At 41.6% G+C, this 72,089-nt stretch overlaps 1 protein-coding gene and 1 pseudogene across 4 annotated transcripts; both read left to right on the forward strand.

Annotated features, from left to right (window-relative positions):
* Positions 1–16,242: 16,242 nt before the first annotated feature.
* Positions 16,243–25,842, forward strand: LOC148776996 (E3 ubiquitin-protein ligase TRIM36-like; annotated as a pseudogene).
* A 1,044-nt stretch (positions 25,843–26,886) lies between these two features.
* Positions 26,887–58,453, forward strand: TRIM36 (tripartite motif containing 36). Of its 4 annotated transcripts, none has more exons than XM_055436321.2 (11): positions 26,887–27,396; positions 29,428–29,662; positions 36,442–36,462; positions 37,292–37,617; positions 40,369–40,515; positions 44,653–44,748; positions 48,433–48,686; positions 48,908–49,032; positions 52,419–52,709; positions 55,818–56,115; positions 57,673–58,453. In XM_055436321.2, the coding sequence occupies exons 1-11, from the start codon at positions 27,370–27,372 to the stop codon at positions 58,025–58,027; spliced, it is 2,175 nt and encodes a 724-aa protein (XP_055292296.1). In that variant the 5' UTR covers positions 26,887–27,369; the 3' UTR covers positions 58,028–58,453. The 4 variants fall into 4 exon arrangements, with proteins under 4 accessions (XP_055292296.1, XP_055292297.1, XP_088696262.1 ...); XM_088840136.1 differs by lacking the exon at positions 26,887–27,396 and adding an exon at positions 27,730–28,702; XM_055436322.2 differs by lacking the exon at positions 36,442–36,462 and having other exon boundaries at positions 26,890–27,396.
* Positions 58,454–72,089: the final 13,636 nt, after the last annotated feature.

Raw genomic sequence — 72,089 nt, forward strand, 5'->3', positions numbered from 1 at the left:
TGTCTACCATACAGGATTTTTTTGAAGGTCAAGTGAAACTGTGTACTTGCTGACGTTTTGAAGATAATTATGTGTGGTAGCAACACGCAACATCCTTGTTACTATTGTATTGTTCTTACTCCTGTTCCTACCATACTGCACATAATAACACTGGGTGAGATGCTATCCAGAAAACATGCTCATCATTTTCAATGAGTTTGTCATGCTTTGTACAAGATGATATTACATTTTATATATCTTATATTTTGTTGAGGAACCAGTTTCCACTTGAATTTTCATTTATTGATACCGATAAATAACTGTGGGGCTTCCCTGATAGTTCAGCAGGTGAAGAATCCTCCTGCAGTGCGGAAGACATAGGAGACATGGGTTCTATCCCTGGGGTCAGGAAGATCTCCTAGAGAAGGAGAGAGCAACCCACTCCAGTATTCTTGCCTGGGAAATTGCATGGACAGAGGAGCCTAGTGGGCTATAGTCCGTGGGGTCACAAAGAGTTGGACACAACTAAGCACAACAGTAACAAAAAATAAATAACTATAAAGCCTGATTAGATACAAAAGGGAAAATTGTATTTAAATTCAGAGCAAAGCGAATCCAAAGAAAAAAAGCATATGAAGTGTTCAGACCTGCTAGAAGAAATATATATTTTATTGTGAATTTATGTCAAACAGTGGTTCTGTATGAGACAAAGTCATTAGACATACTTATTGTGATTTCAACACTCACAGAGTCCACTCAGCTCCTTTTAATCAGAGGGAGAGAAGGTGCACCCCAGGCACAGCCCTTTGCGAGGCTCCATCTGTGAAAAGCGCTACACCGCCCAAACCCCATGTGTACTCCAAATCTTCATGACACAGTTTGTCAGAAGTAGATTGTCTCTGGCAATTCTGTGCCCGAAATTTCTGAGCGGCTTGACACGCCAGTTTATCGCTGGAGGACATTATTAGTCACTCTCTTATTTAAAAAAATGTAGAGGTAATATGTGTGTCTATGCGGTATGCGTGCTGAGTAATAATCAAGGGAATGGGACATTTTTACAGGCTAGTGATGGGCACGCTCTGCTTGTACATAGTTCCACATCCGCCCCACCTGTTGACTCCTTGCTGACCTGTCTACTCAGCATCACGTGTGTGGCCTAACGTGGGAAACTTTGCTTCCACATTTAGTACTTGTTTCCCCAGCTACAGATTGTAAAAGAGAGTGCCGAGCCTCCGGGGATGGCTTTTTATCCAGACAGGCACAAAACTGATGATCAAATAAGTCTGCAACACTGACCTCAAGCAGGACAGGTTAGCTGAGGAGCAGATAGGGGCAAGAGGTAAGAAGCCCAAGATAACTGAGACCACAAGGAAGCTTGGTGGAAGTCACTGTGTAGTCGTGTCAAGGAATGGAGACCTTCCCTTAAGAATCAGTTAGTGGTTTGTCCCTGTGAGGGCCTGCACGTGACTCAGAGCTCTGGGCCCACCTGTTCGCCTGGTCTCTGTGACCAGTGGAGTGTACGCAGCTCCACGGACCTTTCCTTTGTCATCGTTGGGCATTAACATGATCTGAGGAGGATCCGTTGTTTTTCTTGAAGAATAAAAAAAAAAGTATTTTGTAAGAAATATTTGGCTTTACAAAAGTGAAGGAGTATATGCTTACTCGTGACTTGCTTGAGACTCAAGTAATAAGACTATTTGCCATGTGAGAAGTGGGTATCTGCAAACAACCTCCCCACTTCTACTCCCCCTACCCAAACCTACCACCTCCTGGCCGGCCCAGAGTTGCACTGGCACTCTTGTGTAGGAGTGCTTTCATTACCGAATCCCAGACACCCTTTTCAATGATTATATTTATTAGAGAGGTGGCTGATATTGCTGCCGATTGTTGAATTTCGGTTTCCTGTAGTTGATTTTCATGCATGAGGAACACCCAGCTCCTGGGCAGGTATCAGGGCTCCATCAATCTCCCCAGGCTGCCTCAACCTCAGGATATGTAAGAGCAGCGGATAAATTGGAAGATCAATGACTTGTCCCTGCTGCCACATCAGCTGCTATTGAGAAATTAATATGAGGATCACTGTAAATAAAAGATGATATGGCTAACTGTGTAAAATATTAAGGCTGGACACAATGCCAAAAAATGCCGGCTTCGCAGGTGGCACAGTGGTAAGTTTGCCAAGCAGGAGACGCAGGTTCCATCCCTGGGTTGGGAAGATCCCCTGGAGAATGGCAACCCACTCCTGTATTCTTGCCTGGGAAAACCCATGGAATGAATAGCCTGGCAGGCTACAGTCCATGGGATTGCAGAAGAGTCAGACATGACTTAGCAACTAAACAGCAAAACAGCCATAAAATACAGCTTTTCAAATTAGAACTGTGGGGCTGATAGCAGGTGAAGATATGGCTATATTTCTGGTTTTATTTCCCACTTGCAGTAGTCATTTGGAAAATACAAACAAGAAGGTGTATGTAATTTTTAAAAAGTTAGAACTTTACGAAGATTTCCAGCTTTTTCTTATCCATAATTTCAAGTTATAATTGATGAGACTCTGTAAATTCATAGTATTTAAAGTATTTTTTCAGACTTTTATAATTAAGAGTAAAAGAAACACAGAGTGGTATTTTAGATCAAATAATTTTCTTCCTTATTTTTATTCTGACATTTTAATCTGAGGCTTTTTATCTTCAAAACACTACTCCCAGTTTTCCCTTTCGAAGAGGAAATGTCCATTATTAGATCTTTCTTTACCTTTTAAGGAAATATAGAAAAAGAATATTTGAATCATATTTTCAGAGAATTTCCTGAGTTATATACATCATTATAGCTAAAAACCTTTCTTTTGACCTCAGTTTCTCCAGTTATAAAGTAGATATAGTCATTCATTCACTGAAAATATACTTGTGGGCTTATTAGCTGTTGGATACTTTATATATGATAGCCATTTTTGTCTCAGTTTGGTTCTGTTCAGTCGCTGAGTCGTGTCCGACTCTTTGAGACCCCATGAATCACAGCACGCCAGGCCTCCCTGTCCATCACCAACTCCTGGAGTTCACTCAAACTCATGTCCATCGAGTCAGTGATGCCATCCAGCCATCTCATTCTCTGTCGTCCCCTTCTCCTCCCGCCCCCAATGCCTCCCAGCATCAGAGTCTTTTCCAGTGAGTCAACTCGTCACATGAGGTGGCCAAAGTATTGCAGTTTCAGCTTTAGCATCAGTCCTTCCAATGAACACCCACGACTGATCTCCTTTAGAATGGACTGGTTGGATCTCCTTGCAGTCCAAGGGACTCTCAAGAATGGGGTGATTATTAATTATGGAGTTTGTTACTCATTCAGTACTTTCACAGTTAAATTTCTTTTCATACAAGTAAACCAAATTTGATATATTGAAAAAAGAAACTTAAAACTCCTTCTGGAATCATGAGATGCAAATATTTCAACTAGGTACACATTACACGTAGCAAAACATGTATTGTGAATCATTATATATAAGGGTAATAGAAGATAAATATTAACAATTTTCCTATTTAAGAGTAAACAATATAATATAAAATGGCTTTGTGAAATACAACACTTCCCCCTAGCAAGCTGAGGGAACTCTAAAATAGATAACATTTGCAGCACATATTTTTTAAAATTTATATTAATGTAGCTATATTGCTGCATCTCTAAGGAAATACTTATAGTGTCACTGTGTTTCAGAAATAGGTGAGAAAGAAAATCACAGTGGAATCCTCTGTAACGGAAAATGTCATAACAATGTTTCCCCTGATAGAATTCAAAATTGTGCACGTCTCGGTAAATGCGGAGAGAGTTCCGACTCAGAGCCGGAGGCTGGGGTACTGCGGTTTCCTCTCAGTTTGTTACTGAGTGTAGTTACCTTCGGACGCTGGCCAAACCAGCCGAGCTCTGGACTCGGTGGCTTTCTGCTGCCAGGGCACACGGGGCGGCGCGGCCGCGGAGGGACCCGGGCGCTCCTGGGAGCTCCGCGACGCCGCTGCCGGCTGCGCGCGTTAGCAGAGCGGCCGCAAGAGTCACTTGAGTCCTTAAAAGAGAGCGAGCGTATCTATTTCACATCACAGAAGACACAGGTCCCTGCATTTCAATTCTGGATTCAGATAAGAAGCAGATGAAGTCGAGTCACTGAGGAGAGGTGAGTCGGCGAGGATAGCCAACCTCGGAAGGAGAGTGTTCCCTGAGAAGGGAGTAAACGCGGGAGCTCCCGAAGAGCAGCAAGCAGCTTAATAAATAGGAGTTTCATGCGTTTTCCCATGTGCCCTTAATCTTGTTCAGACAGAGGTGCTATTTTTAAAATTTTGAACATATTCCATAGCTCACCTCTGCCTTGGCTAGCTAATTGTAAGTGAAAATGTGCCTGCTTCTTGACCAAAAGCTTGTCCTTCCTACTGCTCAAAGTCAATGTTGTTTTTATAGTATGATGTTTAGAGTCTCTTTCTTACCATTTTGTTCTACTCTGTAAATTTTTCCCCAGATATTTCTCCCCTCTATAATAGAACACCAGTACTTGAAGCCCCATCAAATATCAATACTTAGATTAATCAGTAAATTGGTGGCCGATATTGATGTTGACATTTTTAACTTAAAATTAATAGAGATAGGAGCTGTGTTCTTTGTTGAGGAACAGTGGCACAAGAAGGAGATTTTTAAAATATGTTTTGTCGCAAAAGAAAACAATAGACGCATGTTATCACTTTTACCAAAGCCAATGAACTCTGCTATGTGATAGACTTAAACTAATTTCTTCCTTTGAATACAACCCAATCTCCTCACACACTGCTGCCAAAACCGATACTGGATCTGAATCCTGAAAATGACCCCTTCTCCTTCCTCCCGTATCTTCCCTCCCACAAGTCTCACAAAACAAACAGCCCTCTACAATAAACAAGGGGTTAGAGGAGAATGGTCTCGGCCCAGTCCATTTATTACAGCACTAAGCATCTTCCTTTATCCCTGGTTTGTAACATCTCAAAGCAGCAATGGACTCAAGATTCTTCAGGATGGTTAAAAAACACTGATGCTAACCTGTGAGGCAGAAGAAATAATACAAAGTGGACCTTTGTCCTCAGAGAATGACTGAGGTCCTGCGGGAAGATTCTTCAGCCTTGCAAAGACCAAACTTATGTGACAGTAACACAAGCAGGTGTGATGAGAGAAGCTGATCAAAGAAACTAAAAACGGAGCATGTGGTTAAATTATTTATGATGATGCTGCAGCTGTATTGATCAGAGGCAGTTTCCTCTCTTAACCCTACCTTCCCCGTATTTATAGAAGGTGTCATCCATCCCCCAAAGAATTATGCCCCAATGTGAACAGGTTGGGGACAGGGTGTGGGGTTGGTTTTCAGGACCTTAGTTACAAGAAGCCTGGTTATCTAATATAGTTCTACCATATCTAATGACAAACAAACCAGTGATCTCTTTGCATATCCCATTTCCTAGGAAAGAAATGGTGTATCATTTCACAGTGTACCTTGCAGGAAAAAAAATTTCTGCCCTCCCTGCCAGATCATATTACCTTCAGCATCAAAAAGTCTAATACAAAATTGAAGTTTTTAAAGCACAGCATGGTATTGAAAGGGCATTTATATTTTAAGAGTCTTGCTTATCTTGTTCACTGCTGAATCTGCACTGCCAGAACACTGCTGGGCACACAGTAGGTGGTCAGTCATATTTGATGAATGAATGAATGTTGTTGGTATACTTATCGGGACTCAGTGAATGGACATGGAATGCAGACACTCAAGTCTCTATGCTCAGCAGCTTGGCTGATGAGACCGCAGGCTCCTAAGACAGCTGGAACTGGGCATTCCAGGCTTCCTTCTGGGTCCAGTCTTACTTGCTTGAGAAACAACAGTGTCCTCCGAGACTGAGGATGAATTTAGGATATGTGCACACAGTTCCAACATTGTAGTCTGGGAAACTCTGAGACAAGAATTGATCCTCTGTCCTTCAACAAACCACCCTAAAGCAGTTTGCCACCCTCTTTGGGCCAAAGATTGTCTGTGATAAACTTCTGAAGAAAAGAACCTGGTAGAAAATACAATATCCTTTTCACTTCAAGGGAAAGGGGACTTAAAACGAAAGCTCTTAATGTTGCTGAGGTAACTAACATTTCATTTGGGGGGAAAAAAGTCCTTATTCTGATGCAGAAGGGAAAAAAAGATTGGTAGCTGATCAAGCTGGTTCATTCTAAGAAAGTCTAAGAATTTGTCCCAACTGAGTGGTGAAAAGTCATCTAGGGAAGGCAAATTGTGACTTATCTCTGTAACAGACAACTTTGGCTAATGTATTACTCCCTTTATTCCTAACAGCTAACATTTTATGGAATTTAACCAAAACCACATTAGAAAGAGAAGAAAATGTTACTAGGTAGATGTGTTTAGTTTCTGGTGATAGTTAAACTGATCAGAGAATACTGGAAATTATCAGGTTCCAGCAAGAGTCTGGAGAAGGAAATGGCAACCCACTCCAGTGTTCTTGCCTGGAGAATCCCAGGGACGGTGGAGCCTGGTGGGCTTCCGTCTGTGGGGTCACACAGAGTCGGACACGACTGGAGTGACTTAGCAGCAGCAGCAGCAGCAGCAGCAGCAGCAAGAGTCTAAAATGGCATCAACCTTGGATTTTGAAGAAGATGGAAAATAGAGCCATGTAAAGACCTCTGTTCCTTCCATTTCAGGTTCCTGGAAACGACAGATCTTTTTTGCTTTTTAAAAAAATTCATAGCAGTACTAGGAAACAGGAGTTGATACACTAGGCAGGCCAGAAATTATTATAAGGAATCCTGAAATATATGCAAAGCAGATGGAATAATGTTAACAGGGAAAAGCTACTAAGCTAAAAATGGAAATGATTTCAAATGTGCTACTGACTCAGGGCACATACAGGGAACAGGAAGAATCCTAGGCCCTCAGAAAGTGATCAAATGAGACAAATATGGACATTGAAACAAAAATGCTGAAGACCATGTTGGTACATCAGTAATGTGTTAATAGATTTATATGTCATAACCAAGCAGGACTTATCCCAGAAGAGATTCAACACTGGAAAAAAATGGACATAATTCACTCTATTACTAGATTAAAAATAGAAATCCTACAGTCATATAAACAGATGCCTCATGAAAGAATTCTACTAATTTCAACATGTATATCTAATAAAAAATTCTTTTTAGCATAGTAGGAATAGAAAAAACTTTCTTACCCCAATAAAGGATATTATTAACCCAAAATCCTTAACCTCCCAAATCCTCAACTACAAAGATGAACTATTTGGAAGGTTTCCATTAAAATCAGAAATAAGTCCAGAATGACTTATCATTTCTGCTAGCCAACATTATAATGAAAGGTGTAACAAAATGGGTAAAAAATTCTCTAAATATTGGCAAAGAATAGGAAAAGTGAGCTATGTGTATTCAGATAATATAGTGTGTGCTTTTTTTATTCCAGGAGACTCAACTACCAAACTATTAGAGGTAATAACAGAGCTCAACAGCGTGACCAGAAACAAGATAAACAGACAGCCTTCAGCCTTAGGCCAAATGTATGTGTTCCCTCCAAAACGCTTGTGTGGAAATCCAAACCCCCTATTGTGATGGTATTAAAAGGTAGGATCTTTGGGAGGTGATTCAGTTCAGTTAAGTTGTTCAGTCGTGTCCGACTCTTTGTGACCCCATGGACTGCAGCACGCCAGACCTCCCTGTCCATCACCAACTCCTGGAGTTCACTCAAATGCCTGTCCATTGAGTCGGTGATGCCATCCAGCCATCTCATCCTCTGTCGTCCCCTTCTCCTCCTGCCTTCAATCTTTCCCAGCATCAGGGTCTTTTCAAATGAGTTGGCTCTTCGCATCAGGTGGCCAAAGTATTGGAATTTCAGCTTCAACATCAGTCCCTCCAATGAGCACCCAGGACTGATCTCCTTGGGAGGTGACTAGGTCATGAGAATGGAGCCCTCTAGAATGAGATTAGTGGCTTCTACAAAAGAGATATTTTTCTTTCACGAGAAATGTACCTCCTTTAACATTGATATTACTAATTCTTTGAATTCTTTGCCTGGTAAATTGTTTATTTCATTTTTTTCCCAAGGGGTTTTCTTTTTCTCTTTCAATTGGGACAGATTCCTCTGTCTTCTCATTCCGTTTGACTTTGTCTCTCTGCAATTATGTGAGACAGTTACCCATTTTGGTTTTGAAGGAGGGTCCTTATGTGGGAGCATCCTCATTCGGTGAGTGCCCAGTGGCTTTGGCGAGAGAGCTGAATCTGCTGTGGTCCTGAGTCACATCTGTCCCCTCGGGTGTGCTGGCGGCTATCAGCTTGGTAGGAGGTGCGCTTGAGTTGGAGGGGCTCGGGCTGGAGCCAGGTGTGGGCTCGGTGTTCCTGTCTTTCCCGTGACCATCGTCACCCAGTCAGGGGCCGGCTTGGGTCCCAGGTTACTGGAGCGGAAGCCTTGAGGGTTGGGCCTGAGCTAGTTTCATTGTTAGTGTGTTCTTCCAGACCGTCCGGGCACCAGTACCCTCACCCTATGGAGAAGCAGTGCTGGAGAAGGAGGGCTGGTGTGGGCCCTCGGCATGAGATGGGGCATGGCCTGTAGCAGTCTGGCTGGGGTCAGAGACCCAGGCTGCTTCCGACGTGCAGCCTGTGGAAGAACCAGTGATGGCTGCCCCTGCCCTGCCCGGATGTCACATCAGGCCTGAGTCACATGTGGGCTCTCTGCTGAGCCCTCTCCGCTGAGCCTTGGTAGCCCCTAGCCCAGTGTAGGGCTGGTCGTGATGCAAGCCTCTGAAGCTCTCACCTGTCTCAGGCTGGGGCAGGCTCGGGGGCAGCGGTGTGCCGTCTCAATCCACTGTCTCTGCCTTGCTTCGGGAGCAGGCCGGTGGCCGTGTCCTCCTCACGAGTGGAGTCCCGGCTTTCTGCAGGCCTCCTGTTAGTCCCACCAGCCCTCCAGCCAGTCACGGGGGCTTGTCCTCCCGGTGTTGGACCCCAGGGCGAGAGTGCCGGTTTGTGCCTGACTGACTCATTCCCAGGGCGAATCTCCACCGTGTAATCCCTGTTTATCACTGACACTCTCCCAGGACCGCCGGTCCCAACCTGACTGTTTCCCTGCCCTTCCCACCTGAGTCTGCTGCACGTACCTTTCATACCGCCTTGGTTGTATGGCAGTCTTCTTGCCAGTCTCCGGTTAGTTTCAGTGTGAATTGTTCCACATGTAATTGTGTTTTTGATGTGTCCACAGGGGCAGGTGAGTTCTGCATCCTCCTATTCCATCACCTTGCTCTCCACCCTTTCATCACTGATTTGAAGTATCACCTTTATTACTTAGAAAATAAACATAAATCATGTAAAATCTAATCACAAGTTTTAATCTAGATTTTCTATTCTGTCTTATTGATCTACTTATCTGTTCTTATACCAGTTGTTCTAATTATTATGGCTTCATTTTTGCATTTGCTAGAGCATTGTTCTTTTATAAATTGTCTTGACTAAAATCTTGTGCATTTCTCTTTTGCATTAATTTTATAATTAACTTGGAAAATTCCTAGAAAATCCTGAGAGTACTTTTATTGTGATTATTTTGGATTTACAGATTAATTAAAAGATTGAAGATATTTGTTGCTAACACAGTCTTGCAAATATACTAAAGGAGGTTTTCAGAATGAAAGGAAGTGACTACAGATAGCAGAAAATGATGAGTACCAGAAATGATAAATTGTGAGTAAATAAATTGTGTACTTATATTTTTAAACTCAATTTCTTTTCCAATCTTAGACTTCAATGTTAGACTGTGTGAAGTGCTAATTATAAGAATGTATTCTTCCGTTTATAACATACATAGGTGTTATACATACATAATATATATGGTAATAGAAGGGGGAGAATTGGAACTACCTTCTTAAGCTGCTATATTTTACTGGTATTAAGTCACTATTAACCTAAAGTAGATTGTAACAGGTAATATTTATATCATAACTCTTAAAGTAACTATTAAGAAATCAGAATTGTTAAAAATCAACAGAAGAATGAAATAGGTTCATTAAAAAATATTAAACACAAAAGAGTACAGTGAAGGAGGAACAGAGGAAGAACAAAGATCTGAGACATGGACTTCTCCACCCAACAGCAGAATGCACATGCCTTTAAGCATACATGGAATATTACCCGAAACATAATATTTTCGGAAACAGTAAACTACAGCCCAAGGGCCAGGCACCTAATTTTTCAAAACTATTTTAAGTGTATAATTCATTGGCATTATTTGCATTCATAATGTTGTACAACCATCACCGTTAGTTTTACCCCAAATTATCATCATCCACAGCATAGTCTCTGGACCCATTAAATGATAATTCTCGATTCCCCACGCCCTCCAGCCCATGTAATCAACTTTCTGTTCCTATGAATTTATTTATTGTAGACATTTTATATAAGTGAAATTACGCAGTATTTGTCCTTCTGTGTCTAGCTTATCTCAGCCTAATGTCTTTAAGGTCTGTCCGTATTGTAAGCATATATCAGAAGTTCCTTCCATATTACAGACAAATAATGTTCCATTATATGTATCTATTAGATTACATTTTGTTTATCCAGTCATATGTTGACCAGCACTTGGGTTGTTTATATCATTTGGTTACTGTGAAAAATGCAGCAGTGAACACTTGTGTGCAAGCAAGTATCTCCCGAGTCCTGCTTTCAGTTCTGAGAGGTGGAATTATTGGTAATTTTATGTTTAACTTTTAGAGGGACCACTGAACTGTTTCTCACTGCATCATTTTCTACCACCGCCAGCTATGTACTAGGCTTCCAATTTCTCCACAGCCTTAATATATTTAAAAAACACTGACATCATTTTTAAAAATGATGTTTGTTCAAATTAGATGAGAAATCAACAGGAACAAATATGGGAAATCTAAATTATTTAGAAATTTGGAATAATTTGGAAATTAAGCAATATATTTCTAAGTAGCCTATGAAAAGGGGAAATTAAAAAACATTTCTTTAAAAAATTTATGTACTTTTACTTTTGCCTGTGCTGGGTACTCGTTGCTGTGCACAGGCTTTCTCTAGTCTTGGTGATGGGCTACCCTTTGCTGTGGTGCCCGGGTCTCTCTCTGAGGTGCTCCCTCTTCTTGGGGAGCAGGGCTCTAGGGTGAGGGGGCTTCGGTACTTGGGGCAAATGGGCTTAGTGCCCCACGGCATGTGGGATCTTCCCAGACCGGGGACCGAACCCTGTCCCCTACCTTGGCAAGCGAGTTCTTCACTGGCCACCAGGGAAATCCAAGATTGTTTCTAAATGAATAAAACAAACCCACAGTGTATCAGAATTTACGGAATGTACCTAAACCAATATTTACGGTTAAGATGGAGTGCTTCTCCCTTACTATTAGGAATAGGTAGGGATGTCAACTCTTGCTACTTTAATTCAGTATTATAATGGAGGTTCTAACTAGAGCAATAAGGCAAGAAAAATCAAGGTATAAAAACTGGGAAGGAAAAAAACTTTCTCTAATTATGAATTTTACAACATTGCAAAATACCGTCTGCTGGCAGCTGCTGCCAAGTTGCATCAGTCGTGTCCGACTCTGTGCAACCCCATAGACGGCAGCCCACCAGGCTCCCCCGTCCCTGGGATTCTCCAGGCAAGAACACTGGAGTGGGTTGCCACGTCCTTCTCCAATGCGTGAAAGTGAAAAGTGAAAGTGAAGTCGCTCAGTCGTGTCCGACTCTTAGTGACCCCACGGACTGCAGCCAACCAGGCTCCTCCGTCCATGGGATTCTCCAGGCAAGAACACTGGAGTGGGTTGCCACGTCCTTCTCCAATGCGTGAAAGTGAAAAGTGAAAGTGAAGTCGCTCAGTCGTGTCCGACTCTTAGTGACCCCATGGACTGTAGCCCACCAGGCTCCCCCGTCCATGGGATTCTCCAGGCAAGAGTATGGGAGTGGGTTGCCATTGATGCAATTATTAGTTGCATTTCTATGTACAAACAAGAAACAACCCCAAATGAAATTAAGAAATCAATTTCTTTCACAATAACAAGATACTCCGCAATGCATTTAACAAAAGCAGTGCAATATATCTGAACGCTAAAAGCTACAGAGCACAGCTAGAGAAATTAGAGAAAATCTCAATCAACGGAGAGATATTCCAAGGTTTTAGAAATAGATTATGAGATACCTGCATAACTCCATAATTTAATAAGAATTACTAAATTGTACCCTTACAATTGGTGGGTTTTATGGTATGTAAGTTATACCTCAATAAAGCTGTTAAAAATTGTTTTTTAAATGACCTTTCTGGGTATAGGTGCTTGGATGCATTTGTGTCAGAAAGCTATATTTTATTAATATGTTTGTACTCAAAATAAAGACTGCTGAAGTAAATATGCAAGTTTATTAAAACCAAGATATTTTTATATTCCTAATTCCAGTCTCTGAGTCAAACTGCTAAACAATCATCATCATAGATTTCAACTTCTAAACTTGTACAATTATTTGTTTGTGTCCACAGCCATAAAAAAATTGGAATGTGTATTTTTGTGTTATTTGTTAAAACTATTGTATTATGTGGTTTACTGCAGGGAAGAGAAAATAGGGTGTCTTGGATGAAAATGAAGCTAAAATCTGTGGCTCTCTCCATGTGCTCAGTTGCTTCAGGGTTCTGTAGGCAGGAATACTGGAGTGGGCTGCCACGCCCGCCTCCGGGGGTCTTTCCGACCCAGGGACCAAACCCACGTCTCTTCTGTCTCCTGCACTGGCAGGCAGGTTCTTTACCACTTGTGGCACCTGGGAAGCCTGTGGCTCTCTGTAGGTTACAATTATTTCAGTAATCCACATGGCAGTCAAGCTGTTATAGTGAAAAGTTATGTCCATTATATGGAAATTGGCAATTAGATTTCCCACAGCGAGGGACTCTTCAATATTGCTAGACTTCTTAGTGTGAAAAATTCACACATCATGTAACCCCTCTATTAAATATCTTCCTTTTAGGTGGGTAAGTTTCCTGTGAAGCAGCACCTGCCTTGTTACCTTTATTATTTTTGAGAAATGTGAATTCACTTTTTTCTTAATTTTGGTTTCTCTGGAGAATGAAGTTATATATTACTTTGTATACTAATCCTACTGTCTTCTTAGAAGTAAGAGAAATAATAAAGCAACTTTTGTTGGGTGCCTAACCCTGTGTCTTAGAAGTCCGTACAGAGAACGTCAGGGGAAGTGTTAATGCTGTTTTCATTTTGTATGCCCCTCATCTTTGAAAGGGCTTCCCTGGTGGCTCAGATGGTAACGAATCCGCCTGCAATGCAGGAGACCTGGGTTCGATCCCTGGGTTGGGAAGATCCCCTGAAGGAGGGCAGGGTAACCCACTCCAGTATTCTTGCCTGGAGAATCCCCCAGGACAGAGGAGCCTGGTGGGCAACAGTCCATGGGGTCGCAAAGAGTCGGACAGGACTGAGCGAGTAAGCGCACAAACGCATCTTGGAACGGTTCTGTTCACACACCGACTAAATAAAGAGCAGTAAATACCGCCAGGCATCTGAATGAATAAATGCTCAGTGTTCAGCTTGTGGACACCTATCTAGACTCTCATGGGCAGTTTCACTCCCTGCCTCTACAGCAGCTGATTATAAGAACCTTGCCCCCAGCCCCATCTTGGTCTTGGGGGCGTAATTCAGGCAACTGTTAAGCATGTTGTGCCTGAAGTATTTCCTAGTAGCAAATGATTGGGTGGACGATCTTTTTTAATAGCATTTTTGGGGGCGGGGGGAAGAGAAGCAGCTGCCAGGTGGCAAAGGGATCCTTGAATGGGAGATATTACTAGCACTGAGACCATGAAGAGGTTAGAGACCGTTTAGTTCAACATCAGTCATTTTACAAAAGAGAAAATTGAAACGCGGGAAACTGAGTGGACTTACCCCAGGGGTGGCTGAGACGGAGAGTTGCCTACTCAGCATGTGTTTTTCTTCCTCACTAATGAATCCTGGATTTTGTTTAGAGTGGCAGTGTTCCCAGAGTAAAAGCATCACCTTCTCAGCCTTCCTTGTAGCTAGGGATAAAGACACATGTCCCAGTCCTCACAAGGGAGATGTAAGCGGAGGTCATTGGATGGGGTTTGGAGAAAGCTTTCTAAAGAGAGGCATCAGACTTCTTTTTGTCTCTTCCTTCCTCCTTCCTGTGTGTCATGCAGTCACAAGACTGGTTGTTTGGCTCTAACATTGTGATTTTTATTATTTCTGGGTGTGAAAAAACTGTCACTTTTAAAGCAATACCTCTTTCTGGCAATCTATCAGATGTTGGTGGAGAAGGAAATGGCAACCCACTCCAGTATTCTTGTTTGAAAAATCCCATGGACAGAGGAGCCTGGCAGGCTACCATCTATAGGGTCGCAGAGTCCAACACGACTGAAGCGACTTAGCATCAAGTATTGGAGGAATCCATTCATGAATGCTACAGCTGCTGCTGCTGCTAAGTCGCTTCAGTCATGTCCGACTCTGTGTGACTCCATAGACGGCAGCCCACCAGGCTCCCCCGGCCCTGGGATTCTCCAGGCAAGAACACTGGAGTGGGTTGCCATTTCCTTCTCCAATGTGTGAAAGTGAAAAGTGAAAGTGGAGTTGCTCAGTTGTGTCCAACTCTTAGAGACCCCATGGACTGCAGCCTACCAGGCTCCTCCGTCCATGGGATTTCCCAGGCAAGAGTACTGGAGTGGGGTGCCATTGCCTTCTTCATGAATGCTATATATCTTATTTGAATTCTGTATCTAGCTTTTCCTATGGAAGTAAAGGACATACCAAGGTTCTACAAAACCTGAGAAGGACAAGCTTATCAGCAAGACATATGCTTGTTTCTCAGTTCCTACTGAGCCCTCACTGTGAACCCCCAGCACATTAACTTTTGCTGCTTGCTGTAAGAGGGGATCAGCACCAACTCAGAGAGGACAGTAATACCACCAACAAAAAGGCGGAGAGGGAAGTAACTCACTGAAGAAGGAGCAAAGTTCTGGTGGAAGAAAGGGGCAACGTTGTTAGAGCTTTATGGAGAAGTATGTAGGGAAAAGAGAAATCATTATATACTTTTGGATTTCTGGGCCAGAGAAGAAAGGTGTTTCTTTTTTTTTTTTTTTTTTAGAGAAAAGTTCATGCCCTTATCACTTTTCTCCTTTTCAAGAAAAATAAGAGACTGCCTATAGTGAAGGAATAGAGTAGAGCTGACTTTGTTCAGCCAAGTTTTCTTCTCAAAGAAGACTGTCAGGTTTGAGTGAAGCAGAGAGAAGCCTAAGAGGCCAGTTTCAGCTACAGCCTGCTAGGGGAGCTGCTATTTTAAAAAAGAAGTATAAAATGTGAGAAACACGGCACTTAATGTTTAACTCCATGAAATGAAAACAATTGGAAAGTGAGTTAGTAGTAGCTAAAGGGTGAAAATATTTATCCAGGAAGCACACCTTGATGGCCAGAATCGTCTTTTTTTTTTTTTAATTAAAGGAAAGTTGAGTATCAAGAGGATATAGAGATATAATCGACCTTACACACTTTGTGTGTTTAAAATACAATCCTGGTGTTTGTTCTCATCTCAGGAGCGCTGGCTTGGTCTTTGTTACCTATCGGATTTCAGGAAGGCTGACTTGAGATGCGGCGTTGCGATTTCCTGGGCCCGCACTTATTTTTTCCCCGGCTCTGTCAGCCAGATCCTTTGTTGTGCCTGCTCTGAATTCATTCTCTCTGCCCTCACACCTCCAGACAGTGGGATGGAGATTTTCCCCGGGCCTTGCAGGAAGGGCTCCGGATGGCCACCGTCTCAGGCATCAGATAAAGGACAGCTCTGACCAGCCAGTGGGTGTCGGGGCTGGGTCGGCGCCACGCCGGGAGCAGACACGTTTTTGTGTGGGTGTCTGTCTCCGCGGCCGTGCGACCCCCGGGCGGGAGGCGCGGGCCGCGACCCCCGGGGAGGCGGGGCCTTCGGGCCGGGCTCCGCCTGGTGTGGATTTCACGGCCGCCGCCGCCGCCCTCGTTTGTTCCGTTACATCGCCCTTTCCTGAGCTAAGAACGCCAGTCGTGGCTGCCCAGGAGCCCTCCATGGCCTTCCTCCCACCCTACTCCGCCTTTTGCTTTTCCCCGTCGCTTTCTCATTTTTCCTCGTTAACAGCATCCTGGCGGGGCGCTTGGCAAAACTCAGGCTAAAAACAGAGAAAAGAGAGAAAAAGGACAAATTCGGTGCACCGGCTTCTTCCTCCAGAGTTTGCGAAGGATCTTAACCATGTCTGAGTCGGGGGAGATTAGTGAATTTGGCTACATCATGGAATTGCTAGCCAGAGGCAAGGTAAGTGCCGGGGCGCGCGGAGCTGCGGCCTGGGTTCCGCCCCCCAACCCCACCGCGCCCCCGACTCCGGGCACTACTTGGCCTGTGGCTGCAGGTGTCCCGGGCGCTGGCAGCCCCCGGGGAGGGCGGGACTGGAGTCCCAGGTTCGTGTTCTTAGCTAGGACGCCCAGCCGCTGCTGAAAGCAAAGCAGACGTCTGACCTCCCACCCTCTCCACCCCCATTAATAGCGCGGCATCTCTGAAATGGGCCAAAAAGGACTTAGCCAGCTGGGTGACGGCGGGGGCTCTGGGGACCGAGAGGGGCAAGGGCTCAGCCTGCGAAGATGGGGAGGAGGGCCGGGCGTTGGCCAGGGGGCGCTCCTCGACGCGCCCAGGCTCCTAAGCGTGGCTGACATCGTGTGGTTGACCTGGTCTGTCCAGGCGCAGAGCGCGGAGGGAAGGCTGGACCAGACGGTGGATAGGCTATGAGGGTGGGATCGGGTTCACGCAGTTCGACCTTACGGCACATAAGTAGGGGCAGAACCCCGGTTCGCCCAGCTCTGCTGTTTTCAGGTCCTCCGCCGTTGTCCCAGGCCCGGAACATTTGAGGCATCCTTCCTTTGGAGGGGAGAGGGAGATGCGAAGGCGCCGGGTTTCAGCCAGGCACCTGTTTAGGAGTCCTTTGGAAACCCAGGCTGGCGCAGTCGGTGGCGCCTGGGGGCCCTGCCCTCTGCCGGGCGGAGTGGCGCCTCGCTGAAGCGGAAAGCCTAGCCGGAGTCTGCCTTCCGAGCTACATCTGAGAAAGTGCCTGGAGAGGCTCCTATGTGGTTTACAGGCAGGAAGAACTGGGAAATGTGAAGGTGGCGCGCTGCGCGGCCCGCCGGGATTCGCCTGTGCCTAGAAAGCGAGAAACGGCGTCTGCATTTGTCCTCTGCAGCTGGAGTTTCCAGAAAAGGTTATGGCACAGACGAGAAAAGGATGCTCTGCGCAAGGTCATCATGAAAAGAAGGATGATCTGCAGCTGTGCTGTGAACCTCTGGAACATGAGTCTTATATCTCACCAACCCCAACAACGTGGATGCTTCAGGCCAGACAGTCCTACAGATGGGGAGCAGGTCAACGTCCTCCCCGACCAAAGGGTCCCGGGCTAACTGTGGGCCTCCTGAATTCTCTCTCTTGTGCAAACACGGAATACAATCACCCAAAACAGAATGCTTATTCACTTTTCTTTAGCAGAGTCAGTGTTGCAGGCCATCCCTGCAATTTACACCCCGGAGCAGAAGCAGAAACGGAGGGCACCGGTTCGACTTTGTTTCGTGTCCCAAGGCTCCATCCTGCACTTCGAGGGGCCTCCAGCACACGCATAGGGACAGGCTGGCCAGCATCTCCAAGCACTTTGTTGCCCCAAACAGCTTCCCCTTGGCCACGAGCACCTCCCTTCCCCACCCCCGGTCTGGAGTGCGTACCACAACACTCCCCACCCTCTGGAGGATCGACCCTGGGGAGAGAAGTTCAGAAGGAAGTGCTGAGCGAGGAGGCTAGCTTCCAGGGGGCGAGCCTGGCCTGTCTAAAGCACACAGCAGGACCCTGGTTGCCCAGGAACCAGACAGGAGAGGAGGATGCCTTTTGTTGGTTACAAAATAAATGGACCACCCTAGATGGGATCAGGAGCAGAATGACTGAGAGGTCAGTTTAGGCCCCTGGTGCTGAGATATTCTTCAGAGTTAGCCGGAATTGTATTCGTTGGCTAATACTGTCTTTCAGTAAGCAGGCAACACTTGATACTAGGAGAGAATAGTTTTGAGGTAGGATCCAGGGATCTGCAAGTTGACATCCCAGGTGATTATGAAGCAGGCAGGTGAACTTCTCATAAACACTAAGTGGGCAAGGAGGGCGGAATCATTAATGCACCTTTACACCGTCTTATAATAAAGGCAGGTGGAGACAAGGAGCCTCTTGCAATTAGCACTGTGTTTCACAGCATGCTGACTGTAGTGGAAACACAGCTCAGAACCTTCTGACTTTATCCACTGAATTCCTCTGCCTCACTCTCCACTAGGTGGACCCTCTTCAGTAATGGGCCTGAAGCTGAAGTAGAGGCGTGAGCTCAGCTGACTTCCAGAGTCAGAGGGGCAGGTGTGCCTGTAGAATCTCTGGGGTGGGAAAGTGGGCTGTCACAGCAGGGTCTCTGCCTTTTATCTGGTGGAGTGAGGGGGTCAGGAGTAGCCTCTTAACGCTTACAACTCAAGCTTCTTCTCTGCCCTCTTTCCTCACAACTTTGCTCCTCCCAGTTCTGCTTACACCCTCCTCGTATATGTGATTATACAGGATTTGAACACTGAATACCTTCCTAAGCATTAGTCATGGACTAACAGACCTTTGATGTTTGATGTGCTTTCTTTTCCTCTGAGAAGCTAGGTTCCACCTTGTGGCTCAGGTTGGTAGTGTAAAGAGTAATAGGAAATGGATCTAATCACACCAGGTTCGTGAAGTTTAAAACGAAAGAGCTGAGGCTCTTGTCTTCTGCCTCCTCCCCTTTCCTCCCCTTCCTTCAAAGTTGGGACCAGTGGGTTGACCATCATCATAATTTCTTTCACATTTCTCTGATGGCTTTAAAATTTTAAAACATTTAATATATGGTCATTGCAAAATATTCAAACTTTACCGAAAACTTTACTTCACTTCCGTCTCGAATCCACTGCGTTTCCCAGGGGCAGCAGTTTGCTTTGTGTCTACTTCAAATTAAATTAGCCTGCTATTGTGTTCTCTGAATGTGGGAGGTAAGCCTTTCATCTCAGGGTAACATAAAACCCACATGATGAGCTTGATCAGCTTATTGACTCTACTGTGACGATTACTTTAATATTTAAAGTACACTGTGGTCTCTACCATTGTGGTCTTTCTGTTCATCCAACAACACTCCATGGGTGATACCTATGATAATTCTCAAGAGGTTTAAAAATCAGTGTAAATGGACTCCTTATATTTCACTATCACAGAAATTTGTACCATTTCTGGAAGCCACTTTCTGAAGTTTGCTGGTTTTTTTTTTCCAAAAAAACTTCATATTTTGTATTGGGGCCTAGCTGATAACCATGTCGTGATAGTTTCAGTCCCTGTTGCACAGGGACTCAGTCATACATACACATGTATCTGTTCTCCCCCAAACTCCCTTCCCTTCCAGGCTGCCCCATAACATTGAGCACAGTTCCATGTGCTATACAGCGGGACTTTGTTGGTTATCCATTTTTAAGTATAGCAGTGTGTAGATGCAGAGAAGGCAATGGCACCCCACTCCAGTACTCTTGCCTGGAAAATCCCATGGACAGAGGAGTCTGGTAGGCTGCAGTCCATGGGGTCACTAAGAGTCAGACACGACTGAGCGACTTCACTTTTACTTTTCACTTTCACACATTGGAGAAGGAAATGGCAACCCACTCCAGTGTTCTTGCCTGGAGAATCCCAGGGCCAGGGGAGCCTGGTGGGCTGCCGTCTGTGGGGTCGCACAGAGTCGGACACGACTGAAGCGACTTAGCAGCAGTGTGTAGATGTCCATCCCAAACTCCTTAACTATCCCTTCCCCCGATCCTTCCCCTGTACAGCCCGCTGGCCTGCCTTACCCAGAAACCACAAGCTCCTTCTCTGAGTCTGCAAGTCTCTTTCTGTTCTGTAAGCTCACTTGTATCGTGTCTTTTTAGATTCCACAGATAAGGTATGTCGTGTGGTATTTCTCCTTCTCTGTCTGACTGACTTCACTCAGTATGACGGTCTCTAGGTCCATCCATGTTGCTGCAAATGACATTATTTTATTCTTTTTAATGACGGGGTAATATTCCATTGATACATGTACCACACCTTTCTTGTCCATTCCTCGGTCAACCTGTGAACATTCAGGTTGCTTCCATGTCTTGGCTATTGTAAACAGTGCTGCAATGAACACGGGAGTGCATGTATCTTTTCAGATCATGTTTTTCTCTCGATATATGCCCAGGAGTGAGTCATATGGTAGGTCTATTTTTAGTTTTTTAAGAAACCTCCATAGTGTTTTCCATTGTGGCTGTACCGATTTACATTCCCACCAACAGTGTAAATGAGTTCCCTTCTCTCCACACCCTCTCCACCCTTATTGTTTGTGGATTTTTTGATAATAACCATTCTGGTTGGTATGAAGTGATATCTCATTGTAGTTTTGATTTGCATTTCTCTAATAATTAGCAATGTTGAACACCTTTTCCTGTGCTTCTTGGCCATATGTATGTCTTCTTTGGAGAAATGTCTGGTCTTCTGCCTATTTGTCAATTGGGTTGTTTGTTTTGACGCTGTTAAGTGTCATGAGCTATTTGTAAATTTTGGAGACTAATCCCTTGTTGGTATGATCATTTGCAAATATTTTCTCCCAATCTGTGGTTTTGTTTTTCTTCTGTAACTCATCTCTTTGGACTAAAAGAGAGCTTTCCAAATCTGTGATCAAAATCTAGCATTACACAATGCAGTGTTTTCAAACTGTTTTGGTCTCTAGAAAGATGTACCTTATTTAATTTGTTATTATCTTCACACATTTATTTTTTCCACACCATTGCATACTTTTCTAGAATAATATAATGAAAACTTGATGACAGGAAACCTAGAAGAATTTATATTTAGTGTATATCTTTATTTAGAGTTTAAACATATTTATATTTATGTATTCATAGCCAGAAAGCACTTATTTCCTACAGTTCAATAGTTACTGTTAGGGCACATCCAAAGAGTATGATAGTTTGAGCAAAGTAAAGAGGCTTTGGAAAGCTTACATTTTAATAGAGAAGCGGTGATTATTCCATTCCTTGGTGAATTATTACTTTTAATTTTGAATATCTTTGTCGCACAAAGAATTGAAGAACTTTTATAAACACAAAATTTGCTTTCATACAAGATGCTTATACACTGAAAGAAGTACGTTTAGAAAATCCTCAAATCTAGACTAATGTGAAGTCTTAAACATCTCCTGGGACCAAAACAAAAATACCACCAAATGATCTGTTTCTGAAGACTCAATAGATAGTTGCTTACACAACTGAATCTAAACTGGGTGATAATACTAAGGTTGTATCCACTGCAAAGTGTTCTTTAAAATATTTTTTTATATCTTGGGATTGGGTAAAGTGTGTGCGTTGTGGGGAGGAGGGAACACAAAGAGAAGATATAGGTGTTAGCAATATCACTTGAAAACAGCTGATTTTGTAAATATTAGAATTTTCCTCTGATGTTTTTTCTATATTGCTCAAAGATAATTTGGGAGGGAAAAACTTTCTGTGAAATGACTTTGTCAAAAAATGTTTAATCACATTTTCTATGAAATTGTAAATTGCATGTTAGAAGCTTACCTGTGGGCAGTGCTAAAGTAGGGAGGCTAGAGTGAGCCTCAGGTTTGAATCTTAGCTCTTGGTATGCAGGTGTGTGACCTTGACGGTATTACTTAATCTCTGGATAAAGCTGGAGAGAAGTTGGCATTGTTACATGTCCCCTCTGAAGGGAAGTATACCTATTTCACAGGGTTATTGCAAGGATTAAATGAATATTTTGTGCAAAGTTCCTAATGCTGTTATTAGCACGTAATAGGCCTTCAGTAAGTAAAGCTATTACATCTACTTACTTTGACAACAGGTTTTGGTCTTGAGACACCTTATATGCAAATTATGATCATTAACAATGGAAGGTAGAGGTGCCAGATAAAATATAGGATGTAGCGTTAAACTTGAATTTCAGGTAAACAACCAATTTTTTAATCTAAGTATATCCCATTCAATATTTGAGATATACTAAAAAAAGTTCATTGTGTATGTGAAATTCAGATTTATCAGGGTGTCCTATGTTTTTATTTGCTAAAACTGGAAACCCTAAGTATAGGAATAGTGAGATGCAGTTAAAGGGACCTGCTAACAGTCTCTAAGTATTTTGATGTTCACCCTACGTTGGCTAAAGGACCCCGTGTCTACCAGTTACACAGCCAGTACACTCCTGTCATTGATGGGAACATGTCTACCAGGGCAGTGCTAGTTCAGTTCAGTCGCTCAGTCGTGTCCGACTCTCTGTGACCCCATGAATCACAGCACGCCAGGCCTCCCTGGCCATCACCAACTCCCGGAGTTCACTCAAACTCATGTCCATCAAGTCGGTGATGCCATCCAGCCATCTCATTCTCTGTCGTCCCCGTCTCCTCCCACCCTCAATCCCTCCCAGCATCAGACTCTTTTCCAGTGAGTCAACTCGTCGCATGAGGTGGCCAAAGTATTGGAGTTTCAGCTTTAGCATCAGTTCTAGTACCTCCTACCAACCCTGAAATTGTTGGACTGATGCTACCAGTTAGCTGATGAATGCCTCCTGGATTTTCTTTTAAACAAACAAAAGCATGAAATGGACGGGGAGATAAAGTTTATAAAACATCAAACATGAGTGTACGGAATAAGAGCATGTAATCGTGTTAAACTGAGCAGTAAGGGGAGTGCTCCAGCAGCTCAGAGTAAGGGGAACTGATCAGTGAGAACTGGACTCATGAGGATGGAGACTAGATTTGCAGCTTGAAAGGTGAGCAGGAGTTGGCCCACCAGGGGAAATCTGAACTTCCTTGCTGGCTGGACTCCTCTCCTCTGAGGTCGTTACCATAGAAACTCTTTATGACAGGTGAGCTTGGCCTGTCAGAGACTTAGGTCAATAAGTGGTAAATGTCATTTATTGTCCCTTTACCTGTAACTTCCTGGTACCCAGCAGCACAGACAGTGCATGTGCCAATCTACTGGGATGCCCTGCAGTTGACTTCATTGCCACCTTCCTCACATCCTAAGTCCAGGGCTCTCTTTATTGAAAACCCAGGCCATTTCCAAACAGGAGCAAGGTTTAGGAGTATGCTGGCCATGTCACCTGGTTGCTCTTCTTGCTCAGGATATACTCACAGAATGGCACTCTGGCTGTTTGACCTCAGACTGAACAGATGAAGAGCCAGTGGGGCCTCATGGCACTGACCGAGATACACACCATGGCCATTAGGACCTGACTCAGCCTGGAATTTAATCTCTTGTTGGGTATTAGGAATCAGTGTGGAAAGAGAGCTGGTTAATTTAATGAATAGTGTATAGCCTAAAGGGTATCGGGTTTATATTTTAAGTGTGAGCTCATGAACATTTTTTGGGCCTCTATTTTACCAGACCTGAATAATATGTGTGTCAGTGTGTGTGTGTGTTTCGGGAGTGGTGGTTGTTAGCAGGTGAAGGAGGAGAAATTGTCCTTTTGGACTTCATGAAACAGATTCGAAACAGCTCACACCCCTGTGATAGAACAGCAATTACACAATGCCAGCAAGCCTAAGACATCATTAATGGGGAGTATAAAGGTCAACGGACCGAGTGGATGACAGACGTGGAACAGGCTTCCTTGTGTTGAATTTTGACACATGTTTTAAAAGAAACTTGGAAAAGAAGGTACTAGGATACTCCAAATTGAGGGGGAGGTGGCACCAGGGGATAGTGTATGCAGGACAAATTGGGAGAATAATGATTTATAAAACAAAACAAAACACATCTTTTCTATCATTCCTACTTAAACATCTTCAAAAGCTTCCCAGTACCTACTAAGAAGAAGCATGGTAGTTCTAGGCCCTCCATACAATACTGGACTCTTGTGTTTCTGAAAGAACATTTGAAGGCTGTCAGAGAGAAGTATGGGGAAAGGAGAGAGAAGGGTTTTTAAAAATCCCCAAACCCATAGGATTTTAAGTTGAGCAACTGAGAAAGATCTTGGTTAGCTTTGATAACTGGGAGGCTGAGATGGATGGATGTTGGGAGAAAGTGATATGACCCCAAGCATGGCAGCCATGAAAGAGAAATGACTAGGTAGGTGGAGAGTGCTAGTTTAGACTGGTGGTTTTCAAATTTGTTATCTTCTTACAATATTCACCCTCCCCTATTTTGCTTTTAAAAGTATATGGATGAGTTTACATAAGTATAAAAACAGTTATGGGTTAAATTACATTAAAAAGTTTCTAGAACTAAAATAGGTACATATTATAAAGTGCAAACAACACAATGTGGACGGAAAGTGTCTCCCACACCTCCTTCATCCCCTTACTTCTTCACAACACTGTTAGCATTTCTTGTGCTCTATTGCAAACATTTTTATTTACTTATTTGTGTACATAAACAATATGCCTGCTTGTCTTTTTTTTTTTTATTTTTGCCAAAGTGGCAACATACAGAATCCATATGGGGTTTTTTTTGTTTGTTTTTACACTATTTTAGAAGTCCTTTCTCATCAGTGCATTCATTTTAACTGCTAAATAGTATTCCATGGTGTGAATGTACATTATGAATGGTAGATATTTAATTTCTACAAATAAAGTCCCTCAGAGATCTTTATACACGTTTTTGTGCACACATGCAAGTCTTTCAGTGGGAAAATTATCAGAAGTGGAATTGCTTCAAAGTAGAAGCACTGAAATTTTTTGATAGGATTTGCAAAATTTCCCTTCAAATAAGCCAAACCAATCTGCACTGTTATAAAAATGTTTGAAAGTGCCTGTTTCCCCCATTCTCAAGCAAGTGTATTGAGGTAACTTTTGAACTTTGGGAATAAGATGGAAAATGGCAACTCATTGGCATTTGATTTGCATAATGGAAGAACTTTCAAGTTTATTTTCAGCCAAATGTTGTCTCTACAGTTTTTTTCTTTAGTTCATGTTAACGATACCTTCTGATCTCTTTTAGTCTGTACTTTAACTGATTCGTTTTGGACTAAGGCACTATTCAAGTGGGGTGGTGTAAGATGAGAGCGACAGGGGAATTATTGAACCCAAAGACCATAATTAAAAACAGAAACTGATTTATAATGCTTATTAATAGTTGAGCCTTTTAAAATCTATACGAGAACATGGTGTCGGACATCATGCTGCTGCGGCTAAGTCACTTCAGTCGTGTCCGACTCTGTCTGATCCCATAGACGGAAGCCCACCAGGCTCTCCCATCCCGGGGATTCTCCAGGCAAGAACACTGGAGTGGGTTGCCATTTCCTTCTCCAATGTGTGAAAGTGAAAAGTGAAAGTGAAGTCGCTCAGTCGTGTCCGACCCTTAGCGACCCCATGGACTGCAGCCTACCAGGCTCCTCCATCCACGGGATTTTCTAGGCAACAGTACTGGAGCGGCTTGCCATTGCCTTCTCCGGTCGGACATCATACAGGTTACTAAATCACGCAGGCATTTATTTTCCTCAGTTCCCCCGGATTAGGACGATTCAGACCCCGTGGGGAGGAAGCAGCCTCAACTCCAGCCTGTAAAGCCACGCAACCAGGCACTACTCCGTGAGGTGTTCATCCTCTCTGCACCGTATCTGTAAACTGAGGGCATTCCATTAAAGACCATTGCTATGGCCATTGCTGTTCTCAGTTGTACCCTGCCACACTGTCATTTAATTGTCGGCTGGAGAAGAGGCTACCTCTGCTGACAGTGCTGTGGGAAGACGGCGGAACTGGTCACAGCGAGAGACTCGTCCCAAATAGGAAATAAAAGTGAGAAGCGTGTCAAAACCTAATCGGGATTCCGCGCTACAGCTCTGCCTTCCCTCGCCCAGCTGTTTAGAGCGCCTGTTTCTCAGTCTATGCATAAGAGAATGGAATTATTTAGCCCGCTGGAAGGGCAGGGGCGTGATCTAACAAAGCGGCTTTCGAGAACCCCAGGTTCATTTGTTTTCGATTTGTTTTGAAAACTGGAGGAAACGCGCTTGGACTTCAGCAGGTGAATTTTGCGCAGCTGGTCTTAAAGCTGCAGAAGCGGGGCCTGGCCACTGGCTGGGCGCGCCCACCAGCGGGTGCGGGAGCAGTTCAGGACCACCTGTCCCCATTTCCCCGCACCCTCCATGCCGGGGCTGGGTGGCAGGGACCCGCAGAGCAGCGGCGGCGTGGACGGGACGCACACCCTAGGTCGGGTAGGAAGGCTGCCGCCTCTAATTCCTGGCCAGTGCCCAGGGAGAGGGACCCCTACCCTGCGGCGTGTCCAAGCGCCACTTGGCAAGAACGTGCCGTGCGCGACGGCGCCGCGCCCTGGTGTGTATGTCAAAGCAGAAGCAGAGCAGGAGTGCCTGGCGAGCAGTTAGGGAACGTGCAGCTCGCCCTGCGCTTCGGGCCGCGGAGGAGGGGCGGGGGCAGGGACCCGCTCGGGGAAACCCCGGCCCGGGCAGGGGCGCTGTGAGCCGGCTCTTTCCCTGGTCGCCTCCCCGCCGCGCGCGGCTCCGGCGCGACGACACGCGGAAGGAGGCCTGGGCTCGGCCTCGCCCCGCCGACCCGTCTAGAGTCAGGAAGCGGTGCTTGTCTGTGAGGCTGGAGGCGCGCTTTACCGAAGGCGCGGACGTCCGAAGGCAGAGCCGAGGGTTGGCGCGGAGAAGCGGCCCAGGATGCAGGCGGCTGCGGCGCCGCGGGACCGCTCCACCCCGGCCCCGCCCCGGCTCGGCCCTCCGCCTCCGCCGCCCCTTCCCCGCCTTCGCTTCCGCCTCTCCGAGGCTCCCGACCCCGTCCGGGGGCTGCGGCCGCGGCTCGGGCGGGCGCGCGGGGCGGCCGGGAAGGGGCTTCGGCCGCGGCTCGGGCGGGCGCGCCGGGCGGCGGGGAGCCGGCCCAGGCGGCGGCGGAGCGCGGGAACCCCGCGGCGGGCCACACCCGCCCGCAGCGCGGCCGCGGGCCTGCCCGCCCCTTTGTGCGGTGGGCGCTGTCGCCCGGGCGACGCCGCCGCCCCGCCCCGCCCCGCCCTCCGCGGCCCGCGCCCGGGTCTCCGCGCGGCCGCCCGCCCCGCCGCAGTCCGCAGGAGCCGCCGCCGCAGCCGGCCGCGGGCCTGGGTTCCCGGGGCCGTCGCAGGAGCAGAGCTCCGCTCTCCGCGCCCGTGCTGTCGTCCGCCCTGGCCGCCTCCTGCCCGCGTCGGTCCGCTGGCCGGGGCTGGCTGACCGGCTCGCCCTCCGGCTCCGAACCGAGGCTCGGCTGCCGCCGCAGGGACCCGCCCGCTAGAGCCTGCCCCGGGCCGCGCGTCTGCCTGCTGGGGCCCTGCCGTTGATGACACCTGGCGGGAGGCTGCCATGGAGGGGGACGGCTCAGACTCGCTGGTGGGTAGCGGCGCGGGCGGCTGCCCCATCCCGAGGGCGGCGCGGTCCCCGCTGCCCTGCGCCGGGAGGAGCCGCGCCTCCCGAGGAGCGGGGGCGGGCGTGCGGCGGCCCCGCTTCCCCTTCGCCTTCCGCGTCCCGGGCCGGTTCCGCAGCCCCGGGCGCGCCCTGTCTGCCCCTGGGAGGGGAGGGGCGGGTTCGCGGTCAGCCGGGCCCAGGAGGGGGCGCCCTCGGGCGCGGCGCTGGCCCACCTGAGAGCCTCGGGGAGTTGGGGCGCGGCCCTCCCGTGGCCCGCAGGCTGCCGAGTTCTGAAGGAGGCGGGGGCCCGCCGCGGCCCCGGGCGCCTCCCCGCCGCCCTTTGTCCCGCAGCCCGGCGGGGCCGGCGCCCGAGGCCCCCTCGGACCCCCGCGAGCCCGGCCTGCGGTCGCCGCGAGCGCAGGCTCCTCCCCGGCTTTGCCTGCCCGCCCGCGCGGGGCCGGCTTGCTCCGGCAGCTGTCGGGGTTCAAGTGCTTTTGTTTCAGGGAGTGGGATGTGCAGTGCAGTTCTTCTCAACTTGTTGGTTTTCCGTCGAACCTCATTGATTTTGAACTGGCTTAATTGGGGGAGCCACCACACCACATTTCTCATGATTTCTTCCCTTCAATGCATGTAAAATTTCTCAGATTGCTTCCCTTCAATGCATGTAAAATGAACACTCGTTTTTCTTTTGCGTAAGAATTGCTTTATGTCCATCGTGATTAGAAAGCTTGTACACTGCTTTGTGTACGAGAAAAGTGGAAATGGTTTTAGATCTTTCAGTGAGAGGTAAACCTCCCATAAAATGGGGCGTGAGAATCTGTTTTGGACTTTGAAGACAATATTTCTCTTTGAATTACATGTCAAATTCTTTATGAAATGAGACAGGATGTGAAGATTCTGTATTCTTTGATGTGAAGTGTGGATATCTTCCAGATTTTCTAAAACTGTGACGTGATGCGGGCTTTTACTCAATAATTTATTGAGTGATGCAGCAAGAACTGCTGCATTGCACGACCCACTGACAGTGATAAAGCCCGTTGGCTGAAGTACTGTCGTCAGGGATTATTAACTCACTTGGTGTCATTTTAAGGAGAATAGACTCGCATACGTTTGTATTTAACTAAAAGAAGTTAGTTAATTCAGTTTTAATTTTCTGTGTTTCCAGTAGTTGAAATGGTTGACTAACGTTGTACCATTATTACAATTGCAAGGATGCTAAATATAGATTCAGAGCACCTGAAGCTTGGGATCAATGGAGGGAAAACTGCACAGGCAAAGGATGGGAAAGCTGGTATGAGGTCTTTAGACCTTTATAGTTGTGATGAGTCTTAAGTGTTTCTCATTGAAAATATTGCAAGCTTGTACCATTGAGAGCATTTATAGTGGTTCTTTGTAATCCTCCCTACCCTTTTAGTATTCGTAAAGTGCTTTCAAGATAACTGCTTTGGTATTCAGCCTGAGAACCTCAAGTATTTTACGTACATTATAGTTGCAGCATGTGGAAAATGGTCACGTTTAATGTATAAAATTGCTGATAATTCAGCTTGTAAGTAGATTTCAAATAGGCTCCAGGAACATAATGGCTAGTCCAGTTTTTACCAGCTCCTGTTACTTGTCAGTTACAGAGCTAATGTGCTAAATAGGAATAATGCTGTTCTTAGTGCTGTATTTTTTTTGGTGCTATATTCCTTATTTTTATTAAAGTAATCTACTTTCAAAATTTCACTGAAGGCGAAATATTATGGATGCCAAATATTTTATGTTAATTTTTCTCATACTTCAAATATATATATATATATTTGCCATCTCATGTCCGCTCACTTCTAGGCCATGTGATGATGAGGGGGTGGATAAATAATGGTGTAGACTTTCACAGCCCAAAAAGAAACTTCAGATTTTAAAAAATCTTTAATTCTTTTCGGTAGTAATTATATATGTACTTATACATGGGATATAAGCAAGTTAACATATTTACACACTAAAAACCTGTTATTCTGATTTCTCCTTCTCATTAAGGTTACCATTAAGAATATTGAAAGGGAGCTCATTTGCCCAGCATGCAAGGAGCTGTTCACCCACCCGTTGATTCTCCCTTGTCAGCATAGCATCTGTCATAAATGCGTGAAGGAGCTCTTACTGATGCTTGATGATTCATTCAATGATGTGGGGTCTGACAACTCCAATCAGAGCAGTCCTCGACTTCGCCTTCCCTCCCCTAGCATGGATAAAATTGACAGAATTAGCAGACCAGGTATGTGGTAGAACCGGGTGATGGAGCTTGTTTTATATGTTCAGAGAAAATTGTAGAAGGGAAATTTCATCATTTTGGGGGTTAATCTTTCCAGGTGAATAAATTAAAACTGTACTTACAAAAGAATCTCTGTCTTAAAATGAACTTTTAAAATGTCAGAATGAACTTTCAACTGTCTTTGGATGTTCATTTAAAGTGGATATTGGATGTTGAACACCAGCTTTGTGTTAAACCCATTGTTAACTGTGTCTGTATTTTAGGGCGTGTTCTATAACCCTGTGATGTCCTTTACAGGAGGGTTGAAATGATGGACTACTGAAGTACTTACTAGGGACTCTTCTATGTTTGGTAATAGGTAAATAAATATGCAAGATTAAAGGATGAGACTGCGTAATGCCTGGTAGAAGCCTTTTAGAGTAATGTTATTTAGTAACATTCTACTGCATTTTATTCTTCAGCCATTTTTTTGATCCAGATTTTAAAATAACGATTTTGAACATCAGCTAAACAGTAGTGGAATTCTGTAGTAGTTTATAGAAGTAGATCTCAGTTCAGTTCAGTTGCTCAGTCGTTTCCAACTCTTTGTGACACCATGGACTACAGCACGCCAGGCTTCTCTGTCCATCACCAACCCTGGGAGTTTACTCAAAATCATGTCCATTGAATCAGTGATTCCATCCAAGTATCTCATCTTCTGTCATCCCCTTCTCCTTTCACCTTCAGTCTTCCAAGGGTCTTTTCCAAGGGGTCAGTTCTTCGCATCAGGTGGCTGAAATATTGGAGTTTCAGGTTCAGCATCAGTCCTTCTAATGAATATTTAGGACTGATTTTCTTTAGGATGGACTGGTTTGATCTTGCGGTGCACAGGACTCTCAAGTCTTCTCCAACACTATTGGGATGGTGTTTTTTTCTTCTGAACATCCATTACAGGATTGATGTAGATCAAAGTTAATTTGAAATCAGTGGGAAAAAGGCCATTGTAAAATTAAGGGCCAGAATGAGCAGTGAGAGTCAAGGGTAGGCAAAGGTTTGGATAGAAATGTCACAGCCTTACATTCAGCATTTCCTTCCTCTTGAGGAGAGTCCTCTAGTGGCCATGAGCACCAGATCTCAGGGCTTCAGCTCTGCCCAGTTTGGGCTTTGAAGTTTCCAGTTTCATCCTTTGTCCACTCTATTTCTCTCTGTCTCTCGTTTAGGAGTAATTTTTTAATATTGTAAAAAAAAAAACCAAACCCAAAAATAAAACACTTTTTTTTTAAAATCAGAAAAGGATCTTTTTCTCCTCATTTGCGTGTTAGAGAATGTCATCACTTTTGGTTGTGCTATGATATGGAATCTCCTTGGGCAGTATTTGTGTCTGTGTGCTCCATTAGAGAGTGGATAAGAGGAGATTTGTTCTAAGAGTGGTACTATGGTATTTTAAATCCATGAATTTTTCTTTAAATGGTAATCACTAGTTGCTTGGAGGATATTTTACGCACATAAAAGTTGTATGTGTGTACATAAAAGGGAGCATTGGGTAACTGGGAGGTGCAGGGTGCATGAGGGTGGAGAGGGTTTTGCTCTTTGTGAAGTCACCACTTTCATGTTTTCCTCCTAAGAGGAGACTGTTGTACTGAGGAGGGAAGGAAAGACGGTGATAGCTTGAAACCATTCTACAAGATAAAAGGTCATCTTCTGTTAGTAGATTCTTAGAGAATAATTAAGGGACCCTGGCTTGATTGACGAACAAGATCCACGGTTTGTATGTTAATGTTCAGCACAGTCCATTAAATGAGATTCTAGTTAAATACTAGTATTTTTTACTGATCTTTAGGAGCTCACATGTGTATTTCATGAAATTATTATATTTAAGCTTTTAATCTTAAGACTTGAATATGAATGAAAAGTAGTTAACTGTTTCTGTTTCCAGGAACTTACCTAGCTCAGCAGTTGGTAGCCATTCAATACATATGTGTTGCATAGTTGTTGAATGGCAAACACCTGCCGTGAGATTTGTACAGAGCAGGCCATGATGGCTTATCTTCATTGATAATGGCATTTTTTTCCAGGACAGGAGATCAGAAATAGATTTACTAGATATGTTCTTCCCTCTTCTTTAGGGAGAGCCCTTTTAAGCTGAATTGTGTCCTGACAGGGGGCAAGTTAGAAAGCTGCTCTGTGGAGAATGATTAAAGGACATAAGAATGTTTAGCTGGGAGAAGGGTGTGACTGCAGAATATGATGGCTGTCTCAGGAAAGAGTATTAGTACTCTTGGTACCTTCACAGCAGACGTTCCAGGTCTGTCCAGTACACTAGCCACATATGGCTATTGAGCATGTGAAACACATTAGTCTGAATGGAGGGATACACTTGGAACTCTTAGAAGGAAAAAATGAACATAAATATCTCTAGTAATTTTATATTGATTACATTTTGAAATGATAGTTTTTGAATGTATTGTATTACTAAATATGTATTTCTAAAATCAGCTTCACTTGTTTATTTTTACTTTTTTAATGTGGCTATTGGAAAATGGAGGAGGAAATGGCAACCCACTCCAGAATCCTTGCCTGGAAAATCCCATGGACAGGGGAGCCTGGCGGGGTACAGTCTGTGGGGTCGCAGAGAGTTGGACATGACTGAGTGTACACACATTGGAAAATGTAAAATGACATGTGGCTTACACTTTCACATGTATTTCTTTCAAATTGCATTGCATGTTTCATTTGACACACTTTAAAATTAAAGGATGCCTTGAAAAGAGAGCAAGATTCATGTATATAGCATTAGCATATTAAGTTGTAAAATCTAAAAGCTGTATAACTGTTTGTTTTTGGTCATATATATACACACAAGATTTTTCTCCCATTTTGTTGTCATGTCCCATTTGTCTGTTGTCATTAAGATACAATCATTGTTAGTAATATTTATTTACTGTGCTGATTTTGGTCACTTAAAACAAGCAAAGATACTTTATTTTGACTTTGTATTTTCAACAGTTACAATAAGTAACCATTTAAAAACACAAATGTGTGATTGCTTAAAAACACAAATCTACAGGATAAAGTATAGGCTCTTAATTGCTGCACCAACAGTATTTAATTCTGAACTGTGATAAAATAGCCTCGATGAATGCTTTACATTGGTGGCTTAATATAAATTACATGTGTACCAGGAGGAATGCATTTTTTACTGTTGATTCAATAATTGTGTTATGTGTAGGACACAGTTACTGCTTTATCTTTTGTTAACATGTTGTGAATCTTCTCTTTGAGATTAAATTCTAAATCCAGTTTTCTGTTCATTGTTCACAGCATCACAACGGAGATCTTTGGGGTGGAGAGGTAGAAAATGCTTTATTGCTTGTGTGGCCGCAGGCAGTATAGTGTTGGATTTAAATTAACTTTATAGAGATAAATTAAAAAAAAATCATCATCAGTGGTCAAGTCTTCAAAATCATGTAGAAAGTGAACAAATTGGGCTGACATGACTTAAAGGTCAACGGGACTAAATTTTCAAACAAGTTCTGATATTTTTAAAGGGAGTTCTGATTATTAGTGCTTGCATTTTTTCATATATGTACACACACGTGTATGTATCCATGATGGGATATTTTTAAAGAGAAAGACATCCCCTTGTTCCTGTTTTCTTTAATGTTGCCTTAAAAATGCTTTATATTTACTTAATGGAGCAAAGCTTAAGTTAACAGCCATATTGCTACCTTGGGGAGGTTAAATAAGCCAGTACCTTAATTTGCTTAAAGGTATTGATAATTTCCCTGGTGGCTCAGATGGTGAAGCATCTGCCTACAATGCGGGAGACCCGGGTTCGATCCCTGGGTTGGGAAGATCCCCTGGAGAAGGAAATGGCAACCCACTCTAGTACTCTTGCCTGGAAAATCCCAAGGGCAGAGGAGCCTGGTAGGCTACGTCCATGGGGTCGCAAGGAGTCGGACACGACTGAGCGACTTCACTTTGTTTCACTTTATTGATAATTTTGGTAAATACCATAAATCTTTGCTTGTTTATGCATATGGTGTATTTTTTGTTAATATTTTAAATTATTTGGGATCTGAGTTTTAACATTTGGGTCTTTCTCATTCGTGAATAAATAATGTACATTGCTTTTGTGTGAAAGGTAGGCCAACGCATCATATTAAAATAATTTCTTTTTTTATTCCAGTTGACCTTTAAAGTAAAATTGGCTACTTTTTTTTTTTGAGGGAAAATGCTGGTGATACCTTAAATTTTGGTGGAGAAAATAAACACCTGAAATGTTACCCTTTTCTGTTTTCCTCACCTTCTTCTACATGCCTCAATTTAAAAATCTTAAGCCACTTCTAGAAACCACACGTAATTCATTCTCTTTTAGGCTTTAGTGAGTCCCTGAGAATTTGAAATGTTGAAACTTAATAATTAGGAGGAAAGGTAGGAACAGTTTGCTTAAAAAAATAATTGCTCATTACCCACTTTTGATTCAGAGGGTAGTTGAGAAAAAGTTTTTGCAGTTTGAAAATCCAATACTCAAAGGGAGAATGTAACTCGTAGGCATCAGATGGTCAGGATGTGGCTGCATTAAGGTGACGCATAAGGCAGCAGCCATTGCACAGCCCCAGGAATCCAATGTGGTGTCAACTGAGGAGGTACCGTCCACCATGTGGCCAGGCAGTGCCAGTGGGGAAGTTGTTTGCAGCCAGAATATGGCAGAAGATACACAGTTGGAATAGCTTTGGAATTTGTGATGAATTTTTGTTTTGAAATACTCTATTTTGAAATGCTTTATTACTGTTTTTTATCATTTAAATGGGAAAATGTGATGGAAAGATGACTTTTGAAGGAGGATTTGCTATAAACCAGTTTGAAATAATTTTGGAGTCTTCATTTTTACGATTGTGTCATGGTTTATGCTTAACTTTTTTTTTAATGCTTAACTGGTTTAATCTGTCTTTGAAGTTAAAGGTATAGGGGGAGGAAAGTGTTGATTCTGCAAAATGACAGTGTTCAGCTAATTAGCAAATTTTATTAACCCCATGAATGGAGTCTGACTTGGAAAATTGTCTCGCTTGGCCTATTTTGCTGCTTTACCTTTCTAAGATGTCATTACTTCCCCCCATTATACCATGCTTTTGGGTAGTACTGTCCATAGACCTTTGTATGATCACAGAAATGCTTGACCCTGTGCCATACAAGATGGTAACCAAAAATGGCTATTGACAATTTTAAATGTGGGTACTACTACTAAGGAATTGACTTTTTATATTAAATTTTAAGTAAATTTAAATAGCCGCACTTGGTTAATAGTTACTGTATTAGCAGAGTTATAGAGAAATATTGACTCTGTTATGTTTTATTCTTAGTTCTACTGACTTGATTTTTTTTTCCATCTGGCTTACTTCTCAGAATATCCTTAGATTTGTCTTGTTTTCTTTATTGCCCTGAAGTATATTTTATTGTTTATTTTTATGAAAACGGTGGTAGAAGACAGACAAAATGAAAGTTCTTTAGTATTCATAAAAATTTTTTGAGAGCTTTTAAGACCTGTTTAGAAAAATAGATATATTGATTTAATAGTTTGTCTGGTTTCAAAAGTTCAGTGTGATGTCTTACACCTTGTTTTTTTATTGCAAAAACAAATTAAAAGAGGTTTACAGAAAAGGGATAAAACTTGTTTTGGAAATTTCTGAACATGAGGGTCAAAATCTGGGTGTCACCAGTGTACATGTTAAAGCATGATTTTATTGGCATAATTTACTTTTGTTTTTTCCCCATTACTTAATTGAGCACAACCTTCAATTCATAAAACCAGTAATTCATTTTTTTAAAACATTGACTGTTAAGATTAGTTATCCATTTTAATTTTTATCACCTAGTTCATGTGTGAAAGCATGTAACTAAATATGAATTTCCATTTGTTTAAACTTGACCACTGCACTGTATCACTTCCAGAATTATTTGGCTTGTTTTTTCACTAAATGAAATTTTCATTGGCATGTGTTTTAAAAATAGTTCTGCTGCTTATTTTATTATGTGCCTGCTGTGGTGTGAAATATCTCATACTATATTGCATGTTTTTAGAATTATTACAATAATATATTTTACATAGGATTTTTGCATTTTTACGTGACTGCTTTCTTGGGTATATTTTTAAATGTAAAGTTTAAAAATGTCTTTAAATTTTGAAGATATTTAAAATTTAAAATAATGCAGCTGCATGCTTGTTGCATAAGTAGCTTTGGGAGCCTAATGCCGTTTTGCATGTTGTAAAGTCACTTCAAATGTCTCATACCGTGGACTGATCACTAAATTTTACCTGTAGTGATATATGTAGTGATATGTCAGACATCTTTTAAGACAGTCTTCAGTGATGATAGTAATGTTGCCTAGGCAATATTAATACAGCTGTTTGAAGACCTTTTCTAAATGTGATTTACTAAGTTTAACCACTCACTTTTGGTATTGGATAGTAGTATGAAAGAAGGCTATAGCCAAAACAGTTTGTGTTTATACTTAGGGAGTTATTTTATGGGCAACCAAGACTACCTGCTTGGACTAGATTTATACAGGAGAGGAGGAAGCAGGATAGGCATGGCCCTGTATTAAACAGACCACCCCAGACTCCTGCGAACCTGTGGGTAAGGACTGTCATGCCTTGGTTTCTTGATTTGTTAAAATCAGGATACTGCTGAGGAACGGTGTGATGTTTAAGGTCATTCAGTGTGTTGTAAAGTTACTTGTAGTATTTTTGATGTATCTTTTGGCTTACTGAATTAAACAATCTTAATGATTCTTCTTTACAGGTCATAAGAAGATATTAAATGGTTGGTTCCTCTTAAAGTCACTAGATTCTAGGTCTATGAATAAACTTTTCACTCTTTTATAGATTGCACTGAATTAACTAATGATTTTGCCTACTGAATTTTCTAGATAAAACAATACTACAGTGGGATACCCTCTATTGTGGTGCTTCTTAACAATTTTGTTGTCACGTATTATTCTGAGAATCAAAGCTATGGATTTGATTGTTTCTTAAAATTTTAAAATTTCTTTTAATTATTTTTTTGTGCTATGGATTGTTTAACCAGAAAGTATGTGTGGATACATAGATAAAAAATTTTGCATGCAATTTCAAATAGTTTACTAGACTGTTTGAATCTTCCTGGATTCAATCCATGGACCCTGCCTGGGTTAAGGGCTTCTGCCCGTTTATGTATAAACTCAGTTCCTATCAATCAGCCAAGGATATTTTCATTCAAATGCAAGCCACATTCCTTTGCGTATGATGTATGAAAATAAACATTTTTATATAATTATGTGCTTTCAAAAGATCTTGACCCTGTGTAGTATTGTATGCTTTGTCCACATACCTGATTTAATATGGAATTTATATGGGATTTACTATAGAATAATTTCTTTAATCTTTGGTTTGATAACTTAGTAGCTTGGGCTTATCTTTTGTATACCAAGGAAAAACCATTAAAAAAAAAAGAATTTTCAGTACACGAACTGATTCATATGCAGCCACTTTGAGTATTGTGTTTTTGGAATGTATATGTAGATACATATCTTTGCAAAACATGACTGCTTTTTTTTTTCATTCTATTCGTTTTCCTACCTATGTAACTAAACAAGAACATATTAATTACACAGGCTGGAAGCGCAATTCACTGACCCCTAGGACAACCACTTTTCCTTGCCCTGGCTGTGAGCATGATGTGGATCTTGGAGAGCGGGGAATCAATGGTCTGTTTCGAAATTTCACTTTGGAAACTATTGTTGAAAGATATCGGCAGGCAGCCAGGGCAGCCACAGCCATTATGTGTGACCTTTGTAAGCCACCACCTCAAGAATCCACAAAAAGTTGCATGGACTGCAGTGCAAGCTACTGCAACGAATGCTTCAAAATTTATCATCCTTGGGGTACTGTAAAAGCGCAGCATGAGTATGTGGGTCCAACTACGAACTTTAGACCCAAGGTAAGTGAAGTTTCTGTGAAGTTAGTGTATTAAACCTAATATGATGAGATAAATTATACAAGTCTAGAGCTTGACAGAAGGAAAATAATTTTAAGAGCTGAGAGAGAAAATTCAGGCCTTATAGTTGGAGTTACTTAGTGTGTTGCTAAACATCCCCTGAGCTTAGAAGGCAGCAGTATGGTTCACTCCATTAAAACACAATGATGTACAGTACCTGAATATTTGTAATGATAACTGAGAAATAGAGGAAAAGTTATGTCAGATCTGCTCTCTATACTCTTGAGACTGAGATAGTTAAAAGTTAAAAAGCTTCTGTCCTTTAATATGACAAACCTGTCATTGTCTAGAAAGTGTGGTTGGGCAACATTCTGACATTTTTAGTTACCTAAGTTGTACCACGAATAAATAAGAGTAATTACAGCCTAATAGTTTGAAGCTTATGACATAATGTTATATAGTATCTGAAATGGAATTTGCATTTTTAAATATTCAGGTAGTTTCTGTAATAATGTACAAAGGAACTTCATGAATGAAGTTATAGATGAAACAAAGTTGTCTCTGAATGGCTATTTGTTGAAGCTAGATAAAGGATACATTGTGATTTATTTTATTATCCTTCCAGGTAAATAAATAAATATTACTCTTTTTTTTGAAAAAGGATTCTATGCATTGTGGTTTGCCCTACTTTGTGATTCAAAAGCAGAATGTGTTTTTGATATCTTCACTAAATACTGCTTTCTGATTTATATAGATTTAAAACATGTAATTGATTCTTTTGATTGATGTTCTCATTCCCCAAACCTAGTAACTTGTGTGAGTATGAATTCTATTTATGTTTTTAAACATAAGACCCTGAGCATAAGACATTTCCATAGAAAAATGGAAGAAAAAAATAATCTTCAAGGTTATCTCGAAACTGTGAGCTGAATATTTATCATTTCATATTAAGTGGTGTAGGACTGGTGGATTAAAACAAGAACAGTCTGTGCTTATGCTTTTTGAAATGACTTCTTTCTCAAATTATGCCAGGACGGCAGCCCACCAGGCTCCCCATCCCTGGGATTCTCCAGGCAAGAACACTGGAGTGGGTTGCCATTTCCTTCTCCAGTGTGTGAAAGTGAAAAGTGAAAGTGAAGTCGCTCAGTCATGTCTGACTTGTAGCGACCCCATGGACTGACTGCAGCCCACCAGGCTCCTCCGTCCATGGGATTTTCTAGGCAAGAGTACTGGAGTGGCTTGCCATTGCCTTCTCCAATTATACTCTTTGCTGCTGCTGCTGCTAAGTCACCTTAGTCGTGTCCGACTCTGTGCGACACCATAGATGGTAGCCCACCAGGCTCCGCCGTCTCTGGGATTCTCCAGGCAAGAACACTGGAGTGGGCTGCCATTTCCTTCTCCAATGCATGAAAGTGAAAAGTGAAAGTGAAGTTGCTCAGTCGTGTCCGACTCTTCGCGACCCCATGGACTACAGCCTACCAGGCTCCTCCACCCATGGGATTTTCCAGGCAAATTATACTCCTTAGCTCATCTTAAATGCTCAAGGTCATAGATTTTTAAAAATTTATGACTTCAACCTAGTGTTTGATGTGTGTTTTAAAATATTAATTAAATTGATTAGTACTATTCTATCATGAAGGAACCTATAATTACTAAGCATGTTGGGCTTTAGTTTTTATGAGTTAATTTAATAAAGTTGACCATTTTTGAGTATAAATTACAATCTTGTTCTATTTACAAATGTAAGATTGATAAGAGAACGAAATATGAATAAGTTTTATTGAGGAGAAAAGTGTTTTCCCTCCAAGTGTTATTCACTGTAGTAAAATTCTAAAAAGGTGTCTCTTATCCTATAGAATATTTACTTGTAATTTTGAGTTCTTGCTTTCTTTGCAGGAAGCCAAGCTTTATGTTCTAATTGTAATGGCTTTGAGAATGTAGGAACCTGGATATGCCTAAAATTTTGAAATCTTTTCCATTATTTTTCCTGGTGCTACATATTAGTATTAGGACTTTTTGTATTAGAATTAAAAAAATATTTCTAAGCTATCAGATAGCAGTTGTAGCTGCTTAAAATATTATCTTTTGAAATATTGAACAGCTTTTTGATTAAAACAATCCTTTTCTTCCAAATGAAAACAGCTATATTATATAAAATTCAGTTTAACTATGATGTTGGTTTATGGAATAAATAAAAGGGTAGAAACTAAAGTCTGGAAAGCACAGTTCTAAATCTGCTCAGTGTGTGGGTAACCAGTATGTAAAAGTGAGCATTCGGAACCTTGTATCATGAAGGGTTCCGGTTCCTGAGTAACAGGTTTCTTGTGAGGATAATGAAGCTCTAGGTTCTCAGAGTTGTTTGTTCGATACTTTATAAACATTGGTCATAATCATGAATAATTTCCTAGTCGTTGTGGGCAGAGGACCTTTCTAGCTTGTTTAAGCATTTTACTTAAGTCTGATAGGAAAGGAATTTTCAACTTCTTGGCACTAAGTTTAGGGGAAATAACATTTACATAATTAATTGACCATTTGAACCCTTAAATTGAAAAACAATAATTCTAATGTAGAGAATTTTCATACAATGGACCAAATGCTTTTATTTCTTTTTACATTTTTATTGCTTTAAGTGGCTTTAGTGATTTTATAATGCAAATCCTTGTGTTTTGTTACTTTATCCAATTACTTGACATCTTTTGAGTGCCAAGTAAGCTATGAAGACCCTTAATCCCACTTTTATCCTTTATTCAATAGATTTTGATGTGCCCAGAGCATGAAACAGAGAGGATAAACATGTACTGTGAATTATGCAGGAGGCCAGTCTGTCATCTCTGTAAGTTGGGTGGTAATCATTCCAATCACCGCGTAACCACCATGAGCAGTGCCTACAAAACCTTAAAGGTAGAGCTTATTTCAGAACTGAATTTTGATTCTTTATAACTTTTGACCTTTGACTTTTTTTCTGTATGAAGTCGTGGCAGATGGTGTGATCTGTTTACTGAAACGAGTTAACAGTCTGAAGCATTACTTAATGGTCTGCTGATATTAGTGGTTAGTATATGTGACCAGGCAGCTCTTTGTAATGTGCTAGTTCTAGAGTCTGAGTGCCGGGAGGGACAAAGGGCCCTTCAGTATGATCCATCCCTGTGTGAGCCCAGCGCCGTGATCTTAATGTGGTTACAGGAGTGACACGCTTTGAAGGGTAGTGGCTTTTTCAAGAAGCTTGATTCTTGTTGCTTGCCAGTAGAATAAGTATAAACTTTTTTGTTTATTGTGTGGATACTAGCTAAACCCGAGTTTCTTGCTGTCTGTTAACACTATACATGGCCCTCTTAATGCTTTTAAACTTGGGTTTTTTGTTTCATTCTTTTTTCCTTTTTAAAAAGGAATTCATTCATTTATAAATCTACCACCCATTTAAATTGTTGTCTCCTTTAACAATATATGTATGTGTTTTTTGGCCTGTGTCTAGTTTGCAGATCTACCTACAGTTTCATGTTTTGTGTTTTATGGATCTTTCATGCTCAGTCTGACCTCTTGAACACGTGGGTTACAGGTTTTTTTATTGTCCACCTTTGTTTACCTAATTCTGTTAACTGGTGTCATTTGTAGGTCAATTTTGACTGATTTTCCTCATCATTTTGAGTTGGATTCCCTTCCTGCCTTGCAAGCCTGGCAACTTTTGATCGACTGCTAGGTATTGCAAAGCTTACCCTTTTGAGCGCTAGATATTTTTGTATTTCTACAGTTCTTTGAGAGTTTTCTTCTAGTGTATGATTAATTTACTTGGGAACACTTTGTTCCTTTTGGGTCTTAGTGTTAAGCTTAGTTAGGCAGGACAGAACAGCATTTCGGTCTAGGACTAATTTTATCTGACTATTAAAGTAAAATTGTTTACTCTTCCCAATGCCCTATGAATTTTGAGGGTTTTAATGTTTTTTTTTTTTTTTTTTTTTTTTAGTCTGGGTGGTGGGGAATAGGCACTATTCTTAACTTGTGTGATCTCTGAAATTGTTCTTTCAATTTTTCTGGGCGATATTTTCCCCGGCCTGTGGCAATTTCCTTACACACATGAATTGACCAAAGCTCTTGTGAATAAAAAAGAGAAGCACTTGGTAAATGTCTGGAGTTCTTTTTTTTTGTGGCTAATTGTTCTTAGGTGTTATAGTCTATAACCTCTGGCTTACCCAGACTCTCAGCTCCATCTCCTCTTCTTGCAGGAGATCCTGAGCATAGTTTGGATTCTCTGCATCTCTGCATCAGGTCTGGGAAGTCTTCTCCAGACAATAAGCTGGGGCCACCATATTCCCTTGTCGCTCAGGATGGTAAAGAATCGTCTTGCAGTGCAGGAGACCCGGGTTCCATCTGTGGGTCGGGAAGATCCCCTGGAGAAGGAAATGGCAACCCACTCCAGTACTCTTGCCTGGAGAATCCTAAGGACAGAGGAGCCTGGCGGGCTACAGTCCATGGGGTCGCAAAGTCTCGGACACGACCGAGCGACTAACGCTTCACCGTAGGCCCCTCCTGTTTCCCAGCCCTCGAGGTCGCTGCCCTTTGTTTCTTGGTGTCCAGCGTCTTGAGAGCCGCCCCATTTGTTCTGTTAGTTGTTTCACGCAAGGGAGTGAGTCCTGTCTTAGCTTCTCCTGTGCCTTGCATTGGCAGTGCCACTGTTTGCCAGTTTTAACTTTGGCGTCTGTTCTGTTTGTTTCTTACTGGTTGAATGTTACACAAGTTGTCCAAAAAATTTTTTTTTTTGTTACCTGGAATTAATCTTTGGCAATAATATACAGCAAAGAGTCGGACACGACTGAGTGACTGAACTGAACTGAACTGAAAGTTAGCCTTTGCATTCTGTTGTTAACTTCTCTCATTGATGTTTCAGACTTCAGAAAAAATAGACCCTCTATGGAGTTTTCAGTTTATTCACTTTTTAGTAAGGACAAAAAGATTTAGGTTGGCAAGAAGATCTCCTAAGATCGTCCTTCTTCCTTGGTTTTAGGTTTTACGTCAGAGGGCTTCATGATCTAGGTGACAGGTTTATGACATCATTTCAGTTTTGCTTGCTGGAGTGTTGCAGGGGGAGATTACACACTCCCTCAGAGGGCCTCAGAGTCTCCTGGGACACTTGGTAAAGTTACAGAGGCCAGTGCCGACCTCCTTCAAGGAGCTTGGGCGTCTGTGTTCTCACGGGCTCTCAGGAGATTGGTACTCACTAGCATTTGAGAACCAAGCTAGCTTTGACCAGCTTTGGGGTCCTTGGGAATTTAGCCTCTCATCAGTTCCTGGAGAGCTGGGGTCTTAGTGGAACTAAGGGGTTTAAACCTGCTCCCCAGATGAGATGAGCTTCCCGGGTAGAGTGTCTAGTATTAGTGTCTGCTGCATACACTTTTTGGAGGCATATGAATAAATGGACTGCTGATTCTTGGTTAGAACAGATCTAGTCTTAACACAGACTGCCCAGGTTTAAGGGGACTCGGAAGACTGGAGCCGTCTCAGGTGAAGGCTGCTGTGGACTGTGGACTTGCTCTCAGCATCACAGCTCACTGGAACTGCTGAGACCTCGGACCATGCTTCTGAAGTCTGTCCTCTCTCTCCTCTAGCCTGTTTAGCCCTGCTGACATCATCTGTTGACTTAGAACTAAGTCCAATTCACTTCAGTTGTCTGAATTCCTTTCTTTGCTGCTGTGGCTAAGAAGAGTGCCAGGACTCATACCCAGTGGGTTTGGTCCTAACATGGGCCAGACAGGGGTGGGGTCCTGGAGGAACTGTCGTCTTCCTCACAGCTCGGTGCGGAGGCAGTGCCTCTCTGCCTGTGGCAGCGTGGTTAGTGTGCATGAGGAAGTTTCTAGTTCAGCTTCTTACTGTGTGATGTTTGTGTTCAGCTTTGGTTTCCTCGTCTGTAAAATGCTGTATTAAGACACAAGATTTTAATGTCTCTTCTGATCCTTAACATCCCGCAGTTTCCTTCTTGGTCCCATCTGCCCTGATTCCTCAGAAATCTTGTTCCTCCACCTCACAGGCCTTTCCTCTGTCCCTCTAGTGAGCCACGAGGGAAACTCACTGGGTCTGATCCTGGGTGTCCCAGGGAGTTGTAAAGGTACGTCCTGCCAGAGAGACCTGTTACTTTGATTTCTGTACACTTTCTCTTACCCTGTAACTTGGTCTAAGTGAAAAAAAGAAAGATGATATAGGAAGGAGATTCACTTCTCAAATTCCTAAAGCTTTATTTCTCTGCCCTGCTTCTTAATAACCCTTTTCAACCAGGAATGCCCAGATCTTCTGTCAGGGCTACAGCTTGCGAGGTGTTTTGTGGATTTTCTTAGTCTTGCTTAGACTCAGAATACGTTGTCTGTCACAGTTTTTTAGCCAATCGTGCTTCAGGGTATGATTGTTTTAAAATGTATTTTAGGCATACTGTGTTTTGTGGGCTGTACTAGAGATCTCACCAAAACCTATGACTGTCTCTATGGTAAACTATACCAGTGCCAGAATGACTGCTTTATAAACAAGTTATTCAGTAAGCTCTGAAAGTTACCTATTATTTATACATCTGTATTTTCATCGTTGTGTATTGCATGACTGTTCAATGAATATCGAGGCTGGGATGGACCATGATGATTATTTTGGAAGGGTCTTTGTTGTTTTTTCTGTTGTGTGTGTGGTATGTCAGTGTTTATGAGTGTGTTGTAAACTCTAATGGAAGAAAACACTGTTTCAATTGGTACTCTTCTGTTTACAGCTTTGTGAGGAATCATTCTGGGAGTAATAATGAGACAACAAAAATGTAGTTTGTAGGTTCGGGATTTTTGAGTGATTTGAGCATTTGAGTTCTTTCTGTTTGTTTGTTTTTAGGTAACCTACTTCTCATTGCTCATGTATCTTTGGGCCTGTGTGCTTAAAGCCAGTGATTGTTTACCCTGGGTTAATAACAGTAATCGCTGGAGTTGAAAGAGGAGGATGCTGTGTTAAGAAAAATTCTGCAAGCCCTTTGTTACACTTCTCTTTCTACTTATTTGTGTTTCCAATATGTTCTAACAGGAGAAGCTTTCAAAGGATATTGATTACCTCATTGGTAAGGAGAGCCAGGTGAAGAGTCAAATTTCTGAGCTAAACTTGCTGATGAAAGAAACAGAGGTAAGTGATATTTTTCTTTTCTTTTATATTTCAGAGGTGAGGTTTGCATATTTTTAATTTATTCATCTAGATATTCATTTATTCATTCATAAAATCCTCAGGGTATTTTATGAGCTGGGAGTACAGAGTTGTGTTAGGTTTTTACTCCTGCTTTTCTGGGACTAGGAAAACAAGTGTAAGGAATGGAATGCTGTGTGATCAGTGCTGATAGAGGTAGTGATTAAATGATACTGAAACACACATGAAAACATCATTTTCCTTATGTTGCTACTTTTGAGGTCTTTTTTTTTTGAGACATGTCTCAAAAGTAGCAACATAAGGAAAATAATGGCTTTCAAAATTATCTATTTTTTTTCACAAAACTAACAAATTGCATTTGAAAAATGTATGTTAATAGGAGTAGGTTATTTAAATTTCCCAGATATTCTTAAATATATACCTGTCATATGTTCATCAAAAGACATGTATTAGAATGTTCATAGCTGCAAAAAAAAAAAAATAAAAGGATGTTCGTAGCTGTATTATTTGTAATAACCACAAAATGGAAAGCACTCAAAAGCCCATCAGCAGTGGAATATAAATAGCAATGGTGAATGAATATCTGCAGCTGTGGGCCACGATGTAGATAAATCCTGCACTAATACTGAAAGGACGATGCCAGACCCAAAGGAGACTTGCTGTGTGAGGCTGAGAAGGGCGAGACTGGGCTGCGTGGCTCAGGGCAGGAGTTGCTGAAGAGGTGGAGGGTGAGTGCCTGCAAAGGTTATGCGGGCGTGCTTATGGAATACTGGTAGTATTACTTAGTCTGAGTGCTGGTCACGTGGGTGTGTTCACAAAGACTCTGTGATCCTTACACTTATGTGTGCATTTTTCTCTTTGCATATTATATTTCAGTAAAAAATTGGAACAATTGATAGCATTTTAAAAGTATAGCAGGATTCAGTGCGGCTGTGGTGCTGTTATCCCTCTGATAGGAATTCTATCTCAGTATAAAGCCCCAAAGATCTGTTACTTATTTTTATTTTATATTGTACTATATTTTATTTATAGTGTTGTGTTTGTTTCAGGTGTATAGCACAGTGATACAGTCATATATATATATATATATGAATTAACAAAAGCAGTTCCTGTCTTTTGATGGGGAGTTCGTGGTTTATAATATAAATGGCATTATTAAAAAAAAAAAAAGGATATGGTGGAACCAGATTTCTCACACAGTGCCAATGGCAATTCAAGATGGTTCAACCTCTTTGGAAAACAGATAATTTCTTAAAAAAAAATACATAGAGAATGTAAATGAAAAATATTGTCTGCCATATTAGTAAACAAAGGATGTTGCAGCCGTCAAGCCATTGTGTTATGCCTGCCCTGATGGTAAGCCCTGAGCGAACTCAGCATAAAAATATAATTCTGCTGTCAATTTATCAGACAGCAGTCACCCTGTCCCCCATGGTGCCCTCAGAAAATGTAGGACAAGAAAACACAGGATATTGGCTCCAGAAAAAAAAAAAAGTATAGCAAAAGAGGATAGAATTAGGTTATTTTTAAATTCCAAATGTTCTTCACTGACTTTGATCCCTGTTTTCTTTATTTGAAATAAATTGAAGGTCGTTTACTCTTGATCCCTTTAAAAGTTTTAATTAAATATAAAAATATTCTGACTAGCATGAGACTTATATCTTAAAACAAATACTTTCTAAAAGTGGGTTAAATTATTGAAAAATTAGGTGAATTAACACATTACCAATATTGCTTTAGTTTTTAATATTTTACTGATTGCTTTCACCATCCTGAGTAAGTTGGTTTTATGTGTAATTTGAAAGGTAGGGTTTTGTTTTTCATGTTTGTGTCTGATTGACAAACTCTTCACAGTTTACTGTAATCCCCTGACACATAGCACATTATCACCTAGACAGTAGGTCTTCAGAGATTATATCTGTTTCATTTTAGGTTTGTCTTTCATAGTTTTCTCAGTCATCTGGCTTTATTTTTTAAAATGTGTGTTTGGCTGTGCTGGGTCTTCATTGCCGTGCAGACTTTCTCGAGTTGTGGCGAGTGGGGGCTCCTCTTGGGTGCAGTGCAGGGGCCTCTCATTGCAGTGGCTCCTTGTTGCGGAGCATAGGCTCTAGGGCATGCAGGCTTCAGTACTTGGGGTGCACGAGCTTAGTTTTCCCACGGTATATGGACTCTTCCTAGACTAGGGATCGAACCGCATGCCCTGCATTGCCAGGAGGATTCTTATCTACTGTACCACCAGGGAAGTCCTGCCTTTACTTCTGAGATAAGGAAATCCAGTGCTTATTTTTGAGTTTGTCATTCAGTAGCTTGAAAACTGAGGAATTCAGGCATTAAGTATTCATGTAGGCACTGACTCCTTGAGATCCTGGAGAAATTATTTAACGTTTTTTGTACCTTTGACCTAAGCTGTATGTGTAGGGTTATCAGTAAGAGTCTTCTGTACTAGAAAATATGTCTCCATTCTCTGTGAAGACTTTGCTCGAAACAGTCTCCTCTTTACCTGTGTATAATGATATTTCTGAATTTAATGTGATGTGTCACTGAAAAACTACCAGAGTGTCATCACCTTCTTTCTCTCCTCCCATCCCCCCTTTAAAAAATTGGCTCTTGGGGTTAGAAAACAAGAGAAGGAAATCTGGAAAAAATTTCCTTTCATTATAAATGTTGGCCAGAAGCCACTGGAAAATGTACAGTGCACTTGTGCCATATATTGTCAGCTTTTAAGAATGTTCTCGAAGACTCTATACTGTTGGCTGCTGCTGTGAGTGTGTTATAAGTGCTTGTAAGTGCTTTGCTAGTCTTGTTTCCAAGGTCAAGTCTCTGATTTTGTGGACATCCAACATGTTCAGTAAGCACAATAGAGAGGGCCACTTTATGGCAAAGTAGTGGAGCAGCTGTGATACAGAGAAAATGTGTGACGCTGAGGTGTGCGCTTATGTATTGATAATCTTTCTCAGTCTTAAGAAAAGCCTACTTGGTCTCTCTTATTCCTAGTTTTCAGAACAGAAAAACAATAAAGAAGTTAATTTGCATAACATTTAATTAAATCAGTATTAATTAATTTACAATTTATTTATAGTTATTGGATTGTCTGAAAAGTTCGTTTGGATTTTTGCATAAGATATTACAGAAAAACCCAAATGAACTTGTTGGGCAACCCAATATATCACTAATACTAGTTTGAAGAGAAAAGTTACAATTTTATATCTTAGTAATGTAATTTTTTCAGTTTTATATCTGGTTTACCTTTTTTAAAAATTGGAATATGATAGAAGAATAAAATTTCTTGAATTAGAAGTGAATAAATAACTGCAGATTTTTTTTCCCTGTGTCCTCGGTTAAATCAGATAATTTCTGCCTAAGTTCCTTCACATACAAATTGATCATTGCTTTTTATTTCATTGAATACATTGTTTATTGCTGGACTTTGGAGATTGAAAGCTTAAGGAAATACAGTTATTATAAAATCACAAACTGTGTCTAAAAGTTGCTGATCACCCCTCACTAAGCATATTTGGTGTCAGGTTATTGTTCTGACAGCTTCAAGGCGTCAGACAAAATCTTCTTCCTTCCAGGATTTGGGTTTGTTGCGCTGAATTTTGACTCCTTTATGAAAAGATGTTTGGATCTAGCAGATGAGCTAATGCTTTGCTTGTTTTACAATAGTGTAATGGAGAGCGGGCTAAAGAAGATGCAGTTACACATTTTGAAAAGCTCTTTGAGATCCTAGAAGAGAGGAAGTCATCTGTGTTGAAGGCAATTGATGCTTCTAAGAAACTAAGATTAGACAAATTTCAGACTCAAATGGAAGAGTACCAGGGGCTGCTGGAGAACAATGGGCTTGTGGGGTACGCCCAGGAAGTGCTGAAGGAGACGGATCAGTCTTGCTTTGTCCAGACGGCAAAGCAGCTCCATGTCAGGTATTTTGCTTTGAACTGGCAGTCTTTCTAGCAGTGTCTTTGGACACGCTCTGCGTTTCCGCTGCAGCTCTGATGGCTTCGGAATGCTGTGTTGTGTGCAGTAACTCTTGCTCCACTCTTAAACGAGTGCTGAGTGAAGTTTTCTTTTGTTAATCTTATTGCAGATATTTAGTCTGATTTGCCTCTTTAAAGAATCATTTTTATTTTATATCTGTCTATAGAATACAGAAAGCTACAGAATCTTTGAAGAGCTTTAGACCTGCGGCTCAAACTTCTTTTGAAGACTATGTTGTTAACACATCTAAACAAACAGAACTTCTTGGAGAATTATCTTTTTTCTCAAGTGGTAAGTTTTAATATCAGCATGCCTTCGCTTCTGTGGAATTCACACTGTGTAGACGAACCATGGGCTTTCCTGGTGGCTCAGCGCTGAAGAATCCACCCGCCAGTATAGGAGATGCAGATTTGATTTCTGGATTGGGAAGATCTCCTGGATAAGGAAATGGCAACCCACTCCAGTATTCTTGCCTGGGAAATCCCATGGACAGAGGAACCTGGCGAGCTACAGTTCTGGGGGTTGCAACTAGTTGGACTCAACTAAGCAACTAAACAACAACAGAATACACACAAATTCTCTTCAGCTTGACATAAAGTGGCAACTCAGTTGCCCAGACCTTCCTATCTTAAAATCGTATGCCATTTATGTTTTTATAACCATGTTTTTATGCCCCCAAGCTAGGTTCTGTTGGTTTGTTTGTTTTTAAACATACGATGAAAGAATGGCATCACACTGTCTGTGTCTTTTTTGGTAAATTGCTTTTTTGAGAAATTAAGTTTAGGATAAATTTTGTTAATATATGAAGTCCTGGTTTACAGCTGTATTTCAGCTTTAATACCCAACTGTGTGAATAACCCCCTGCTGAGCAGCAGTCTGCCCTTGTCTGTGGTCTGTTGTAAACAGCCCTATCAGACACCTCCGTGAGTGCTTCCCTGCCTCTGTGCGAGTTTCCCTGGGGCAGAAGCCTGGAAACGGCAAGATGCCTAAGCGCTTACAGTGCTGTATGAGTTTGCTAGGGCTGCTGAAACGAAACACCACTGATTGGGTGGTTTAAACACCAGAAATTTGTTTTCTTAGATTCTGGAGCCTAGAAGGCTGAGATGAAGCTGTTGGGCATGGGCAGGGTTGGTTTCTTCTGACACCTCTCTCCCGGAAGTGCCATCTTTTCCTTGTGTTTTCACACGGTCTTCCCTCTATGCGTATCTGCATCCAGATTTCATCTTATAAGGACTCCAGTCATATTGGACTGGGTCCACCTTAATGACCTGATTTGAACTGTGGTACTTCTTTAAAAGCCCTCTCTCCAAATAAAGGCACGTTCTGAGGTATTAATACTAGGGGCTATAACCTTAACATGCGAATTTTAGGACACATGGTTCAGTCCCTAATGTTTGCTTGTGTTTGTGTTCTGCTGCTCACCAATAGGGAGGTAGTCCGTTCCATTTTTCTTCTCATCTTGTTTATCTCCTTCAGATTTCTCTTCTAGTCATGGTGAACAATTACAATCTTTGGAAAAGTATCTGTGTGTGTCCTTAGTTGCTCAGTTGTGTCCGACTCTTTGCAACCCCATGGACTGTAGCCCGCCAGGCTCCTCTGTCCATGAGGATTCTCCAGGCAAGAATACAGGAGTGGGTTGCCATGCCCTCCTCCAGGGAACTTCCCAACCCAGGTCTCCCGCATTGCAGTCAGATTCTTTACAGTCTGAGCCACCAGAGAAGCCCAAGAATACTGGAGTGGGTAGCCTGTCCCTTCTCCAGGGGACCTTTCTGACCCAGGAAGCAAACCTGGGTCTCCTGCATTGCAGGTGGATTCTTTACCAGCTAAGCTACAAGGGAAGCCCTTGGAGAAGTATAAGCTTGATTATTGTGTAGATGTAGATGTCTGGTTTGTATTTAGTCAAAAGAAATGTGTCTTGTTAAACACTGAAGTGTTTTTACTGTGACCGTCTCTCTCTCCCAGCCAGTGCCTGAGTCTCCTTTTGGCTGTGTACTTTTCTTATCTACTCTCTTTTTCCAAAATGTGTACTTGAATTGTTTTTATATATGTGTGATTGTTTGTTTCCTTAGGAGTACAGGGTCCTTCCTCCTCTGGGGGGGTGGTCCCAAAACTGTCTTTGGAAAGAGGAGATTGAGGTTGGGCAATCTCAGGCTATGCCAGTGCATAATGAAAAGCCAGTAAAACCTGTGGGTCAGGATGTAAAGTGGTCACGGTCTTCCGCATGCTGGGTGCTCTCCTCACTGTTCCCTGCATGAACATTTTTTTAGTAAGCTGTGCTTTAAAAAAAAGAAAAGAAAGATGTATAGGGTGAGGCATACCAGTCATAATTGTTTTTTTTTTTTTAACTTTAAAACATAGTTTGGATGACTTTTTAGATCCCTTGGCTGCACAGAGACATGCACAGATATCCTTCTGCTGTCCATTGCTTGTGCACAGCTGGAGGGTGAAGGAGACCCCTGCTTTTCATTTCATGTGTCTCTGTGATTTGATATAAATGTGTGCGTGTTTCTGTGTGCATGTGTAACCCTTACAGCTTATTTTTACCATATGACCAAAGCAGTTAAGCTGTTTGGAATTTCTTCTTTGGAAAAGATTATGAATACACACAAATATTTAGCTGTGAAAGTTTAATCATTGTATTTTTAGTGAAAAATTAGAAACATGTTTCTGAAAATAGTTAAGTGTTGCTACAGTGGAACGCCACTGGGAGAAAAATACTGGCAGGAGCTATACAAAATTATTATAGTGATAATCTTTGAGTTACTTAATTTGTGTGTGTGTGTATTTTATGTAGTTTCTTATTTTCTTACAAAAATATGTGTCTTGTTAATGCCAAGAAAAAGTCATTTTAAATTGCTTTGCAATTCTGAGAAAGATAATATGAAAGGAAATTATATAATATTTTGACATTTATTATTATACTAACCAAACTTAGATTTTAAAACACTTACTACAATAACTTAAAAGAGGACAGAAATTAGAAATTTCACATCCAGGGTTGTTATTTCAGTAGATGGGCATTGAAGGATATATGGTTAAGATTTTTGATTTATGACATTTTGGAATTAATATGAAAGCTAAAATTGTTTTACTAATTTTGTCTTATTTTTCATTCATCTTTCCCCTCTCAGTTTTAAACATAAATACACACTTTAAAAATCTCTATTTTGTTACTTTTCTTTTAAAATTTTATTGTGACAAAACTTATCCTGAGATCCACCCTCTTAAATTTTTGGTATAGAATGTGGTTTTATTGCCTGTAGTCACAGGGTGTACAGCAGATCTCTAGAGCTTATTCATCTTGCTTAACTGAAACTTTATACCTGTCTGTTAAGAAGTATACATTTCTCCCTGCCCCCCAGCCCCTGGTAACCACCATTCCAGTCTTTGATTTGGAGAACTTGGCTATTGTAGATACCTCACATAAGTGGAATCATGACATCAGCACTGGTCTTTCTGTGTCCTATTTGCTTAATTGAGCCTGTCCTCAGAGTCCATCCATGTTGTTGTATTTACAGGAATTATTGTTTTATTTATGCACCTTATTATAAATATAGAAATTTCTTGGACAACAGAGAAATCCTCTAGTTTTTGTCAATAAATCATTTTTACTGAGGAAAAAATAAGGTTTCTGAAATAATAGTTTAATGTTGTTTTCTGTTTTATAATTCTTTCAGGTGTAGATGTGCCAGAGATCAATGAGGAACAGAGCAAAGTTTATAACAACGCTTTGATAAATTGGCACCATCCAGAAAAGGATAAAGCTGATAGCTATATCCTTGAATATCGCAAGGTTAATCGAGATGAAGAAATGTTGTCTTGGAATGAGATAGAAGTGTGTGGCACAAGTAAAGTCATTTCCGATCTTGAGAGTAACTGTGACTATGCTTTCAGAGTAAGAGCCTACAAGGGCTCTATCTGCAGTCCTTCCAGCAGAGAACTGGTTCTTCACACTCCTCCGGCTCCAGGTAGTGTGATTGCTGGGAGTAAGAACAGTGTGCAGCTGGAAGAGCCCGTGATAAAAAATAAACCTGCTGATGTGTCTGTGCAGACCTACATTAAAGCCACCTCTCATTTGTAAAAGACTCTAGAAAAGTAGATTCTATATCCAGCTAGGACTGAGAAATAGAATGAATGCTTGAATTTCACCATGTAGGCTGAGAATAGGATTAGACTTCTAACTGATAACAGGTACAGAATAACATGACGTTTGAACGTGTAGGGTTATTAATTTGGAATTAAAATAGTGTAAATGCTACCTTATGAGTTTTAAATAGTATAATTCTATTTTTTGGATCAGTTTATAGAGATCTCTATTAGCATAGGATCTGGGTAGATATTTTGGAAATTTGTTGGTATAATAACATGAAGTATAATTTTAGTTAACCTAATTCTGAATTGTCTGGCTTTTCTAACCCAGTGATTACCAGCCCAGGGGGCTGGAAGGCACATTTTAAAGCCACATGGATAGCCCTCCTCCCCCTTCCCCCGACACTGGAAGCTCCTCCTACCCAGCACTGCCTCTCCTTTCCCACTTGGTAACCACTGACACTACTTAAACAAGGCCTGTACGTTTTTATAGAAGGAGAGTGACTTACAGGTTGGTTAGTCCACTGCAGTGTTTCCAGGGATAAGGGACGTATAGAAGCAGAGTTATGCTCATCCTGGTGACCAGGAAGTCGTTTTGCCCTGCTGGTCACTGCCTTAGACGTTCCCTCACTTGGCCTTTAGACCCCGTTGCTCCTGTCCGTTGTCAGTGGCTCATGTACCCGTATTCCGTGCACTCTGCCCTTCCTTGCCGTTTTGTCCAGGGTGTGCTATTCACTCTTTGTTTTTCATGTATATTGTAGCTAATTAAGAAAAAACAGCAACCAAATGCATGAGCTTGGCTAAAATTATTTTTCTTGAATTTTAATAATATCCAAAAGAGAGTTTTAGGGTGCATTTACAAGTATTCAGTACATATTTTATGGTTTGTGTAGTTTCCACTTTGTTTTCTAGTCTGACTGAAAGTAGATGGAAAAGGAAACCGGAGAGTCGCTGCTGTTTTCAGTGACAAAGTGGAGGGCGTGGCGGAGGGGAAGCATTAGAAGCTGTCTGCCTTTTCTCTGGGAGAAGCCATATGAGACATTTGAGATTGAAAGCAAGTGTGCATCGTCATGCCAGGACAATAGGCATTACTGGGAAGACTGGTCAGATCTCACTCATGGAAAATGGTTTTAGCTTGTTAGCAACATGGCAACCCACTCGACTTTCCTTGCCTGGAGAATCCCCATGGACGGAGGAGCCTGGCAGGCTATAGTCCATGGGATCGCAGAGAGTCAGACATGACTGAGTGTTAAAGTTTGCCATTTTAGCTATTTTTAACTGGATGCAGCAGTGGCATTAAGTACATTCTGTGCACCCATCATTATAGTCTCTGGAACGTTTTCATTTTTCCAAATCAATACTGCATCCATTACACAGTAACCGCCCCCATCCACCCTTCCTCCAGAGCCTGGCAACCTCTATTCTGCCTCTGCCTCTATGAATCTGCCTATTCTAAGTACCTTGTGTGTGAATGGATTTGCATAATCCTTTTGTGACTGGCTTATTTTCAAGGTTCCTCCATGTTGTGGCACGTATCAGAATTTCCTAACATTTTTAGGTTGAATGGTATTCCATTGTATGTATATCCCCCTGTCAACTTAAAAAAAAAAAAAGCCCAATGTGAGAGTGTTATTGGGGGCAAAATGAGGACTGCAGTCTGGGAAAGCAGCCACTCAAAGAGCTCTGAGAAGCTGCTCCAAAGAGGCAGAGGGGAAGGTCAGTATATGTGTGATTTTAGTGAAGGGAGAGTCCCTGCAATCAAGCACATTTTTTTTTTTAGAAGGTTTCTGCTAGTCACAAGGAGCAGTCGTCACCATGAAGATTTTAGTGCTCTTTTAGATAGGAGGCGATAACAAGACCTGGGCTCATAAACTAGGCTCCTGAAAATAGAGCAGTCCTACCAGTCCACCCTCCCCGCCCGCCCCCCTGCTCAGAGGGCCTCGTTTCTGCTGTCTGCCGTGAGCTCCTTTCAGGAGTGTTGAAAACCAGCAGCTGCAGCAGCACATGATTTAATCCTTGCAGAGATAGATGGCAAGTGCCAGTGGCAAGTGCCAACTTGAAGTTGACACCACATTTTCTTTGTGCATTCATCCGTTGACGGGTATTGGGATGTTTCCACTTTCTGGGCTAGCTGCCAATGAATGTTAGGCATAATGGGTTTAAGTTGATAGGCTTAGGAGAGTAGTGTTGTCTCCATTCTGCAGTTGAGGAAATTAAAGTTTAGGTAAAGCTCCAGTTAAATGTTGGAGCCAGGAATTCAAACCCAAGTGTCTCTGAACCCAAAGCCTGTGCTTTTTTTTTTTTTTTTTAAAGCAAAACACTGTTTCTTGTGTCTGCCATCTTGATTGGTAAGGAGAAGACCTTATTAAAATTGCTAATATTTTCAGTATTTATAAAATTTGGGCTTCCCTAGTGGCTTGGTTGGGAAGGAATCTGCCTGCAATGCAGGACACCTGGGTTTGATCCCTGAGTCAGAAAGATCCCCTGAAGAAGGAAATGGCAACCCACTCCAGCTTTCTTGCCTGGAGAATTCCATGGACAGAGGAGTGGGACAGGCCGCAGTCCGTGGAATTGCAGAGAGTTGGACATGACTGGGACTAACTTAAAAGATAAAATTTGAAATAAATTTTAAGAAAACATGCAGATATTTTTGAAAATATGCAACCCCTTATTTCAGGGATAAAAACAGAACAGAGTCAGTAGTATAAGGTGTTTAGGTGTGCTGTATCTATTCCAAGGAGCTACATTCATAAATTTCTCCGACACTGAAAATGTTTCTTCCACTTTGAAATTTCTGAAAATTTTCAGGTATAGAGAGTTTGCTGGAAATAATTTCTAAGTTGGGGTTTTGGTTTGTGAGAAGGGTAGAATAATATTCTTCCTCCTATCTCTTTTTAGTAATTTCCATTTGAAAACCTGTTAAATTTAACCATAGAGTGTAGAAATGCTAATAAATAAATTGCAGGCTAATTTTAAGCTGTTTGCAGTTTTCAGTTTCCTCTTTGATGAAAAATGCGGCTATAATAATGAGCACCTCCTGCTGAACTTGAAGAGAGACCATGTGGAGAGCAGAGCTGGATTTAACCTCCTGCTTGCTGCGGAGCGGATCCAAGTGGGTTATTACACCAGCCTAGACTACATCATTGGAGATGTTGGGATTACTAAAGGGAAGCATTTTTGGGCCTTCCGTGTGGAGCCGTATTCGTACCTGGTGAAAGCAGGCGTCGCTTCCAGTGACAAACTGCAAGAATGGCTCCGGTCTCCCCGGGACACAGTTAGTCCAAGGTAGATTCTTTTATTAATCTAGATCTTGATAATTCTTTAATTCTGTGAAATGTAAACATCCTGGGTTAGCAAGGCAAGCCTGAAAGTGGACTTGGATTTATTTACTGCATTTGGAGCATTTAGTATTTATAGTATGCCTTTCTTAGATTCAGATGTTTTGGCTGTGCTTATGTGGCTGGCTAAGAAAAGATGTCCCGTCGTCTTGTATCACACAGTTAAATTCTAATGCTGTGAGGAAACAAGTCTTTTTTGGGTACACCTCTTGATTATGGTATAGCTTTGCAATTTAGAATATTCAAAGGCTTTCATATCAGTTGTCTTAATTATAAATAAAATTGCATAAATAATGTTTTTATTTATTTTAGTCCCTCAGTCGTGTCCGACTCTTTGAGACCCCATGGACCGTAGCCTTCCAGCCTCCTTGTTCCATGGGATTCTCCAGGCAAGAATACTGGAGTTGGTTGCCATTCTGTTTGCCTCTAAATGCCATATTTCACAAGTGGTGCTAAATGGATACAATTTCTTTAAACAGTCCTATAAGTACTTTAAAAATTTGGTCACGGTAAACATGTTCCCATGGCAAAGAATTTCAGTTTCTTGAGAGTGTTTAATGTTCTGTACAGTTTAGTTTTGTTACATGATGTAGTGCGATCTAGTCCAGACAGATAATTTTTGATCACTTATGTCTACAGAAATCCCAGAGTAACAATCTGAGTGATAGAAAAAATTGTTGCCCTAAGGTGAGAAACTGAAATAATAGCGAAAATTGAAATATGGAAATAGTTACTTAAACATAGTGGAGTGTCTACTTGGTAAATTATTAACAATGTTAAAAAAAGTTTATAACATGAGAAATACTAGAAAAGACCTGGTTGAAATGGTTGATGTACTATGTTCACAAATGCACTAATATAAGAAACACACTGCATAGGGAAAAAATGGAAGGAACTTTGTGTCAAAATTTTCGTTAAGGTGTTACTGTTTTATGATCAAAGGAGAATAAAGCTCTTCATGATACTTGCTTGCATCATAGAGCCATGTAGAAAATCACAACCAGGAAATAACTGTTCTTAGCAGGAGAATGAAACATCCTTTTTTCTGCTTTATTTTGTAGTGCCCATTTGTTTTACATAATCTGATGAATTCTTTGGATTAGGGGATCTGTGTTGGTTTCTGTTTTCTTATATATGATTTTATGCTATAAATATTCAATATTTGTCAAGTCCCTTCCATTTCATCCCCCTGCTTTATTTTTGATAGGCCAAAATTACTAATTATTTTTAACTTCTCATCTGTTTATATATATAGGTAAAAATGGATGATATTTTATGACAATTTGGGTCTGAGTCTGTGGTGTAATTCTAAGTGACATTGTGTAGTCCTTATGTTTCTAGTTGATTATGGTTTAACAGAAAGGTTTTGATGTAAAAGCAGTTACAATTGATTTTAATTTAACTTGATGTATATTATCTTGTGAAAATGTTCTGAAGTGACTTGAAGGCCTTTGGATGATGATGCAGATAAGATTCTGCTTTGTCTGTCTGTGTTGTGCTTCAGATACGAGCAGGACAGTGGGCACGACAGCGGAAGTGAGGACACCTGTTTTGATTCTTCGCAACCCTTCACGTTAGTTACTATAGGTATGAAGAAATTTTTTATTCCCAAGTCACCTACTTCTTCTAATGAACCTGAAAATAGAGTTCTTCCCATGCCAACAAGTATAGGAGTTTTACTTGACTATGATAAAGGCAAAGTGGCTTTCTATGACATGGATCACATGAAATGCCTTTATGAGCGCCAAGTGGACTGCTCGCATACGATGTATCCAGCATTTGCTTTGATGGGCAGTGGAGGAATCCAGCTCGAAGAATCCATCACAGCAAAGTACCTAGAATACCAAGAGAACATGTAGTCCACGCATCTGATGTGACTTAGGATGAAACGTGTGAGCAGAGCAATGCCTTGGTGTTAACCTTCGTAACTAATTATATATCATCTGAGTATTGTGTCACCACACTTACTTTTTGTGTGTGTTTCTTCTTCAAACACAGAAAACCTAAGCAGCCTTTCTGCCTTTCACAAATGCCGGGGAGAAGACATTCTTTCCTAGTTAACACTGAGATGGGTAACTGGACTCTCCTTTTTATGCACAGGAAATCTAACTTATTTGTATCAGCTTGTGTTGCTGATACTTAGACATTCCTTGTTTTGGGCTGGGGGAAGGGATCCCAAAGTATTTATTACTCTTCTTTTGTGTTTGGTTTTTCATTTTTGTATCATGTTTGTGTCCTTGGAGAAGATATTTTTAAATGCCTTATGGATAGAAAGTAGTACTAAGCATGGTGTTGTGCATTTGTTTTTAATAGGAAAACAAAGGTATAGATAGATAAAACGAAAAAGGCCATAGAAATAGTAGTATATTTAAATGGGAAATTATGTATTTAAGAATATACTGCCTAGAAAATGAATACTACTGTTTGTTTTTTTCTGAGACCACAAACTATAAGGACATTTTAAAGAGTTTTCTTGGCTGGTAATGCCCATACTTGCATGTGTAAGAAACATGGTTTATTGCAGGAAACACAGAATTCTTGGTTAACACATGAAGCTTTTTACTTCATATGATTTTTTTGGGAAATTTTTTTCTTCAATTTTTTTTTTTTTAGTTACTTTGTGAGCATATTTGAGCTTATATCAGATATTTATTTTTACTGGGGAGCCTGGTGGGCTGCCGTCTATGGGGTCACACAGAGTCGGACACGACTGAAGTGACTTAGCAGCAGCAGCAGTGACAATAATGATGTCATTCTTTTGCTTTTTGTGTCTTGTAATTTTCATTTTGGGACACAAATATTACATATCAGATTGTCCTGGTTTATGTTTACATGTTTGAAAAGTTCACAATATATTTTCAGTGTCATTAAGTATTTTATAAAATGTGAAGTAACTATCTGGTCAGTTGTATGGCATTTTCTATGGCTCATTGGTAATAAGCATTTATTATATAAGGAAATAAAAGTATAGATTTGTTTAGAAATAATAACTGAAATCATAATGACTGTGTATACCCTTAAAAGTCAAAAGTTCTTTGAAGAATTACATTTTATCTAAATTTTATCCTCATTTTTGAAAGATACTCTTTCTTGGGTGATTTTATTTAAAGTGGTTAGTGTTTTTAGAGTATTCAGAAACTAGACTGTTAAGTATATTTAGCGTTAATCATTTTGGAATTCTTTTGACACATTTTAATTGACTAACCAAAACTCTTAGCTCTGGCTTTTTTGTTGTTGTTATATACATATATTAATGAAAATCTGTTATTCAGGTTGGTAGCACTAAATTGGTTGGAGAAGGAAATGGCAACCCACTCCAGTGTTCTTGCCTGGAGAATCCCAGGGACGGGGGAGCCTGGTGGGCTTCTGTCTATGGGGTCACACACAGTCGGACACGACTGAAGTGACTCAGCAGCAGCAGCACTAAATTAGTACCTTTTCCCCCAGGCCCAAGAAGGAGATATCATGGAGAGTTTCAGTGTTTAGTGAGCTTTGTTCCTTTCCCACCTATGAATAGCACTTTATGACATAGGCTGAACTAAACAAATATGCAGTGTTATGTGGATCGTTGTGCAATAAAGCTGCTAACGTCACATATATGGTAAAGTCTGATAGTCTCAAGCCTGTGAAGCGCATATCATGTAGACATTTTAAACGTAAAGCTTTAATATGGATAGGAAAGCCGCTTAAAACATTAGTTGCATATAAATTGTTCTCTTGAACTTCTTTCATTTTTAATAAAAATTAAAAGTAAGTCAAATGTCATTATTGAAGGTTGCATTCCAGGAGTTCTCAGTATGTTTATATGGAAAATAGAAGGAGTGTATGAAAAGATGTTTGACTGACTATATTAACCTAGAGGTAAAGTTCTATTTAAAATTATTTTGGGCATTTGCTAGCTTTAATTCTTGAGGAAGTGATCATTAGAAAAGCTTAACATCAACAGGAACTCTTGAATAATGCAGAATTAGGGGGAGTCCACTCTGTATGCAGTTGAAAATCCCAGGATGACTTTATGATTGGCCTTTTGCATCCTCGGTTCTGCATCTAAGGAACCAAGAGGCCGGGGATTGTATAGTGTTATAGAATGCAGTCACTGAAAAAAATCCATTATAAGGGGACCATGCAGTTAAAACCTGTGTCGTTGAAGGATCAACTGTCTAAACTCATCAGTTTGTCTAATATTTCTTTTTTAAAGTTATGTATTGTGTTTGACTGCTCTTGGTCCTCAGAGTGGCACTGGGTCACAGGGGCTTGTAGCCCCTGGCGGGTGGGGTCTCAGTTCCCCGACCGGGAGGCAAACCCGAGTCCCCCTGCACTGGAAGGCACTTTCTTAACCACTGAACCACCAGAGAAGTCCCATCAGATTTCTTCTTTGATCTATAGTAAGTCAGGTATTTTTCAGATGAGTAGCCCCTCAGTTCACATTTATACTCTTGGGTTATGAGGCTCTGGTAGTTAAGCCTGAATCGCAGTGAATTGTTACTCATGGTTAATGGGTCTTAATTTTAAATAAGAGTATATTCACAGATATCCCTATGATAGTGTGTAATAACTTCATTCTCATATTCACAACCGCTTTCTTGAAAGTAGTAAAATCAGACTACTTCTGGGGGATTGAACACCATCTGAACCTGTTACTCTTCTAATAGCCCTTGAGAATGCACAGTGTGGGAATAGAATCAGCCATTGGATTGCTACAGGAAGCAGTTGTGAACTAGCGTTGTGGGTAGGAATACTCTTAAGAGTTCTACCAGACAGATTTGCATTCATTTTAAATGAGTTTACCTGCTTATGGGAATGATACCGCATAAGAATTGGAGGGTGTCTTGGGACTTGAATTAAACTTGAAGGACTTTTTTTTCCCAAGTTTGACTTGGAACTATGTCATTTCACAGAAGTCTTGGACTCCTGATCTTATTAGACACTGTGCTGTGTAATGGGTAAAAAGTGAACGAGACAGTCTGCTTAGGTTCCTGCCTTTAGGAGCTTACTTTCTAGGAAGGAGAGATGATAAAAATGAAAGGGACCAAGGGGGTGCTGGAGGTGGGAGCTAATACTCCATTTGTGGTCAGGGAAGCCCCTCTGAGGAGGGTGATAGAAGTCTGACACTTAATCTCCAGGAGCTGTTCGGTGTAGGAAGGGCTGAGTGCTGAGCATGTTAGGTATAGTGAACATGAAGTGCAAAAAGACTTTGAGATACTAGAGTTCTGGTTGGTAATAGAATTGCCCTAGCTGGTTCAGTTGAAAAGAAGTTAATGGAAGAGTTGCTTAGGGATACGGGCAGCCTTAAAATCAGGAGATGGCTGGCATGAGCTAGCCACAGCTTCACGCTGTTACCGTATCTAGAGCAGGGAGGACAAGGGGAAATAGTGTTTCTAGATCCCAGAGAGAGGGGGAACGGGAGGCCTCTGCGCCACGCGTGGGTGCAGGCGGGGAGGGGAGGTACCGTCCTCCGGATCTGCTGGGCTGCCTGCTGACCAGGCCCGCCAGCCGGGGCCTTCCGGAGGGGCTCACCGCGGGGGTCTCCTTGGGACAGAGGAGGGGTGACAGGGGTCTGCGGTGTTGCGGTGGGGGCGGTGTGAGGGGAGGGCAGCGGGTAGGGCGGGCAGGAGGTCCCTGTCTTTGAGGGAGAAGAGGGGAGGGTAGGCCGCTGTGCTGGCTGCTTAAGCGAGGGCCTGTATAGTCTGAAATGGAAACGAAACGAGGCGTTTTGATTCCTAAAGACTTAGACAGCTCATGCACTTTCCCCTTTCAGCCTCCTGGTTCTTCTCTTCTTCGTTGGCTGTTCTTTACTGAGATCTGAGACTAATGATGTTGCTTTTTTTCCCCGAGTTTGCTGTCTCTTGTCTGAAGTACCTTTGAATAGGGAAGAATAATTAAGTGTGATGGTTAAGAAAAAACGTTTCCTTGAAGTTCTGGGCTAGACTGATGCCTGCATGTAGAAGTAAGTTTGTAACATTCTGTCAGAATAAAATTGAAATGTGCTGTAAGTGAATTTTTGACTATAGCCTGCCTGTGGATACTGAAAATATTTTTAATAAAATTATTTTCCCTTTTTTAAAGGTGCGTTTATTTATCTTATCTGAACACAATGGTTTGTTGGTTTTTCAAATGCCATATTGCATATTTTTAGAAGACCTAAAAAAGTTCCTTCGCTTTGTGTATGTTGAGATGTGGTTCAGTTGAGTTTGAATCTGTGCTCACTGGCCAGATTATATGACTGTGTCCAAAGATCTGCTTGCTTTTCTTCCAAGTCTTGGTCTCATTAAAAGACCATAAATCTTTTTAAGTGCAGAGCCAGTGTCCTTTGGAGTAGTGTACCTGTCATGTGATACTAAAACTGTTGGAGCAACACTGATTTTCTTTTCTTGGTAGAGTGGTGAGTACTATTAGCTGCTGTAGAAATGTTTTCTCTTTAAGTGATATCTATATATCTCCAAAATAATAAGTGCAGGGTTTATAAAGTTAAATAATAGTAAAAACTGCATAACAAAACCCAGAGGCCTCCCAGCCCCTCACCTGTACCCCGTCTAGCTCCCCAGAGTCAGTGACATTAACTCTTATTTGTTTCCTCTGCATTTACAGTGATGTTCGTTTTCTCCTAATATAAGAGATTACTTACCAACATCCTGTAATACTAAATGAAGATTTTAACTCTCTAAGTAAATGTAGTTCCGTATTCAGCTAAGTAGGTCTGTTATGTCTGCCTTTCTTGTGCAGCTTTTGTTTTTCTCTTGGAATTAATAATTGCCTATTTTGTTGACTTAATTTGCTTTTGCTGTCTGTCTAGCTAAATTGTCCGACCTCTTTCAGAGGTCTGTAAAATGCCTCTAATATAGCGATTCCAGAGGTCACACATATTTCCCTGTTTTTATTTTTCCTGGGGAATCTGCCAGAGCCCTGTCCTGCTCCGATGTGGCCTGCTTGGTTCCTGGGCCTGTTGCGAATGCGTAGCTCTCTTGGGGCTTCCCTTTGCCTTGATGCTAGGAAGAATCCATCCTTCTAAGTTGAACCCCATTTCCTGGATCCCATGTTTTTCTTGTAATTGATTTATTCCCTCGTCTTATAAATAAGTAAGAATCTTGAGAGATGGTTCAGGGAAGGTAGAGTTTTTGGAAACATTGCATTCTAAAATTTCTTTATTCTAACCTCCCACTTAACCATTTGAAATAATTCTCCTGTTTTTCAAGGAACTTGTGTCTGGTGAGTAGATTCAGTATTTGATAAAATTGGGGCATTTTAAGATGCTTAAAATCCCTGGTGGCTCAGAGGTTAAAGCTTCTGCCTCCAATGCGGGAGACCCGGGTTCGATCCCTGGGTCGGGAAGATCCCCTGGAGAAGGAAACGGTAACCCACTCCAGTATTCTTGCCTGGAGAATCCCATGGACGGAGAAGCCTGGTAGGCTACAGTCCACGGGGTCGCATAGAGTCGGACACGACTAAGCGACGGAACGGAAAATTAAAACAAATTAAAACCTTAATTTGTTTTATCCATTTGAAATCTTTGTACCTTAGGTGCTACCTCCATTTTTAAGCACATCTGACTTAAGTGGAAATATTTGTATTCCAGAAGTTATTTTGCTGGTAAAATTTCTTGGGTTACCAGTTCTGCCCATAACTTTGACATGTAAGCATTGAATTCCTTCTTGGAGAGCCCCTGATACTGAGCAACTTTCATTTTCACTTAATACACCTTAAAACTGTTGAGTGACAGAGAACATTTAAAAATGTAAAGGTTACTACATTGCGCTATCTAAAGGGTGATATGTCTAAGAGCAGTTTATAGGTATGGAGGAAAGGGGAGGACTCCATGAGCAAATAAGTTTGGCTGATACTCCATAAATTTAAATTAGATAGTTGATGTAGTTTTGACTGCAGGACTTTTTGCAGCGTTTACTGCTTGTTGATTTGGCTCAGTCTCACAGAGAATTCTGTGGACCACATGGACATAGTAGCAGTGGTGATTGTGAATTTTTGGCTTGGACTTATATCTGAGATTTGTTATTTAATAACTGTATGATCTTAGACAAGTTCATCACCTGTAAGCTTTATTTTCTCTGTAAGATAGTTCTGGTGCCTTGTACTGAGGTTTGATAATGTACTCGAAGTACTTAGCACAGTGTCTTGTATACAGTAAGTACTTATATATGGTGGCTTCACATACACATTCTGCTTTTAAATAGCGCTTCTGAAAATAGTATTTAACTTTATAAGATATCTTTTACAAATGATGGAAATATATTCGAATACAAAATGGTGCTAGGGAAGTCTTAGAGTTTTCAGCTGCTATTATTTGCTTATAAAGTTAAAAACCAAACTGGAGAGATACAGTGGTCCCCCCTTATCCACATGGAATGTGTTTCAAGCCCCTCTGAATGCCTAAAGCTGCAGATAGTGTTGAACCCTATATATATATATTTTTTCCTGTACATACATAGCTACTGTAAAGTTTATAGATTAGTCACAGTAAGAGAATAACAACAAACAACAATAAAATATAATATTTGCAACACTGTGTATACCTAGTCGCTCAGTTGTGTCCAAACTCTTTGTGACCGCCCCCCTGGGCTGAGTCCTGCCAGGCTCCTTGGGATTCTCCAGGCAAAGAATGCTGGAGTGGGTAGCCACTCCCTTCTTCAGGGGATCTTCCTAACCCAGGGTTGAACCCAGGTCTCTTGAATTGCAGGCGATTCTTCACCATCTAAGCCACCAGGGAAGCCCCTTTGTAACACTATCCTGTAATAAAAGTTACCTGAATGTGGTCTCTCACAGTATCTTATTTTCCTGTATTCCTCCTCCTTGTGAGATGTTGAAATGCCCACATGATGAAATGAAGTAATGTGAGTGATAGAGGCATTGTGAATATCGCTAGGCTGCTGTTGATCTCCTGATTCTGGATGTCTGGTGTGGACCGTGTTGGTGGTTGAGGATTCTGGGCAGGGGGCAGCCAGACAGTGCGAATTACATCCCTGTTACTCAAAGCAGCACACAGTTTAAAACTCGAATTGTTTCTCTCTGGAATTTTCCATTTATAATATTTTTGAACTCTGGTTAGCTGTGGGTGACTGAAACAGCAAAACTGTGAGTGAGGGGGGGACTATTGTATATGGGTAATTAACTTGAGGAATAATTCAGCCAGTAAGATAATTCAGTTTTCTGTGAGATGAAGATAATATGGTCGATGTGTTTCTTAACTAACGAGAGAACATAAAACACAAAGGAAAGGACTCGTAGCCTGTGTCATCGCTACAGGGTCTCAGGTAAACTCAGTTCACCCGATATCTTTCAGTGGCTCCTGGAACCTTGTGAGGATCATGTTAATTAAAATGCAGCATGGACTAGGGCTTCCCAGGTGGTGCTAGTGGTAAAGAACTCATCTGCCGATGTAAGAACTGCGGGTTTGATTCCTGGGTGGGGAAGATCCCCTGGAGGAGGGCACGGCAACCTGCTCCAGTACTCTTGCCTGGATAATCCCATGTACAGAGGAGCCTGGTGGGCTGCAGTCCACGGGGTCACAAAGTGTTGGACACGACTGAAGCTACTTAGCACAGTACAGCACACAAGTACTGTGGGGCAGTGCTCCTCCAGTGTTAACATTCCTGTGGGTCACCTGGGGGTCTCACTAAAATGCAGATTTTGATTTGGGAAGGCTGAGAGGGAGCTTAAGAGTCTGCATTGCTAGCAAGCTCCAGGTGAAACCAGTGGAGCGCTTCTACAGACTGCAGTGTGAATAGCCGGATGCCGAGAGCAGGACACGACTGAGCGACTAAGCAGAGCCCAGCCCAGCCCAGCGAGCAGGATGGCTCCTCTCTGTGAGTATGGCTGGGGAGCCCCGGGGTAGAAGAAACTATAAAACATAAGGCAGTTTGCAGTGAAAATTTAGCAGTCTCAGCACAGCTGGACTGGGAATTATCATCTGAGTTCGGCTTCATGAAATTTACAGGTAAATCTTCTTTATGTGTTAAAGAAGTTCTGAATCGACTTGGGCAAATATTCAATTGAAATCTCCAGGGTACTGAGTTTTAAAGTATTAAGACTGAGTTTGGGCTTTGCAGATTAAGTCCATGGGTTACAGAACCCATCCATTTAAAACAAACCAGCTGAACTCAACACATGTCTTCCAGAATGTGTCTTGTGTAAAATTGCTTGATCCTAACCCTTGGTCCTTGGTAATACTAGAATGAGGTAACTGCAAAATATGTCCATGATTAGCTAAAAGCTTTGTTAGAAATTTGTCATCAATTATTGATTGCTGTATTCTCGGAACTGTGCTTACAACTATATATATATATATATATATATATATGCTTCAGTTCAGTTCAGTTGCTCAGTATATGCTTATGACTATACATATTGAGTGCAGCACTTTCACAGCATCATCTTTTAGGATTTGAAATAGCTCAACTGGAATTCCTTCACCTCCACTAGCTTTGTTCGTACTGATGCTTTCTAAGGCCCACTTGACTTCATATTCCAGGATGTCTGGCTCTAGGTGAGTGATCCCACCATCGTGATTATCTGGGTCGTGAAGGTCTTTTTTGTACAGTTCTTCTGTGTATTCTTGCCACCTCTTCTTAATATCTTCTGCTTCTGTTAGGTCCCTACCATTTCTGTCCTTTATCGAGCCTATCTTTGCGAAATGTTCCCTTGGTATCTCTGACTTTCTTGAAGAGATCTCTTGTTTTTCCTATTCTGTTGTTTTCCTCTATTTCTTTGCATTGATCACTGAGGAAGGCTTTCTTATCTCTCCTTCCTGTTCTTTGGAACTCTGGATTCAGATGCTTATATCTTTCCTATTCTCCTTTGCTTTTCGCTTCGCTTCTTTTCTTAGCTGTTTGTAAGAACCTCCTCAGACAGCCATTTTGCTTTTTTGCATTTCTTTTCCATGGGGATGGTCTTGGTCCCTGTCTCCTGTACAATGTCACGAACCTCCGTCCATAGTTCATCAGGCACTCTATCAGATCTAGTCCCTTAAATCTATTTCTTACTTCCACTGTAAGGGATTTGATTTAGGTCTAGTGGTTTTCTCTACTTTCTTCAATTTAAGTCTGAATTTGGCCATAAGGAGTTCATGATCTGAGCCACAATCAGCTCCCGGTCTTGTTTTTGCTGATTGCATAGAGCTTCTCCATCTTTGGCTGCAAAGAATATAATCAATCTGATTTCGGTGTTGACTGGGGATGCCCATGTGTAGAGTCTTCTCATGTTGTTGGAAGAGGGTGTTTGCTATGACCAGTGCGTTCTCTTGGCAGAACTTTGCCCTGCTTCATTCCGTGCTCCAAGGCCAAATTTGCCTGTTACTCCAGGTGTTTCTTGACTTCCTACTTTTGCATTCCAGTCCCCTAGAATGAAAAGGACATCTCTTTTGGGTGTTAGTTCTAAAAGGTCTTGTAAGTCTTCATAGAACCATTCAACTTCAGCTTCTTCAGCATTACTGGTTGGGGCATAGTCTTGGATTACTATGATATTGAATAGCTTGCCTTGGAAACGAACAGAGATCATTCTGTCGTTTTTGAGATTGCATCCAAGTACTGCATTTCAGACTCTTTTGTTGACCATGATGGCTACTCCATTTCTTCTAAGGGTGCAAATTTGGAAAACTCAGCAGTGACCACAGGACTGGAAAAGGGCAGTTTTCGTTCCAATCCCAAAGAAAGGCAATGCCAAAGAATGCTCAAACTACTGCACAATTGCACTCATCTCAGATGCTAGTAATGCTCAAAATTCTCCAAGCCAGGCTTCAGCAATACGTGAGCCATGAACTTCCAGATGTTCAAGCTGGTTTTAGAAAAGGCAGAGGAACCAGAGATCAAATTGCCAACATCCACTGGATCATGGAAAAAGCAAGAGAGTTCCATAAAAACATCTATTTCTGCTTTATTGACTATGCCAAAGCCTTTGACTGTGTGGATCTTAACAAACTGTGGAAAACTCTGAAAGAGATGGGAATCCCAGACCACCTGACCTGCTTCTTGAGAAACCTATATGCAGGTCAGGAAGCAACAGTTAGAATTGGACATGGAACAACAGACTGGTTCCAAATAGGAAAAGGAATACATCAAGGCTGTATATTGTCACCCTGCTTATTTAACTCATATGCAGAGTACATCATGAGAAACGCTGGGCTGGAAGAAGCACAAGCTGGAATCAAGATTGCTGGGAGAAATATCAATAACCTCAGATATGCAGAAGACACCACCCTTATGGCAGAAAGTGAAGAGGAACTAAAAAGCCTCTTGATGAGAGTGAAAGAGGGGAGTGAAAAAGTTGGCTTAAAGCTCAACATTTAGAAAACTAAGATCATGGCATCTGGTCCCATCACTTCATGGCAAATAGATGGGCGAAACAGTGTGCGACTTTATTTTTTTGGGCTCCAAAGTCACTGCAGATGGTGATTGCAAGCCATGAAATTAAAAGACGTTTACTCCTTGGAAGGAAAGTTATGACCAACCTAGACAGCATATTAAAAAGCAGAGACATTACTTTGCCAACCAAGGTCCATCTAGTCAAGGCTATGGTTTTTCCGGTGGTCATGTATGGATGTAAGAGTTGGACTGTGAAGAAAGGTGAGTGCCAAAGAATCGATGCTTTTGAACTGTGGTGTTGGAGAAGACTCTTGAGAGTGCCTTGGACTGCAAGGCGATCCAACCAGTCCATTCTAAAGGAGATCAGTCCTGGGTGTTCATTGGAAGGACTGATGCTAAAGCTGAAACTCCAATACTTTGGCCACCTCATGCAGAGCTGACTTATTGAAAAAGACCCTGATCCTGAGAGGGACTGGGGGCAGGAGAAGAAGGGGATGACAGAGGATGAGATGGCTGGATGGCATCACCGACTCAATGGACATGAGTTTGGGTTAACTTAGGGAGTTGGTGATGAACAGGGAGGCCTGGCATGGTGCGATTCATGGGGTCGCCAACAGTCAGATACGACTAAGTGACTGAAGTGAACTACAACTATACATAGATCTTATTTTAATTCCCATAAGTTTTATAAAAGAAGTTTTCGTTTTACCTATTTTACAAGTAACCTCCCTACGGTCTCAATGCTAGTTGGTGGCAGAGGGGGATTTGAACTCTAACCTTACTACAAAATCTAAGTATTGAACTGTTATCTAATTTTCTTGTTAAACTCACTTAAATATTGAGGAATGTTTGTGAATAAAATGATGACAATAATTGAAAAAATAAATTCTGTCATCAGCTCTTAGAAAAGTTTTAAATGACTGTATAGCATTTAATTGTTGGATTGTTAGATTTTCTAGTCTCCTCTTGTTCATGTTGCTTTGAAGAATGTCCTTAGTACAGGGGTTTCAAAGTGACGACTCCATGAGGAGTGTACCTGTATATATATATTTTCCTTATCTGTAATGGGAAAAATGCCTATCTTGTAAAGAAACAAAGCTTGAACTTGAACATTTTTCTGCTTTGGGGCAGGGCATATACTTTGCGTTTTAGGGTCACGTCTAACCTTTGTAACTTGCCCTGCCTCTGAAAGCCTTTGTTTTTCAAGGCTCATATAAAGTTTTGAAGAGATGCTGTTGTCAGCTGGGAAGATGAGAAATTCTCAGTCTTTTCAGTATCTTTAGTAGACTCAGCTTTTATGTGTTTTTGAAAGAAACCATGCCTAAGTTGGTGTTAACACAAATGGTTTGAGAAGAATTCTGCTGATAAGAAATCATGTTCATAGGCAGTTTTCAGTTTTATATGATTGATTCTAAAATGGTTGGAGTTACCAGATTCCAGCTAAGGAAAAGCTCATTGTCTGCAAAGTGTAGATTTATTCTAGGTAGCATCTTGCAGAGCCATTAGTAGAGATATGTGTATTTTGGTAACAGTTCTCAAATATGTGTTTATTCATTATTTGCTTTGTCTACAATACCTGTTGCCTTTTCCCTTTACCCTGAAATAGAATTTAATCTGTGTGCAGTCTTGGTTGAGTTCTTTGAGATAATTTCCCAAACTGCTCTGAAGATCTTTCTGTTTCCTCAGTTTTAATTCAACCGTCTGCCACAACCACTTCTCTACCGTTTTCCACCTGTCCACAGTACATTTGGTTAGTAAATTACTGTGTATGTATGTAGTTAGTACAATTACTTTATGCTTTAAAAGGTCATTTGTGAAACTAGAAAAGCTTCCGGTCTGTATTAACTTCATTCTCTCTATATGTTGGCATTCCACTGATGTACAGTTTAATTTAGGGACAACTGAAATTAAAAAAGCATTGATTAAAACAAAAAAATCACATTGAAGATAGTCAAAAATATTTTGATGATGGAAATATTAGAATTATTTGAATCAGTTATCTGAGTTCCTAATCTCGTAATGTAATTGACTCACCTGGACTTAACTTTTAATATTCTTGGATTATGTTGATCCATGAGTTTGACTTTTTTCCCCCAACTGATCAATTTCCTAAGAATATTTCCAAGTCTTTCCCATCCAGACTCCCTGTGAATAGGGACAGTAGCCAGCCTTTGCAGTTAGGTGATTTTAGATAGGAATTAAGACATCTGAGAAATCTGTCCTTGTATTAGTAGAAGATAGCAGTACGCCACAGGAACGCAGACTGAAGGATAGGTTCCTACAGGTACTGTAAAAAGATAACTGAAATTAGGCTGCCTCTCCTGGTCTCTTGTCCTAAGAGATTGGATTGCAAATGAGTTAGCTTGAAGAGATTAGATCTCTTATAAACAATTAAGTCTTTGGAGGAAAAACAGTATCTGGATCATTGGGTTTTTCTGCTGCTGACATTCTGGAGAGAATCTTGAGTCATTTTGGACCATCTGTGTTTGCTCTGGGTGTTTAGGACTTTGTAGTTCCAAACTCTGAATTGATAAACACTAGGAGCAGAGTGGGACCCTGACTCATGCATTGTCTTAATCCCTTGGGTGCTCTCGTCTTTGCACCTGGCTTTAGTCATGGTTCCATAGTTCACTACCTCCAGCCTGTATCTCTCCTCTGTTTCCCAGACCATTTATATAACTGCCTACTTGCCACGGACAAGTCAGGTGTCTCAAGAGTCCCTCAGAACTAAGCTGCAGTTTCCCAGAGCTCTTGACCCTTGCTTTCCCCACCCAGGCAATTCATTTTATCTTTTTTTTTCCTTTTTTTTAATGTATTTTATTGGAGGCAAATTACCTTACATTAATATATTGGTTGGTTTTGCCATACATTGACATGAGTCCGCCCTGGGTGTACATGTGTTCCCTTTCTTGAACCCCCCTCCCACCTCCCTCTTCCCCATATCCTCCCTCCATGTCATCCCCGTGCACCAGCCCCAAGCATCCTGTATCATGTGTCGATCCAGGACTGGTCACTTATGATAATATACATGCTACAATGCCGTTCTCCCCAATCATCCCACCTTCACCCTCTCCCACAGAGTCCCAAAGACTGTTCTATATGTCTGTGTCTCTTTTGCAGTCTCGTATACAGGGTTCAGGTTTCCGTCTTTCTAAATTCCATATATATGCGTTAGTATACTGTATTGGTGTTTTTCTTTCTGGCTTACTTCACTCTGTATAATTGGCTCCAATTTCATCCACCTCATTAAAACTGATTCAAATGCATTCTTTTTGATGGCTGAAAAATACTCCATTGTGTATATGTACCAAAGCTTTCTTATCCATTCGTCTGCAGATGGACATCTAGGTTGCTTCCATGTCCTGGCTATTATAAACAGTGCTGCAATGAACATTGGAGTACACGTGTCTCTTTCAATTCTGGTTTCCTCGGTGTGTATGCCCAGGAGTGCGATTGCTGGATCATATGGCAGTTCTATTTCCAGTTTTTTGAGGAATCTCCACACTGTTCTCCATAGTGGCTGTACTAGTTTGCATTCCCACAAACAGTGTAAGAGGGTTCCCTTCTCTCCACACCCTCTCCAGCATTTATTGCATGTAGACTTTTGGATAGC

The sequence above is a fragment of the Moschus berezovskii genome, chromosome 9, assembly GCF_049115385.1.
Source record: "Moschus berezovskii isolate FMDL1 chromosome 9, NW_MosBer_1.0, whole genome shotgun sequence".
NCBI classification, from domain to species: domain Eukaryota; kingdom Metazoa; phylum Chordata; class Mammalia; order Artiodactyla; family Moschidae; genus Moschus; species Moschus berezovskii.

What these genes read in the sequence shown, in the direction of transcription:
- TRIM36 (XM_088840136.1), top strand. Translation starts at nt 28,664, where the DNA reads ATGGAGGGAAAACTGCACAGGCAAAGGATGGGAAAGCTG. An exon ending in TGACAGAATTAGCAGACCAG is followed by an intron (nt 29,663 to 36,441) that starts GTATGTGGTAGA and finishes TCTTCTTTACAG; the next exon opens with GTCATAAGAAGATATTAAAT. An exon ending in GTGCCTACAAAACCTTAAAG is followed by an intron (nt 40,516 to 44,652) that starts GTAGAGCTTATT and finishes ATGTTCTAACAG; the next exon opens with GAGAAGCTTTCAAAGGATAT.